The 64,456-nt window shown below is 39.6% G+C and overlaps 14 protein-coding genes and 1 long non-coding RNA gene across 16 annotated transcripts; 11 read left to right on the top strand and 4 right to left on the bottom strand.

The window, feature by feature from the left end:
• Positions 1-1,746: 1,746 nt before the first annotated feature.
• On the top strand, positions 1,747-2,888 carry LOC145703103 (uncharacterized). Its single transcript, XR_014134351.1, has 3 exons — positions 1,747-1,798; positions 2,396-2,506; positions 2,756-2,888. It is a non-coding gene; the product is annotated as an uncharacterized LOC145703103 (long non-coding RNA).
• A 1,423-nt stretch (positions 2,889-4,311) lies between these two features.
• Positions 4,312-6,040, top strand: LOC145703090 (uncharacterized). Its single transcript, XM_081780402.1, has 5 exons — positions 4,312-4,537; positions 4,586-4,942; positions 4,983-5,207; positions 5,254-5,493; positions 5,538-6,040. The coding sequence occupies exons 1-5, from the start codon at positions 4,342-4,344 to the stop codon at positions 5,864-5,866; spliced, it is 1,347 nt and encodes a 448-aa protein (XP_081636528.1). The 5' UTR covers positions 4,312-4,341; the 3' UTR covers positions 5,867-6,040.
• Positions 5,941-10,214, bottom strand: LOC145705934 (dipeptidyl peptidase 4-like). Its single transcript, XM_081783436.1, has 7 exons — positions 10,187-10,214; positions 9,408-10,079; positions 7,563-8,657; positions 6,980-7,424; positions 6,437-6,656; positions 6,221-6,397; positions 5,941-6,178 (listed from the first exon to the last, which is right to left on the bottom strand). Exons 1-7 carry the CDS (start codon positions 10,212-10,214, stop codon positions 6,041-6,043), a joined length of 2,775 nt encoding a protein of 924 aa, XP_081639562.1. The 3' UTR covers positions 5,941-6,040.
• Positions 10,215-10,361: 147 nt separating this feature from the next.
• On the bottom strand, positions 10,362-11,535 carry LOC145703099 (uncharacterized). Its single transcript, XM_081780412.1, has 4 exons — positions 11,439-11,535; positions 10,757-10,890; positions 10,514-10,691; positions 10,362-10,471 (listed from the first exon to the last, which is right to left on the bottom strand). The coding sequence occupies exons 1-4, from the start codon at positions 11,528-11,530 to the stop codon at positions 10,369-10,371; spliced, it is 507 nt and encodes a 168-aa protein (XP_081636538.1). The 5' UTR covers positions 11,531-11,535; the 3' UTR covers positions 10,362-10,368.
• A 2,802-nt stretch (positions 11,536-14,337) lies between these two features.
• Positions 14,338-18,402, top strand: LOC145705933 (uncharacterized). The gene is made up of 7 exons (XM_081783435.1): positions 14,338-14,601; positions 14,878-15,134; positions 15,176-15,294; positions 15,348-15,561; positions 15,607-15,840; positions 16,115-16,709; positions 16,911-18,402. Exons 1-7 carry the CDS (start codon positions 14,338-14,340, stop codon positions 17,442-17,444), a joined length of 2,217 nt encoding a protein of 738 aa, XP_081639561.1. The 3' UTR covers positions 17,445-18,402.
• Positions 18,403-19,203: 801 nt separating this feature from the next.
• Positions 19,204-22,572, top strand: LOC145705932 (uncharacterized). Its single transcript, XM_081783434.1, has 8 exons — positions 19,204-19,231; positions 19,309-19,469; positions 19,746-20,002; positions 20,044-20,162; positions 20,216-20,429; positions 20,475-20,708; positions 20,983-21,577; positions 21,779-22,572. The coding sequence occupies exons 1-8, from the start codon at positions 19,204-19,206 to the stop codon at positions 22,310-22,312; spliced, it is 2,142 nt and encodes a 713-aa protein (XP_081639560.1). The 3' UTR covers positions 22,313-22,572.
• A 2,864-nt stretch (positions 22,573-25,436) lies between these two features.
• On the top strand, positions 25,437-27,073 carry LOC145703100 (uncharacterized). The gene is made up of 4 exons (XM_081780413.1): positions 25,437-25,708; positions 26,605-26,673; positions 26,717-26,819; positions 26,866-27,073. The coding sequence occupies exons 1-4, from the start codon at positions 25,548-25,550 to the stop codon at positions 27,019-27,021; spliced, it is 489 nt and encodes a 162-aa protein (XP_081636539.1). The 5' UTR covers positions 25,437-25,547; the 3' UTR covers positions 27,022-27,073.
• Positions 27,074-27,907: 834 nt separating this feature from the next.
• Positions 27,908-32,207, top strand: LOC145703096 (uncharacterized). 2 transcript variants are annotated; one of them, XM_081780408.1, is made up of 5 exons: positions 27,908-28,444; positions 29,369-29,785; positions 30,928-31,094; positions 31,136-31,672; positions 31,753-32,207. In XM_081780408.1, exons 1-3 carry the CDS (start codon positions 28,306-28,308, stop codon positions 31,005-31,007), a joined length of 636 nt encoding a protein of 211 aa, XP_081636534.1. In that variant the 5' UTR covers positions 27,908-28,305; the 3' UTR covers positions 31,008-31,094; positions 31,136-31,672; positions 31,753-32,207. The 2 variants fall into 2 exon arrangements, with proteins under 2 accessions (XP_081636534.1, XP_081636533.1); XM_081780407.1 differs by lacking the exons at positions 27,908-28,444; positions 29,369-29,785; positions 30,928-31,094 and having other exon boundaries at positions 31,144-31,672.
• A 1,348-nt stretch (positions 32,208-33,555) lies between these two features.
• On the top strand, positions 33,556-35,105 carry LOC145703092 (uncharacterized). Its single transcript, XM_081780404.1, has 7 exons — positions 33,556-33,696; positions 33,743-33,995; positions 34,039-34,259; positions 34,302-34,478; positions 34,522-34,610; positions 34,658-34,848; positions 34,890-35,105. Exons 1-7 carry the CDS (start codon positions 33,636-33,638, stop codon positions 35,092-35,094), a joined length of 1,197 nt encoding a protein of 398 aa, XP_081636530.1. The 5' UTR covers positions 33,556-33,635; the 3' UTR covers positions 35,095-35,105.
• Positions 35,106-35,144: 39 nt separating this feature from the next.
• LOC145703091 (uncharacterized) lies at positions 35,145-37,665 on the bottom strand. The gene is made up of 7 exons (XM_081780403.1): positions 37,613-37,665; positions 37,352-37,571; positions 36,869-37,306; positions 36,625-36,707; positions 36,183-36,584; positions 35,545-36,105; positions 35,145-35,497 (listed from the first exon to the last, which is right to left on the bottom strand). Exons 1-6 carry the CDS (start codon positions 37,622-37,624, stop codon positions 35,914-35,916), a joined length of 1,347 nt encoding a protein of 448 aa, XP_081636529.1. The 5' UTR covers positions 37,625-37,665; the 3' UTR covers positions 35,145-35,497; positions 35,545-35,913.
• Positions 37,666-38,682: 1,017 nt separating this feature from the next.
• On the top strand, positions 38,683-39,586 carry LOC145703097 (uncharacterized). Its single transcript, XM_081780409.1, has 2 exons — positions 38,683-39,337; positions 39,379-39,586. The coding sequence occupies exons 1-2, from the start codon at positions 38,876-38,878 to the stop codon at positions 39,490-39,492; spliced, it is 576 nt and encodes a 191-aa protein (XP_081636535.1). The 5' UTR covers positions 38,683-38,875; the 3' UTR covers positions 39,493-39,586.
• A 660-nt stretch (positions 39,587-40,246) lies between these two features.
• LOC145703088 (uncharacterized) lies at positions 40,247-43,160 on the top strand. Its single transcript, XM_081780400.1, has 4 exons — positions 40,247-40,392; positions 41,234-42,536; positions 42,576-42,857; positions 42,921-43,160. Exons 1-4 carry the CDS (start codon positions 40,343-40,345, stop codon positions 43,023-43,025), a joined length of 1,740 nt encoding a protein of 579 aa, XP_081636526.1. The 5' UTR covers positions 40,247-40,342; the 3' UTR covers positions 43,026-43,160.
• An 11,298-nt stretch (positions 43,161-54,458) lies between these two features.
• On the bottom strand, positions 54,459-55,275 carry LOC145703098 (von Willebrand factor-like). Its single transcript, XM_081780411.1, has 4 exons — positions 55,038-55,275; positions 54,827-54,995; positions 54,638-54,763; positions 54,459-54,563 (listed from the first exon to the last, which is right to left on the bottom strand). The coding sequence occupies exons 1-4, from the start codon at positions 55,200-55,202 to the stop codon at positions 54,493-54,495; spliced, it is 531 nt and encodes a 176-aa protein (XP_081636537.1). The 5' UTR covers positions 55,203-55,275; the 3' UTR covers positions 54,459-54,492.
• A 786-nt stretch (positions 55,276-56,061) lies between these two features.
• On the top strand, positions 56,062-58,429 carry LOC145703087 (uncharacterized). The gene is made up of 5 exons (XM_081780398.1): positions 56,062-56,316; positions 56,466-56,551; positions 56,670-56,873; positions 57,039-57,898; positions 57,942-58,429. Exons 1-5 carry the CDS (start codon positions 56,174-56,176, stop codon positions 58,395-58,397), a joined length of 1,749 nt encoding a protein of 582 aa, XP_081636524.1. The 5' UTR covers positions 56,062-56,173; the 3' UTR covers positions 58,398-58,429.
• A 2,552-nt stretch (positions 58,430-60,981) lies between these two features.
• LOC145703094 (uncharacterized) lies at positions 60,982-62,837 on the top strand. The gene is made up of 6 exons (XM_081780406.1): positions 60,982-61,193; positions 61,339-61,592; positions 61,801-62,024; positions 62,232-62,320; positions 62,546-62,684; positions 62,733-62,837. Exons 1-6 carry the CDS (start codon positions 61,049-61,051, stop codon positions 62,800-62,802), a joined length of 921 nt encoding a protein of 306 aa, XP_081636532.1. The 5' UTR covers positions 60,982-61,048; the 3' UTR covers positions 62,803-62,837.
• The last annotated feature ends 1,619 nt before the right edge of the window (positions 62,838-64,456 follow it).

Below are 64,456 nucleotides of genomic sequence, written 5' to 3'. Positions count from 1 at the left end.
CCCGAATCGCCGCCAGAAATGCCGCCAATCGGAAATTTCGAGGAAAAGCTTTATCATCTGAAAAAACACCGTTATGCATAATTCGCGACAGGTTTTTTAGTTATCTTGAAGGGGACCCTAATTTATGACGAAATTCAAGATGCGACAGGTGGAAAACAACACTTGATAAAGCTTTGTGAAAGAGGAAGAGATTTAGAAAACGTGGTTATTTGGGACTCAATCGACCTCACTCAGGAACGGAATGAAAAGAAAGAGGGTTGAAAAATCAGAGGGGGTTCAGAAGAACTCAGAAGGAAAGCCGCGCAGCGGCTTTTACTAAACGAAGCCGCAAAGCGGCTTCGCCAGAATTTTTCTTGAAAGGCTGAAGAGAAAATGTTGCGAAGCCGCCCGCGGCTTCGTTTTGAAAAGCCGCTACGCGGCTTTTCATTTAATCTTCTCAGAGCTTGGCTCAGGTTTATGAGGACCAGTCAAGGGGGTTTTCAACTGTCAATTGAGGAGAGAAACCGTTGTTTATTCCCATCAAAAGTCGCTGACCCCGAATACAAACCCTTCGGCGGTTTCGTCAAAAATGCAAAAACATCGTTTGCCCACGAGTCTGAGCAGGAACTTACGAAATCTGCCAAGTTCGACTTTTACCTCCACAAGGAGGAGCTGGTGTATAAGAATGTGGTCGTCAACGCGAGCACGAACGAGACTGACCTCGTGCGCGTTTATCCAGAAACATTCGATGACATTATGCTTGGCATCGCGCGCCATTTGTACAAAACAGGTACGCGAAGCTTTTTGATCAAATAAGGAGCCTTTTTGAACTCGACGCGTTTTTACTTGTAAAGAAAACGAACGTCCCGGAAGTCGGGAAAGAGCTGGACTTCCTGTAATTTGTGTCCATAATACGATTTGATCGGGGTTCTGAGAAAGATGGACTAGCTTGGTATTGAGGGCAGCAGTTTTAGACAGGATTTATGATCTGATTTCGGAACGAGATCTAAAAAGACTGAAAAATGATGATTCTGGAAGATTTATCTGATCCCAGATTTCATCATGGTCTTAGTCTAAGCTAAGTCTAAATCTTATTCTTAATCTTAGTCTTAGTCTAAGTCTTAGTCTTAGTTTCAGTCTTAGTCTTAGTCTTAGTCTTGGTCTTAGTCTTAGTCTTAGTCTTAGTCTTAGTCTTAGTCTGAGTCTTAGTCTTAGTCTCAGTCTTAGTCTTAGTCTTAGTCTTAGTCTGAGTCTTAGTCTTAGTCTTAGTCTTAGTCTTAGTCTTAGTCTTAGTCTTAGTCTTAGTCTTAGTCTTAGTCTTAGTCTTAGTCTTAGTCTTAGTTTTAGTCTCAGTCTTAGTCTTAGTCTTAGTCTTATTCTTAGTCTTAGTCTTAGTCTTAGTCTAATTTTCGTCTAGAGATTTCTTTTTAATATTTTTTCTGAGAATTTGTAAGCATTGGAAATAGTTTTGATGTTCACGAAACCGACCCCTAACCCAATTGTTTTTTCCTAGGAGTGCGAATTCCACAGCTGATCGAAATGAAGATTGTGGCATCTGGAGACGTGTTGACAACTCAGCCGGATTTTGAGGAGATGAGCGGTTTCCACGAGCACTCGCGCGAACGCTGGCAGCGGAAGTCGGAGACTCCAAAGGAATGTTTCGCCTAAGAGCCCTTCTTCTAGTATTTTGGACTACTTGAGTTAATTTATGAACCCTTGGGGGCTTGTAAATATTTAAATGGAGGGGGCATTTAGGGAAGACTGCGGAAGGATTATCGGAGAAGGATCAACAGGGTCATCAAGCTTGCTAAAAGAAGAGGTAAATAAATTTTCATCCACAGGTGGCGCTGGCTTATTTTTGGCCAATAGAAGGGCAGGAAAATTTTTTTGAGTTATCGTTTTTTCAGAACAAGGGTGGGTTAGGGTTAGGGTGCCCTGTGATTGGCTGACGCATCAAAAACTGGTATCTGATTGGCTGAAGCAACCCCTCATCCTCCCTTTTTTCTCGACGGTTTTGACGCAACCCTTATCTCAAATAACTTGTAATAGAAAATCTCTCTAAAAAATAGAGTGCTTCAGATAGCCATTTTGATGACCAAATGGCTGCTATCGGTTAAGGTGCCCCTTGTTATGGATATTTACCGATACATCATGCGGAAATTGGAATGTCTTGATGAAGGGTATCTCAAGTGGACACGATAAATCCACACTCGGTTGGGCGCCTTAATGATAATAAAGTGGACTTTGTATATTAACTACGAGCCAATTTCCCGTCCCCATATTTGTTTTGCCGCCAATTTTGGGGGCGATAAAACGACGTGTAATCTCATCTTTTCCCTCCTTGTTTCCGAAAGTTTTTTTTTTCACTTTCGCGGCTTTTTCCGAGATCATCCTCCTTATCTCAGCCGTATTTTAGAACTGGGAAGCTTGAAACCACACAAAGCTTATCGAAAATTCGCTGGACTACTCGGAGCTCCAACAAAGCCCACGCCGACGGAGAAGCCCATTCAATTACAATTACAAACAGGTTCGCTTAAAAATGACTAAAATTCAGAAATTCGAAAAGAGAGCAAAGATTCTTTCTCGCGCATTTTGTTGGTGATGTAATCATGAAATGGAAAAATGATATAACTTTCTTACTCGCGCTTGAGATAATTTTTATGTAACCTCGGCTGGAATTCAGTCGAATGGAAAGAGATTTCATATGAAGTGTGAATCAATATTCTTATTTGATTCTAACGTAACCTTATAATACCAGCTATAATCTTGCTTCTAGAACGAGAAATTGTCTACGAAGACGAGCGGGAGTATGATGAAGAAGAGGAAGAAGAGGAAGAGTATGAAGAAGAAAAATAAATGATCTCATCCCGTTCCGTCAGCTTTTCACTGCCTCCTGTAAATATAACTTTATTGCGCATTTTCAATCTGGACAAAAATGATTTTAACATAGACAAGTGGACATAAATTATCTCCCATAAAAACAGTCCTGTCAGTCTTGAGTTACAATTCAAATACTAAAATGAAGCCGTGTTTTGGAACTCAAGCCATTCAACATTAATTTTTACATAATTCATTTGTGCGTAAGCTTACTAACAATTTAAGCTTAAGGATCTCCCCAAGAATGATCAAAGCAGATACTGGTGTTTCAAAATTCGGCATTTGTGTGAAGAAATCAGCTCACAATAAAAATTTCCTCATGGAAAGTTTAAATTGTAAATTTTTCGTAGAGATTAATCCAATATCAAGGCAGATCAAGATGAGACCGAAAAATGTTGAGAAAGCCCCCGATTTCCCTTCTCTCGTGAATATTATTCCCCAAATCCACGGTAAAACGCGTCTCTTATATAAAACCTGGCAATGATCAATTTGATTTCATAAACTTTTATTCGTCTCCTCTTTCGATTGATGATATAAGAATTCATCGAGAAAAGCGAATCGTTACAACGCGTTTCGTAACATTCCATAACGCGTTCTATAAAATCGAGTCGATTTTAAACTCAAATCATCAGACCGAATCTCAAAGCACGATTCAAATCAAAAATGACCCAAATGTCCTCCTCCTCAACTTCTTCTTTCCACCTCTCCAGCATCAAAAACTCGACCCGGCCGCTGAAATGCCGACTTTGCTGGCGACGCTTCAAGTACTCGACCTGCTTGAATGATCACATGAACAAGGACCATAAAGACACAATCATGCTCCTTCTCTCTCTCAAACAAGCTCAAGAACGAGCAAGAAAGCAGCAAGAAATGCGAGCCCAGCTGCTCTCTTTGATCCGCGAAAAGCCACAAATCAACCGAAACCCCGTCAGAATTTCTGTTATTACGCAAAATGTCAATGCTTCAGTTTGAGCACTGTTTATTCCCCTGTACATGTCTAGTCTTTGTTCTTCCTTCTTTTTTGTTCAATAAACATCTTCCAAAAATTTGAAATTTATGACTACGTTTTTTTCGCGAACATGATTAGTTTTGCGGCGCACGTTCCATTTCCGAAGTGGCACGAATTGATCCGGAAACCTGTGAAACCGAAATATTCTTCCGCATTATGCTGAGCTCGCACGTGCTCAGATTTTACCCGCAACTCAACAGCTTGTTTTCCTGATTATAGCACAAAATGAGCTTGTTTATTGCCTTATTCTCAGACAGAAAATCTCCGAAAACTTCAGAAAAACCATTCTAGAGCTCTCCCTTTCCAAGTGAATAGGTCGCTTTCTAGGTCAAGCGCGAAATCTTCTACCTGCCTTATCTGAAAATCAAGACCGTGATAACCATCAGCCCATGAACCCTTCCATTTAAAAGTATCCTCTTCTCCACCATTTCATCAAATCACAAAAAAACATTCATCAGAAAACATTCAAAAGAAAAATGAAGTTGCTCAACTTTTTTCGAAATTCAGCGCTCTTCAAAGCAAACCTGTTCTCCGAAAAACTCGGGCTCGAGAAAACCGTCAAAGACCGAATCGAAGAAAAAATGTGGAAAAACGAGACGGAATTCATCGACCATCTCACGACAAACTCCGCAAACTTGAAGCTCAGCTCGCTTTGGAAAAAATTTCACACAGGTAAATAGTGCGATTTTCGTATCTTTCAACCAGTAATTTCAAATTAAGGTTATGTCGTCGCAAAAACTCCAGGCTCCTTCTTGTCCGACAAGGGAGACTGCCAAAAGATGGACTTTCGCTGGCTGAACAAACACGTCGCTGAAATCGCCCATTCTGAAGTTCGAGAAGAAGGAGTTTTCAAGAATTCAAGAAAGAGGAACAAAAATGCGAACCGATTCTACGGCCGAACTCTTCGCGATTGGGACAACGAAGTCAACCTCCTCGACTTCTTCTATGATGCGAAAGGATTTGACAAGATCAACGCGAGATTGAGCGAGAAGCTTTACGGTCACTCGGGAATGTATGCAATTGCCTGGACAGGAACAACAGATCTGGCTGGAGATGACAACATGGCGGTCATCATCGGTAAGGAGGGTTGAATTGATCTAGGATTTAGAATTTTTAGGAAACCACGAGGGTGAATTCTCAGCCGTGATCATTTGCGAAGATCCTCTTTGCGATTTCGAAGAGAACTTCGACGACATCAACACTGACATCGACATTGATTTCACGGACGTCGAGCTGATCTATCCAGACAATCGAGCGACCTTCTGCGTGCATGACAATGAAGATAAGCTCTGCGATCCCTGCTGGAAGAAAGACAACTGCTACACGCTCATTGATTGCAACGGTAAGAATCTTCTCTTTTAACACCATTTTTCTGACTGAAATCATAGAGGAAGTTCCCGTGCAAAACCAAAACTACGCGACGATTCCGTCGATGAAGAACAATTTCCGCCTTTCAATGGACATCAAAACTTCCGATTGGACAACAAGCGCAACCAACGCTGCGATTTTCACTGTAACTGATCTGCCAGCTGATGATGATATTGCTTCCACAACGAATACTGCCGATGGAAGCGCGCTGACAAAAGATGTGCTTCCAATTCGCAGCACAGGCGGAAGCACAATAACAGGTAAGCCCGAAAATAAGAGTCAGATTTTTTATGCGACAATTCAGGACGTCGCTACACCGACACTTCCTACAACACTGTCGGGGGGTCTCTAAGTCCAGACACAGATCTCGACTACATCACAACCACCATCGCCGTTTCTAGAGTCGCCGGCTTCTACATCAACGCAATCTTCATCGAAGCAGACAATCCTCACAGTGTTCTTATCGACCATGATACCAGCTTCGCGAATGAGATTGAGTACGGAGAAATGACCGTTCGCGGGGGCGACTCGACATCGGTAAATAATGTTTATGATGGAAATGTGAAAAATGCCTACGTCCAGCTTGGATCCTTCCAAGACATTCTTAACGAACGGTTTGTCCCTGACAATTAAAGATAACGATAAGCTCTTCCCTTTTCATGCGTCTTTTCTTTATCAAATAATTTATCATGCCACTGTTTTAATAATTTATCTTACTGAAAGATATCTTCCTTATTTATTTTTTCTTCCTATCTATTTCTCTATTTGCCTTTATTTCTTTGAATAAAATGTTATGTCAGAAAAAGTTTATTGCCTATTGTATCCTTCTCCATCTCCATTCCAAACGTATCCCCAAGAATGAACGATTCTCTTGATGATGTTTCGGTAAATATGCTGTTGAGTGAGAGTCGTTGACCGGATTGAATGATCTTCATCAGCATAGAACTAGAACAATGATTCGTTTGATGGAAATAAGGGATAAATTACGAAGTTGTCAAATTCAATGCCTCGCTTGGTTAGTTCTTTGGTCATTCTAGCGGCGGATAAAAAGTGGACATTGTCGTCATTTGTTCCATGAATAAGGTGATATTCTGTGTCTCGGAAATGCGCCATGTCGTTTTCGAGGATGGGTCTTTCAATCATTGAGCAGTTTTTCCAGTGCGGCTTAATGAGTCCAAAATTGTTCGAAAATAATGGACTTACAGATAGAAGTTCATTTGGTTCGCCAGTGAAATCCATGTATCGCTCAGCATGCATCGCGTCATAAAATCTTCTATCAGCAAGAGGAGCTACCGCAACACCACTTGTGAAGATCTTGCCGTGCTCTCCGCCTCCGTATCCGATAATGTGTGTCGTAGTGTATCCTCCGTAAGACCACCCGTAAAGAGAAACTCGTGTTTTGTCGAGGCGATCGGCCCATTCACTTATTTTTGAGTTTCTCAAACACCATAACTGCTGTTTGAAATATGGTTAAAGAAAATGATTTTATCAGATCCGTTTTGTTAAAATAATTCAAATACTTTTAGTGGATTTTGACAATATCCGTAATATAACAATTTATATAAAAATATTAATATTAATTTAAATATAAAAATATCCAGTTTAAACAAAAAATTAAAAATATGAATAAGAAACTCTTCCTGTCATTGAGTAGCCAATTCATAAAATCGCTCTGATCGACTCTTTCCGTATGAGCCAAAGCCTAAATTTCTCTGAATCCTGATTTCTCTTCCTCGAACTATTTACCCGATAATTGGAGAAAGTAAATTTATCGCCTTGAAAAGCGCTGCCTCGGCCATCAACAGAGACCGTAATTGCATCGTAAGCTCCGGGAAAATGAGCCTGTGTCCAGCCGGTTTTGAATGTTTGCTGGACTTTCTGATAACCTGGGCCGCCGTAGACTTCCAAAAGACGGGATACTTTCGTTCATTTCCATCGATAAAGAAACTCTTTGGGACGAACATTTCAAAGTTGTGTTTGAGTCCTCCCCATTTTGGATTTTCCCATGTTCCGTAAATTGTCGTTGGGTAGCCCTTCATTTCGTCGAGCGTATTTTGCAGCTTGGTGTTGTCTTGAATCAAATTGAAGGAGATCTTGCCGGTGATGGAGAAATCTTGATCGGCAGGGGTGATGAAGGTCTTAGGGCGAAGATTTCCTCGGCAGTTGGCGATAAAGCGCATTTTACAGGTTCCTGAAAATATTTTTCCAAACCATTATTGGTAAAATTAAAATAGGAATTTGTAATTTAACATTTTATACAATATGAATTATTAGTAATAATTTATTACTATTTTAAAGTTTTTCTATAACTTTTAATGAAAAAGCTTACCTCCGACAGTTTCTTGGCAATTTCTTCTAAAATTAACCCATCCACAATGAGAGGCTCCATTTTGATCTTGCTCGAGCTCACAAGTAACGCATTCAGGCTCCTTCACTGGAAAATTCACTCCGGCTGTGGAAACTCGGAAGACATGGCGCTGGCGATGTCTTACTTCGTTTCCTCGCGCTCCGGTAAAGTAGAGAATCTGATTGACGGAGTCATAGAAATTGAGTTGCGTAACCACCCATTGATCCTCCGTCGTGTCAGTGATCCAGGTTAATTCCGTGATGCCGTCTGGGAGACCTCGGAATGACTCACGTGCGATATTCCAGTAGCCATCCTTGATTTTCATCCCGTAGGCATGCGAGTCTGTTTGTTCCGACCCATCCACTTTCTTTGAATGAATCGTAAAATACTCATCCCCAGTTAGAATGGGCTCAAACGGGCCGAAATCCCCGACCCATCCGTGGTACATATTCTTCTGCCCACCTTTTTCGTCCAAATTTGTCCAAACATGACCTTCATCATCAAACTCACCAAAAACGCCACCAGTTTCGCCTCCTCGAATTGAGCAGTCAGTGTTTGCGATGTCAGTATTGCAAACGACAGTTTTTGATTGAGTTCCAGCGCGGCTAGACCAGACCATGGCAAATCTAGAACTATCGGCCGCGTAGGAAAGTCGGGTAAAATAGCGGTTTTCCGGATCGCCTCCAGTTCCACGCTCAAAATCGAGGATTCCACCGATTGGCACGAGTTCTTTTTTATCAGTGGCCTCGTTGAAAGTTGATTTTGAAGCATCGACAATGTAGAATTTTGTCTTGGCGATTTTTCCAGCTGCTTTTGCGTAGTGGATCGTATTGACTCTTGGGAACTGATCGATTGAGTCCTTGACGATTTCCTTGGGACTTGAAGCTGTTGCTTTTTCTGGGTAGACGCTGTATTTGAGAAGTTCGATTTCAGAGACGTCGAAGGCGGCGAAAGTGAAAGACTTGCCATCTGGGGCCCAGTAGATTGTGTTTGTGGTGGAGACCATTTCTTCTTCGTAATTCCATTCTGGCACGCCGTTGTAGATGCATTTTGTTGGGTCAGACGCGTATCCAATTCCTCAAAATAACGATTGTTTCATAAGACGAATTATAAACACGATGTTGCATGAAAATGATTTCGCACATCGCTGGGAGCTGCGCTTTATTTCGCACCTCTGAATCCATAAAAACGACAAACGAATCTACATTGTCACATTTGTGACTTGTTTTAACAAGAAAACTCCCGATAACTTTTCGAGATAATGCGAACTGTGAGAAACGTTTCTATTAACGATATTGATGCCATCATAGAAGACTTAAAGAATTTCAAAGAAGAAACGCGAAAGAAATTCAAGTCCGTTCGCACAGAAGAGAGTCACTCAAGAATCGAAATTGGAAATTGAGACATCGACGTTTTATAGTGATCGTTATTCGAATTTGAAAGGGTTTCTTGTTAATAATGACTATCAATTAAAGTCAAAAAATAATGTTTAAAATGAGCCTATTGTCAAAAAGTGGAGCAGCTTTGAATAAAATTGTTTTAGAAGAAAAACTTGAAGAAATCAAGGACGATGTCAAGCATGAGTTTCGAATGACGCAAAAGAAAATTGACGATCTTGAAATGGCGATGATAAATCAATTTTTATCGCAATCTGAACATTTAAGTCAGGTTAATGATAAACTCGACAAGCTTTTAGAGAATCAGCTCAGTGTATAATCCTGTTGGTAAAACTTCAGAAAGATACACCGATATTCAATTCTACTGTTCAATTCTTCACAAAAATTTTCTGCGTCATCAAACAAGCAATTTTTCAGTAAATAACCTTACCTAGAAGGTGATGTTCTCCGTTTTCCATGCACCAGCCTCCGTCATCAGTTACTCTCCTTGCTGTCGAAAACCGATCACTAACAGAAGCGAAGTAAATATCTTTGTTGTTGTCAACCCAGAGCAATTTCAGAATTCCATTGACGTTCGGTGACCAAGTCGCATATTGAACCTGCTTGAAAGTCGCAATATTGGCATTTGTTAGCTCTTGCTCATTTACAAGATCGAAAACGTAGTAGTCGGAGAAGTAAGAGTGTCGCCACTGCTTCATATAATTATTTCTCGCCAAAGCAAATTTCTCATCAGGCGAAAGATAATATTTCTGCATTCCCTTGCTTCTGTACCACTCGCTGAAGGCAGTTGATTTTGTCACCTTCTCTCCAACAGAGCAATCATCCGATTCTCCATCATAATCATCAATGTTCTTCCGGTAAATCATAAATTTTCCATCGCTCAAGTTTTCTGTGCAAAAATACTGGTTCGGGTTCACAGCGGAAAAAGTCGGATTGAAGGATTTCGAGCTGAGTTTTCCCTTCCACATATCTTCAAAAAGGAGGAAATCTTTGTCAGGGAAGACTTGGCCATTTTTGCCGATAGTTGGTTCATATGGCTCTTCTCCGATGAAGAGAAGGGGGAGGGCGATTGCCAGGGCGATGCCAGCACCCAGAAGAGCGGCTTAAAAAGTGTTGTCGTCCTTGATTTCAAATTTTTTTTGACTTTTTGTAAGAATGTTAAAACGCCAATTTTCCTAAATATCCCTATAAACGCCGCTAAAAACTCACCAAAAAGCCACTTGAAGAAATCTCTCATGTCTCCGAACTAAGCAGAACTTGCGACATAGCAACGATTAACCCTTATATTCCTCCAATATTTGCATGTTTACAGGCCCTCCCAAAGAACTCAAGCCGCTCATGATAAGTCTATCGTTCTCAAACAAACCCTAGGAAGCGATTTGAGTAGAAATTCATTTTTTATTCTTGAGTACAGGAATTTTCGATCTCGCCAAGTTTATTTTCATTTTCTGCTGCGGCACTTGGGGAAGAAGATCGAGAACTGACGATGATTTGCTAAAAGAAAGGGATTAATAAATACCTTTTTTGTGGAAAAACCTTAGATTTGATTCGTCAATGATGCCAATATCGGGGGTGGAAACAGTTCTCCGTCGTCTTGTTTTGGTTTTAGTCCCTTTCATGAATGGCCAAAAATTAGATCTTCGGGTTCCAGTAGTTTTCTTCGTTGATTTTGCTTTGAGAACGGGGAGTTTGACCATTGGTGGAGTCATTGTTGCTAGAAAATTCTCGGTTATTAGACGATCAATAGACGATTTTGCTTAATTTTTGACGAAAACATACCGACATTGGCGACCAAAACCGGCGGAGTAAAAAAGCTTTCGTTAACCTTTTTCAGCGATCGTAACTTCTTGATTTCCGCTCTGTATTTTTGACAATTTGGACAGCTCGGAAGCTCATTTGACAGTTTGCTCGTGCTAAAATGCGTTTGAATTTTAAGTTTTAAGGACCCCCCCATCAAGATGGATAATGTCCAAATTTTCATTATTTGTTGACTTTTTTGGGTTGTTTAGAGAACGAGGAAAAACTTTTTTTTTGAAAATTTTTTTGCTGCTATAGAAAATATTTGCAAAAATTGGGTTTAAAAATCGAAAATTTGCATTATATTTTTAATGAAAATCTTAGATTTGCTCTTTTTTAATTTAAATTAAGGGTATACCTATCTTAAAATGCATTTCCTTCATAAAAATTGTTTGAAAAACATTATTGAGGGCAATTTAGGCAGGAAAAACAGAAAATTAAAATCTGAAAATTTGCTAAATTTTCGCCTTATAAATTTTTAAAGGGGCTTCCCTCCTTAAATTTATTGACCAAAAACTCTCTTTAGGTAAACGGTCGTAGCTTAGGGCCTAAACTTGTAAAATTGAAATTAAGGGTCTACCTAAGATTGTTTCTGAGAAAAACTTTCACTAAACAGCCCGTATTTCACGATTCTTGATGGGGGGGTCCTTAAAAGCTCAAAAACCTTTCTTTCGGGGCAATTTGTAATTTTTCAAAGGCAAAATCCGGGCTTGAGCAAGGTTTGACGACGATTCGTGAGACTTTTCTTCTTGACATGGGTTCCTTTTGTGATTTTTAAAAACTGATCATTATGTTTGCTGTGATAACAAATAAAGAATCTAATTCTAGAGACAAGAATATTCTGAGAACTCGATTCTAGCCGCAAATGCGTGTTGGCTCAACGTGACTCGCCGGGTGAGGATGTCGGCCGAGGGACCAGGTCGAAAAAGGGCCTGTAATGCCGGTACTTTTACAAGCAGATGGATAGCAGATTGAAATGAGAGATAGAAAGGTTGGCCTATCCAGAATTTAGTTTTTTTAAAAAATCTCCCTCGATATGACTTTTTCATTGAAAAATGACAATTAAATTTATTCGTATGGTTTTGTTTATTTCAGTAAAGCTTTCGGATGCTGAGATCCATCTTCAGTACTAGAATAAAGTGTAAAGAATACGAAAAGAAGTAAAAATTTACCTTTGAGGGCTAGACTTTGAGAGAGAGTAGCGCACTGAAGTTCAAATGAAAGATTTCAAGGGAAATGAATTTGGTCTAGAGAATTTTTGAAAAAGTAAATGTTGAACTAGAGATTTTTTGAAAATGATCCGAAGCCCGATTATATTAATCATTTCAAAAAATCTCTAGTTCAACATTTACTTTTTCAAAAATTCTCTAGACCAAATTCATTTCCCTTGAAATCTTTCATTTGAACTTCAGTGGGCTACTCTCTCGCAAAGTCTAGCCCTCAAAGGTTAATTTTTACTTCTTTTCGTATTCTTTACACTTTATTCTAGTACTGAAGATGGATCTCAGCATCCGAAAGCTTTACTGAAATAAACAAAACCATACCAATTTCATCGATGTCAAACAACAAGAGATTAAATTTATTCATGAAGAAATATAATTTTTATCTTTAATAATTGATAAGTAAAAATCAGTATTTCGCTCCGAATTCTATGCCAAAGCACCGAGAAATCTGGCATCGGTCCAAAATCTACGCCGAAATGATTGCTCCAAGGAAAATGGCGTTACCGCACAAATTGTTGCTACAAGGCGTGGCTTTTCGATTTTCTTTTCGAATAACCATAATTTTATTTTGAGTTTTAACCTCCGCTATTTTATCAATTTGCTGTTTGGTGATACTCTTTGACTTTGTACCAACGACGGCGATATTGTACAAATAATGTAAAGAATATATTAATGCAAATAAATGTATAATTATGAATTACAGTAAAAAGTGCTCATAAAACAGAATAATTCTCAAAAATCTTTTTTACCAATCGCCGACAAGTTTCGTAATATCCGAGCGTCAAGAGCACAATTAACCCCTCCCACCTTCCAATAACCGCGGCAAAGCACCCTTTTCGCCATCAAATTCTAGGTTCAGATGAAGCCGACATTGCAAAGCCATCGTCTTCAAAATAGCCAGAAAAGCAGTCAAAGATTTCGAGTTTCTTTACTGTAAAAAAAAATGCTTAAAGTCCTCTTAAGTTGGAACTTTTTAGGATGACAAAATAAGCCAAATTGACGCAAAAGTCCTCTTAAGTTAGGGCCTCTTAAGATGGGTAACCACTGTATGTGCGCGTAAGGGCTTTTTCGCGCGAAGTCGAAATTTTGTGCTTGATCAAACGCCGGGAGCTCGGAAAAGAATCGATGGGCAGCTGTGAGGCGGGCTCAATTTTTGTCTACGACTCCCCGTCGCTCGATTAATATTCAACCCTTTTTCATACTCTGCCAAGTTGTATTGAAAGAGTCAGCGGGTGAGGCGAGGGTTGAAAGATCATGAAATTTATACTCTTCCTGTTTCTGTAGAAAACCTGACTCTGGTTCTGAAAGAGCTTGATTAAAAGCCGCGCAGCGGCTCTCACGAAAAAAGACCGCGAAGCCGCTTCATTACTTTGCGGAAAATAAAAAGTTTTCTGAGCCCAGCTTTCGAGAAAGAACACTTGATTGCGATTTTTATTTCAGAAAATTAACAGCAAATTTTACAGTTAAAGCTTAACAGGTCATTAAGATCAAGATTCTTATTAAATCCTATTGATGAAAATATCTCTTGATTTTTTCCAAAACAACAAAAATGAAGCAACAAATCCTCCCTTATCTCCATCTCCGTTCAACCCCGGTGACGGAGAAAGATCTTTGTTTCACAAAAAGATAATTCATCAGAAAAGAAAGGCAGATTGATACAATAGCAATAAATCGTATCGGAAGTAGCAGGCGCTTGGGATCAGTGAACCGGAAGAAGAACTTCTCACCGACTCAAGCGAAAAAGTGGTAATGATCAGGGTGTCAAATCGCGGGGGATTTTGAAGGGATCGCGCGCCACAGCGCCGTTTCGATCCCACGGTGTAAGGGATCGCCTCGCAGCGAGAGGCAACGAGAAGGGAGCGCTCACATAAACAAAGGGATCGCGCCGATCCCTTCGCGCGTGGGATATCCCTTCGCGCAAGGGATCTTAAAATTCCGAAAACGAGCGACCTTGTAAAAATTCAATAACAATCAATTTTTAATGCAAAAAAAGATCAACATATAATAATCCTTACTTTTTTAACGAAAATACTAAGAAAAATTATGCCATAATTAATCCGACTTTGGGTTATTCAATTAAAAAAATAATATTATTCATGTAAAAATTCACCATGATTCTGACTTCATCACAGCTGTTTGGTACCTCGAGTCTTTTCACGTCTTTTCTGTGATTTTATCTTCAGCTGCTTGGAAATAAACCCTTCATATCTGATTCTCGCAGCGGGGTATTACTCAGATACTTTACTAATGATCGGAAATCAGTCCATCTGCAGAAGGACGCCATCTTTCCAGATGTACTGTCAATATAAAGTCCGTCAAAAATGAAATTTTTTCGTAAATATGAGTCAAAAACGGCCATTTGATGAAGGTCCTTTGCTTTCTCCGCCATCTACTCCATTTGAGAAAAAGAAAAAAACCAAAGATGAGTTCAAGAAAATTGTAGAGATTCTAGAAGAAGATGAGAAGCTCGTTTGCACTTCAGAGATCCATCACAATTACACAGCAGATTTCAAACTAGAGAAAATCACGAAGTCAGACCAGACGCCGACGCCATATCTCATTTGCCGGAGCCCCTTCTGCACTAATGCTGAATACAAACATAAGGTAAGAAAAAATTGACCAGATTTGAGTTAAAATTAACCTTTTTCATGTAAAAATTGACCCTTTTCCATGTAAAAATTGACCTTTTTCATGTAAAATTTGACGCATTTCATGGAAAAATTGACCCTTTTTATGTAAAATTTGACCTTTTTCATGTAAAATTTGACCTTTTTCATGTAAAAATTGACCCTTTCATGTAAAAATTGATCGGTCGTGAGAAAAAATTAGCCGTTTTAATGTTAAAAAACGACCAGTCAAGTAAAATTAACTCTTTTATAGGTTTTCTTTGGCATTCGAGGCAATTTGGCGAAAGCGAGCCATGCGACTGACTACTACGTGAAACGGCACATCCAAGAACACCATCGTTCAATTACAACCGACGCCGAAGAGCTTGAGGAAATCGCCGCAGAAGTTGTTGCGAACGATGGTCTTTCAATTTGTGCTTTTGAAACCGAAACAATGAAGAAATTTTGCGCAAGGGCTCATCAGGCAATAGCGAATGGAATAAGCAGTCACAAAATTGTGAAGATTCTCAGGTAAAAATTAACCATTATATTTGGATATATAAATTTTCAAGGCGCAAAAGTACCGTTTCGAATGGTATCGTCAAGTCCAAGCTGCCTGGTCTCATCCAGGAAAACAGATGTTGCTTGGTCCTTGATGGATTCGACTGCCCTCGGCTAACGAAAGAAAGAAGTAGCAAATACCTTGGGGTCTTCATCGGCTTTTACGATTCGAACCTGCGAAAGACACGATTTTTCTTCTTCATTACGGGGTCATCTTCAAAGCAACTGATGCGAATGTACGTCGACAACTAGAAAACGTCCTCTCGGATTGGAATATCCTCGAGTTTTTTCACGCAAAACGACTTCCAGTTGTTGGAGATGCGCCAATGGCTCAGGCCTTCTCCGACTACTTCGCCGTTGTCTGTGCAAGCCACACGATTTCGAATCAGTTAAAAAGGTAAATACATCATTCTTATTTCATCAAATAACGTCTTCACTTTAGATATATTACCCTTGTCCAGAGCGATGCAATCGTCGGCGATAGCTGTGTCGAGATCGAGAAAGCGGTCTCAGCATGCAATCATCGAGCTGAACGAGACGACTGCTCCGAGAAATCCTTCAATGATCTGGTGAAAAGCTACACTCCAACTGAAGACGAGCTCAAGCACATCAGGCAATTCTACCCGAATTACGACAAATTCGTTACGATCGACAGGATCTATTACATCAGATTCAGGTTTGTTCTTCATCATTGCTTGTAACAATTGACCTTTTCCATGTAAAAATTGACCCATTCCATGTAAAAATTGACCCTTTTCGTGAAAAATTTGACCCTTTTCATGTAAATATTGACCGTTTTAATGTAAAAATTAACCCCTTTATGTAAAAATTAACCCTTTCAATGTAAAAATTGACCCTTTTCATGTAAAAATTTACCGTTTCACGATAAAATTAACCGAGGTCATGTTTAAACTAATCGAAAATATGTAATTATTAACTTTATCTTTCAGATCTTTCATCACGACCTACAAGCAGCTCATGGCAAACGAACCTCTTCTTCGTCGCCACCAGAAGTACCTGACTGACTCAAAGTCGATCTTACACGAAATCGACTGGAAGCTCGTTCATTACCTCCACTCAGTCTCCCAAGTCTTCGAGCCTGCTCTGGCGTCCACCGATTCGGATCACTTCTCGGTTGGTGACACTCTAACAAAACTGTTCGACTTGCTGAAATTCTTGCTTCAAATTGATCCGGCTGACTTCAAGGAAATCCACCAGGAGCTGATTCTGACCGTAGCAGACTACATTTTCGGTGCTAACATCACTGGACGGAAGCCATCGAGAGGATCCTACATCAAATCGAGAGCAAATCCAGCTGCTTTGATCGGGCTCTCCCTTGACTTCTTTAGCCGTCACTTCGAATTCACCTTGATCCGTAACCGACTTGACGACGCCTTTGAGAAGGATTCGTTCATCACCAAGTCTACATACGACACCCTCATCAATTGCTTCGATACTGCAGTTCCTGTCTGGAAGGAGACAATGCGCAAGACCTTCTTTGACCTAGCTGAGCAAACCAAACCAATTGAGGAAATCTTCATTCTTGTAAGTAAAGGTTAATTTTTACCCGGAGCTGGTTAATTTTTTCCCAAAAAAGGTTAATTTCTACCAAGTTTCGATTAATTTTTGCATTAAGCGGTAAATTTTTACCCGAAATCGGATGAATTTTTCATAGGAAAGGTCCATTTTTACTCAGACGCGATCAATTTTTACATAAAACAGCATTAATAATTAACTTTATTTTAGGTTCCTGTTGAAAACCAGCAACAGAAGACACCATCAGCAGCTCCTTCATCACAGCCAAAGACGTTGACTCCTCCAAACTCACAGGAGCGCGCTCCGCCGACACCTCCATCTTCTCAAGCAAAGTCGACTTTCGAGGAAGAAATGGAGCAATATTCGAGCGACGAGGATGAATGCGAAAAATCATCAACTGATGAGTTCTCTGCATGGTTCAAGAAGGAGAGCAAGATGGAGCGCAAAGAAAGCGTCAAAAGATACAAGCAATGGTTGAACCAGCTCGATCCCATGTTCAAGACCTCCGCCAGTACGGCCGAACGGAGCTTGATGTATTTCACGCATCACGCTGGAACTTACCCGACATTCGCCAGAATCGCACAACTCATACGCTCAACTCCTGGCTCAAGCGGCAGCATCGAACGTCTCTTCTCGAAAGCGAACGATATCATGTCTTCAAAACGAAACTGCTTGAACACCAGTACTGTTGAACTCATTCTACAAGTGTCTTCTTATCCAAATGTACAGAATCTATTTGAATAAATGTTTTTTGCTGAAAATTTCCCGTCGAAATCATGCATTTATAAACCTTTTGCATGCAAAAATTAACCAAATTCATGAAAAAATTAACCTTGATCATGCTAAAATATCCCTTTTTTAAGTATAAATTGACCGAGGTCATGTAAATATAAACCGAATTCATGAGAAAATTAACCTTGATCATGCAATAATTAACCCATTCTAAGCATTAATTGACCGAGGTCATGCAAATATTAACCATTTTCAAGAAAAAATTAACCTTAGTCGCGCAAAAATTGACCAAAATCGGATAAATCAGGCTTTAAGTCGATTAAAACGCCCTTAAATGGCCCTTAGCCAATCAAACCGATCTAAAATGGCTCTTAACCAATCAAAACGCTCGAAAATGTCTATCAGCCAATCAAAACGCTCGAAAATGCCCCTTAGCCAATCAAAACGCTCGAAAATGTCTATTAGCCAATCAAAACGCTCAAAAATGTCTATTAGCCAATCAAAACGCTCGAAAATGTCTATCAGCCAATCAAAACGCTCGAAAATGTCAATCAGCCAATCAAAACGCTTGAAAATGCCCCTTAGCCAATCGAAACGCTCGAAAATGTCTATTAGCCAATCAAAACTCTCGAAATGTCTATCAGCCAATCAAAACGCTCGAAACTGTCTATCAGCCAATCAAAAATCTACGTATCAAAAACGATTTTGAGGCTTCATTTTTTGAGAGTCTTTGAGCCGTTAAGCATTCAGAACCAAGAATATGTTATTTTTGAAAATTCTCTAGAATTATTATTCTTACGTTTGGAAAAAAACGAAAAAAATCAGTTTAGAAGTATGACAAGAAAGGCTTGGAAGTTCCCCATGGCGTGCACGATTTGTTTGAAATCTGTGAAGCCACAAACATTAGACTGGCACTTTTCTCATTACCATGCGGAAATACGACCATCTGATCGAGTCAATTATGTAACCAAGTGCGTTATTTCATCAGAAAAATAACTTTTCTCAGGAAAATGTTTGAACAGGGGTCTAAATTCGCAGTGCCAATTCGCTTTTTGCGAAACCCTAGCACTCTCGTTATTCCATGCACAGAAATTATCAAACAAATAAAAGATCTCTTGAAATTGATGAGAACGACCCGGGTAGATCGAAGATTCGAGCAACATTCGTGGATAATATGAATAGATCCAGGGTGTCAAATCGCGGGGGATTTTGAAGGGATCGCGCGCCACAGCGCCGTTTCGATCCCACGGTGTAAGGGATCGCCTCGCAGCGAGAGGCAACGAGAAGGGAGCGCTCACATAAACAAAGGGATCGCGCCGATCCCTTCGCGCGTGGGATATCCCTTCGCGCAAGGGATCTTAAAATTCCGAAAACGAGCGACCTTGTAAAAATTCAATAACAATCAATTTTTAATGCAAAAAAAGATCAACATATAATAATCCTTACTTTTTTAACGAAAATACTAAGAAAAATTATGCCATAATTAATCCGACTTTGGTTTATTCAATTAAAAAAATAATATTATTCATGTAAAAATTCACCATGATTCTGACTTCATCACAGCTGTTTGGTACCTCGAGTCTTTTCACGTCTTTTCTGTGATTTTATCTTCAGCTGCTTGGAAATAAACCCTTCATATCTGATTCTCGCAGCGGGGTATTACTCAGATACTTTACTAATGATCGGAAATCAGTCCATCTGCAGAAGGACGCCATCTTTCCAGATGTACTGTCAATATAAAGTCCGTCAAAAATGAAATTTTTTCGTAAATATGAGTCAAAAACGGCCATTTGATGAAGGTCCTTTGCTTTCTCCGCCATCTACTCCATTTGAGAAAAAGAAAAAAAAACCAAAGATGAGTTCAAGAAAATTGTAGAGATTCTAGAAGAAGATGAGAAGCTCGTTTGCACTTCAGAGATCCATCACAATTACACAGCAGATTTCAAACTAGAGAAAATCACGAAGTCAGACCAGACGCCGACGCCATATCTCATTTGCCGGAGCCCCTTCTGCACTAATGCTGAATACAAACATAAGGTAAGAAAAAATTGACCAGATTTGAGTTAAAATTAACCTTTTTCATGTAAAAATTGACCCTTTTCCATGTAAAAATTGACCTTTTTCATGTAAAATTTGACGCATTTCATGGAAAAATTGACCCTTTTTATGTAAAATTTGACCTTTTTCATGTAAAATTTGACCTTTTTCATGTAAAAATTGACCCTTTCATGTAAAAATTGATCGGTCGTGAGAAAAAATTAGCCGTTTTAATGTTAAAAAACGACCAGTCAAGTAAAATTAACTCTTTTATAGGTTTTCTTTGGCATTCGAGGCAATTTGGCGAAAGCGAGCCATGCGACTGACTACTACGTGAAACGGCACATCCAAGAACACCATCGTTCAATTACAACCGACGCCGAAGAGCTTGAGGAAATCGCCGCAGAAGTTGTTGCGAACGATGGTCTTTCAATTTGTGCTTTTGAAACCGAAACAATGAAGAAATTTTGCGCAAGGGCTCATCAGGCAATAGCGAATGGAATAAGCAGTCACAAAATTGTGAAGATTCTCAGGTAAAAATTAACCATTATATTTGGATATATAAATTTTCAAGGCGCAAAAGTACCGTTTCGAATGGTATCGTCAAGTCCAAGCTGCCTGGTCTCATCCAGGAAAACAGATGTTGCTTGGTCCTTGATGGATTCGACTGCCCTCGGCTAACGAAAGAAAGAAGTAGCAAATACCTTGGGGTCTTCATCGGCTTTTACGATTCGAACCTGCGAAAGACACGATTTTTCTTCTTCATTACGGGGTCATCTTCAAAGCAACTGATGCGAATGTACGTCGACAACTAGAAAACGTCCTCTCGGATTGGAATATCCTCGAGTTTTTTCACGCAAAACGACTTCCAGTTGTTGGAGATGCGCCAATGGCTCAGGCCTTCTCCGACTACTTCGCCGTTGTCTGTGCAAGCCACACGATTTCGAATCAGTTAAAAAGGTAAATACATCATTCTTATTTCATCAAATAACGTCTTCACTTTAGATATATTACCCTTGTCCAGAGCGATGCAATCGTCGGCGATAGCTGTGTCGAGATCGAGAAAGCGGTCTCAGCATGCAATCATCGAGCTGAACGAGACGACTGCTCCGAGAAATCCTTCAATGATCTGGTGAAAAGCTACACTCCAACTGAAGACGAGCTCAAGCACATCAGGCAATTCTACCCGAATTACGACAAATTCGTTACGATCGACAGGATCTATTACATCAGATTCAGGTTTGTTCTTCATCATTGCTTGTAACAATTGACCTTTTCCATGTAAAAATTGACCCATTCCATGTAAAAATTGACCCTTTTCGTGAAAAATTTGACCCTTTTCATGTAAATATTGACCGTTTTAATGTAAAAATTAACCCCTTTATGTAAAAATTAACCCTTTCAATGTAAAAATTGACCCTTTTCATGTAAAAATTTACCGTTTCACGATAAAATTAACCGAGGTCATGTTTAAACTAATCGAAAATATGTAATTATTAACTTTATCTTTCAGATCTTTCATCACGACCTACAAGCAGCTCATGGCAAACGAACCTCTTCTTCGTCGCCACCAGAAGTACCTGACTGACTCAAAGTCGATCTTACACGAAATCGACTGGAAGCTCGTTCATTACCTCCACTCAGTCTCCCAAGTCTTCGAGCCTGCTCTGGCGTCCACCGATTCGGATCACTTCTCGGTTGGTGACACTCTAACAAAACTGTTCGACTTGCTGAAATTCTTGCTTCAAATTGATCCGGCTGACTTCAAGGAAATCCACCAGGAGCTGATTCTGACCGTAGCAGACTACATTTTCGGTGCTAACATCACTGGACGGAAGCCATCGAGAGGATCCTACATCAAATCGAGAGCAAATCCAGCTGCTTTGATCGGGCTCTCCCTTGACTTCTTTAGCCGTCACTTCGAATTCACCTTGATCCGTAACCGACTTGACGACGCCTTTGAGAAGGATTCGTTCATCACCAAGTCTACATACGACACCCTCATCAATTGCTTCGATACTGCAGTTCCTGTCTGGAAGGAGACAATGCGCAAGACCTTCTTTGACCTAGCTGAGCAAACCAAACCAATTGAGGAAATCTTCATTCTTGTAAGTAAAGGTTAATTTTTACCCGGAGCTGGTTAATTTTTTCCCAAAAAAGGTTAATTTCTACCAAGTTTCGATTAATTTTTGCATTAAGCGGTAAATTTTTACCCGAAATCGGATGAATTTTTCATAGGAAAGGTCCATTTTTACTCAGACGCGATCAATTTTTACATAAAACAGCATTAATAATTAACTTTATTTTAGGTTCCTGTTGAAAACCAGCAACAGAAGACACCATCAGCAGCTCCTTCATCACAGCCAAAGACGTTGACTCCTCCAAACTCACAGGAGCGCGCTCCGCCGACACCTCCATCTTCTCAAGCAAAGTCGACTTTCGAGGAAGAAATGGAGCAATATTCGAGCGACGAGGATGAATGCGAAAAATCATCAACTGATGAGTTCTCTGCATGGTTCAAGAAGGAGAGCAAGATGGAGCGCAAAGAAAGCGTCAAAAGATACAAGCAATGGTTGAACCAGCTCGATCCCATGTTCAAGACCTCCGCCAGTACGGCCGAACGGAGCTTGATGTATTTCACGCATCACGCTGGAACTTACCCGACATTCGCCAGAATCGCACAACTCATACGCTCAACTCCTGGCTCAAGCGGCAGCATCGAACGTCTCTTCTCGAAAGCGAACGATATCATGTCTTCAAAACGAAACTGCTTGAACACCAGTACTGTTGAACTCATTCTACAAGTGTCTTCTTATCCAAATGTACAGAATCTATTTGAATAAATGTTTTTTGCTGAAAATTTCCCGTCGAAATCATGCATTTATAAACCTTTTGCATGCAAAAATTAACCAAATTCATGAAAAAATTAACCTTGATCATGCTAAAATATCCCTTTTTTAAGTATAAATTGACCGAGGTCATGTAAATATAAACCGAATTCATGAGAAAATTAACCTTGATCATGCAATAATTAACCCATTCTAAGCATTAATTGACCGAGGTCATGCAAATATTAACCATTTTCAAGAAAAATTAACCTTAGTCGCGCAAAAATTGACCAAAATCGGATAAATCAGGCTTTAAGTCGATTAAAACGCCCTTAAATGGCCCTTAGCCAATCAAACCGATCTAAAATGGCTCTTAACCAATCAAAACGCTCGAAAATGTCTATCAGCCAATCAAAACGCTCGAAAATGCCCCTTAGCCAATCAAAACGCTCGAAAATGTCTATTAGCCAATCAAAACGCTCAAAAATGTCTATTAGCCAATCAAAACGCTCGAAAATGTCTATCAGCCAATCAAAACGCTCGAAAATGTCAATCAGCCAATCAAAACGCTTGAAAATGCCCCTTAGCCAATCGAAACGCTCGAAAATGTCTATTAGCCAATCAAAACTCTCGAAATGTCTATCAGCCAATCAAAACGCTCGAAACTGTCTATCAGCCAATCAAAATCTACGTATCAAAAACGATTTTGAGGCTTCATTTTTGAGAGTCTTTGAGCCGTTAAGCATTCAGAACCAAGAATATGTTATTTTTGAAAATTCTCTAGAATTATTATTCTTACGTTTGGAAAACGAAAAAATCAGTTTAGAAGTATGACAAGAAAGGCTTGGAAGTTCCCCATGGCGTGCACGATTTGTTTGAAATCTGTGAAGCCACAAACATTAGACTGGCACTTTTCTCATTACCATGCGGAAATACGACCATCTGATCGAGTCAATTATGTAACCAAGTGCGTTATTTCATCAGAAAAAATAACTTTTCTCAGGAAAATGTTTGAACAGGGGTCTAAATTCGCAGTGCCAATTCGCTTTTTTGCGAAACCCTAGCACTCTCGTTATTCCATGCACAGAAATTATCAAACAAATAAAAGATCTCTTGAAATTGATGAGAACGACCCGGGTAGATCGAAGATTCGAGCAACATTCGTGGATAATATGAATAGATCTAAGTCTCGCTTGATTGAAGTTAATTCAATCTTAAAGTCTAAAGCAAGAGTTTCATAATAAAAAAAATATTCAAAGAGAAGTTACTTTTCACAATGAAACGCGTGAAAAGAGCCGTTGCTGTTTTTGATCAACCATTTGGTGAATAATCGCATATCAACGCTTCCTGCCAATGTTTCTTATATCGGTAGGTTTATCAAATTCAAAACTCTCTAAAAAGCAAAAAATGATAAAAAGATGCTTAAAAAACACGTCTTCACGACTCGAAAGCGTGCCGCGGCATCTCGAAATCATTTTCGACTTCGTTTATTGAATATATTTGTCTTACAAATATATGGAGATGATCCTCTCCAAATTGATCCTCCCGTTCTTCTTATTCCCGCTGATCCAATGGAGTGGTAAGCTAGGGTCGGACTTCCTTCCTTAATTTTTTGCTTTCTAAGGGTCCTTTCCTTAGTAAGGTAAGGATGCTTTACTTACCCTTTTTCGGGTTTCGGCGGAAAAAAATCCTTTCCATAGTTCCTTTCTGAGTTTTCAGAGATCATCAGATTCATCAATTTCAAAACCCTTACCCTTAGTAACTAAGGAAACCTAAGTAAGGGGTCCGACCCTAGGTGGTAAATTTAAGGGGAAGAGTATCAATATTCACATTTTAACATATTATTTAGTCCCATTGGTCGAGATGACTGTCAAAAAGTATTTGCTGCTGCTCAATGCGAAAAGTGTCCACCAATGTGCTTGGCGTGTCACAAAAGAAGCCTTCCTCCTCATTTCCGCTGTCCCTTTTGTCGACAGACAATGATGTAATTTCTTTCTTTTTTAAATAATATAATCAGACAAACTTATTAAACTTAATTTGAACATGAGTTTAATTTTAATCAGAAAAAGAGGAGAAAAACTACACTAGATCTGAAAAATTCATAAAATTTGAGACAATAACGAAGAGTTCTGAGTTTTTGAAAAGCGGCGCGAGCTTGATCGGAGAAAATTCCACGCATGAAGCCTGGCGCTAGCCCGCGCGTTTGCTCTGCTATTTTCACCGCGATCCCTTTCCGTTCAAAAAGCGCGCGAGCGATCCCTTCAGACTTGGGATCGAGCGTGGGCGGTGGCGCGCGATCCCTTCTCGATCCCCCGCGATTTGACACCCTGGTAATGATGATCTTGATAGCGGCGCGGCCTGTCATTTTTATGATTTCTGAAAACCTTTTTGAAGGTCTTTGAACTTCTTTTTCGCGCGTTTTTTGAACTCTGAAAATCAATATAAATAAATTTCGGTTATATATAATATTAAAATAATATTAGGTATATACCTAATATATTATATACCTATATATTATAATATTCGATTCGGTTACTAAACTTACTCGCAGAAAAATTTTTGCTGAAGAGGATCAGCAATTTTTCTATTTGAATAAATCCAGTTCTGTCCGCTTTTGAAATCCATTATGGTTTTTTAATCAAATTACAAAATAAAAAATATGATTTTTCAAACTTCGTTCCCAAAAAGAAAACAAAATCTTGAAGTTGGGTGATTTTTTCACTTAATCCTTCATTTTTGGCGAAATGACTGGCTTTTCTGTGAAGTTAAGTATAAAAATGTATTACCTTAAGCCATAGTATGAAGGAAAATGAACTATGGTTTTAGAGTAATACTAATCCGGATTTTCATTTAAAAAATCAGTTTCCATTACGATTAAGATCATTTATGGTGTTTCTTTGTTTTTCTCCCTAGAAAAATAAATCCCTTCAGAAATGCGCATACAGTACTTTTTGACTACTTTTGAAGCTCGGTACTTTTTGCCATCCGATTGGTCCAGCACTTGAATTAAACAATCGGCTTCCTGAGCCCCTTGTACGGCTCATCCCTGGCTCTCGATTCTAGAGCGCCACCGAGTCCGTCTGACACGGCAATTGAGCCTTTTTCGAACATTTGGTGCGCCCGCGGGCCCATTACTCGGAGCGCACAGCCTGGCGACGGACGATTATTAATTTTTCGAAAAAGCGCGTTCCACCAAGTGGCTTAGCATTTTCCTCCCTTTTTCGGCGCCCAAGGATGAAGATTTGAAGAGATGGAGGAAGTCCTAGAAACCCTTCTAGGGACGAATTTAACGAGAGTAGAGAATGTCACGATTGAAGATGATTTGATTTTATCGACGAATGCTTCGACGAGCCTGAATTCGAGCGTGGAGGAACTGCATGCTAGCGATTTGATTATTTTGAGACAAAGAGAGTAAGTCAAAATTTTTGAAGTAGGAACTGTATGAATGTTTTGACGTGCTTTTTTAAGGTTAAGGAAGTTATTTCACCCACTTCCTTGATTTTAGACCCAGAACACCATACATATTTGGAATCAGTGGAGAAAATCTAGAAACTTGACCGTTTAAGTTTTTCGAAATTCACTTCCGGTTGCGATTCTAGAGCCGGAAGAAGGCGAAATTTTGGAGTCAGGGCAAAGTGTGATGTATCAAATTGATGCGCAGAAGATTCGCAGTCATCTCATCATCAATTAATTAGAAGAAACAGTCCCAACCGCGGTTAAACTGACCGGTAAAACTATGAAAAAGCATGATTTCGTGAGAAATTTTCAATTTTTATCGGTTGTTTACCGGCGGTTTTTGACGACGGTTGGACTCGGTTTCGATCCAAAATGACTTGACTTGTTGTAAGCTGCAATTTGATAGGTCATATGCATGCTTTTCTTATAAATTTCGTGCATTTCCGGCTCTAGAATCGTAACCGGAAGTGAATTTCGAAAAACTAAAACGGTCAAGTTTCTTGATTTTCTACACTGATTCCAAATATGTATGGTGTTCTAAAACAAGGAAGTGGGTGAAATAACTTCCTTAACCTTAAAAAAGCACGTCTTTGGTATTATATCATTTTTGCGAAATCTGTATAAAATCATGAATTTTCGCTGAAAAAATTTTTATGGTTCTTGAATAATTGCTTGAATTTTAAGCATAACGATTTTTGAGTTTTTTTAAATAGAAATCGTATGAAAAATTTCTCAATGAAATAAAAACCTATAATTACCCCGAGATTTCCATATGGCGCGGATTGATCGATGATGATCCAGCTCGGATCGCCAAAACCTTTATCCGGTTAGAAGTAATCATTAATTTTCAGCTTGAAGATCGTCTTCTCAATTCTCGGCGCTTTGGTTGGATTCGTCTCTCTCACAGCTCTCATATTAAAGTAAGCTCTAGAATTGAAGGTGCTGATTTTAAATGAATTCTAGAGTCCGGGCACATGCCGGAGACTGTTTGACAAAGCCTGAGTCAGGATTTGAATGCCCTCCTTCGTATCCAAGTTCACCGCCACCCTATGCAATTGCACTTCAGGTATTCTACAGTAATCTCCTTCCAGAGCGCTCATTTTAACCTTCAGCTGTTCAACAGCATGCGACGATCTCGCCGGCGAGGTCAAGCACGCGACTCAAGATCCGCGGAAGAGACGGCTGCCGATCCGGGAACACCGCCGCCGAGTTACCGCGACGTAACGCAATCACCACCGCCATACTCGCCAAAAGAGCTTCCACTTTAGTCAATTTCCGACTTTCTACAAAACAAACTCATTTTCTTCAATGACGACAATATTCAAAACACACTTTTTTCTTTTCAATAAATCAAAATTGAAAACACAAAATTTGTATTTAGGGTCTTGAAAGCCTTGGCAAAGGGGCTTTTTTCTGTCTCAGTAAAGGTCCAACTTCGCAAGGATTTTACTTTCAATAATTATTGATGTTACTTCATTTACCATTTTATGCCATACATAAAAAATCGAGATCATTGTTATTTAAGCCCAAATGATCAATTTTTCATTGAATCTTTAAGTGATAAACGCCCGCTCCGCGGGTTTAGTGGTAGGAAATTCAAAGGGATAAACAACAAGAACAAAAGAGTCTCTAGAATTTTAGTGAAAATGTCACGAAAAAGAAACATGTTTTCGTGACATTCGTGACATTCGTTACATTCGTGACATTCGTGACATTCGTTACATTTTCAGTACTGTCGGTCATATATGACACCAGGAGTTTCAAACGCCCGTAACTCATTTGTAACTTGGTCTGAGAATTTCGCTGACCCCCTTTATGCCCCTACTTTTCGCTTAGCTTTCACTTGGTATCAACTTAATGGGCGCTGCTTCGCTACAAATGCATGAGAAAAGCGAATTTCGCTTCGCTACTTGTGTGTCGTATATGACACACGAATGCATTGAAATTGTGTCATATACGACACATTGTCGTCGTAGGGGAAATTCTCGTTTCTCGTCGTAAGGTTAAAAATAATCGTAAATACGGAGTCGCGAGATCGGCCTTTCTTGTTTATGAATCATGTTTATGATCATGCGAGATTGAAAAAACGCTTGAACATACTTTTAGGAAATTTATTTAAACAACACTACTGAAAAACTATGAAAAAATCTTTGACAATATTTTCCGGAAAAATCGTGTTTTGACGCATCCAATAGAGTTGACGAAAGAAGCAATTAAAAAATGGCTTGAGGATTTTAAAAAGAAAGTGAGGAGAACAACGAGCAGAGATGATTTGGATAGGTTGATTTTGTCCGTCGAGAGAACAGAATTTGAAGAAGACGATTCTTGTGGATGGCAGGAGATTATATTTGAAAACGGAAAAGGAAAAATTCTGAAAAATTCCATTCCAGAATTTTCCAGAAAAATTCCCAAGCGAAAGAACATGGACGATGACTTCCTTCCAAAAGATGATTCTCAACAAAAATCCGAATTTAAAGAAACGAAAAATTTGTCGTTCTGAATTAAAAGAAGAAAATGGTGAGTGAATTCTCGACGAGTCAATTCAAGAGAAAATGATTTCAACTGGAGGAGAAGCTATTGTTTTTGAAGAAAAATTTGGAGATTTGGAAGTTGCTGTTAGGGTTCAGGCATTTGACTCAGCACTGTTTGTAGAAGAAAAAGAATTAGAATTTTATATTCATCTTTCCAAAGGTAATGCTGATGTAACCCTGTGAGACGGCTCGAAATACATTGCGTAATCCTCTATGACAGGTTTTAAAGGGGGCCCGGAGAAATTGTCAAAAAAATACTTCCCTTGATCGTAAAGGGATGAATTACGGTTTGATTGAAAAATGGCGCAAAAGCGGCGCGCGAGAGGCGACATGCTGATGGAAAACCGGGTGATACAGCGCTCCTGCTGGTCCGATAGTTTCGTCGAATTTTTTGGAACAGTTCGATAGACGGGCTTTCCAATGAGTCCCTATTCATCCCTCTCGGATCACGGGTAATACCTTTTGTTCGAAAGTTCTCCGGGCCCCCTTAAAAATAAAATTGGTGGTGGCCTAAAACGTCGTCCAGTTGCTGCATGTGCGGCCTAAAACGTCTCTCCTGTTCCTGCATGTGTAGGCCTCAATCGTCTTTCCTGTTCCTGCATGTGTTGCTCAAAACGTCTTTCCTGTTGCTGCATGTGTTGCCTAAAACGTCTTTAGGGCGCCTAGGCTAAATGAATGAGTGAGTCGAGAGATGGTTGGTAAAGCCACGTCGCCTAACAGCCCAATAATAGCAGTAATAGCTAGCCTCGACGATGACTCGGCTTCTTACGTAACGATGAGACAGGAAAACAGATATTAGCCTAGGGGGCCCAAAAGACGTTTTAGGCAACACATGCAGCAACAGGAAAGACGTTTTGAGCAACACATGCAGGAACAGGAAAGACGATTGAGGCCTTCACATGCAGGAACAGGAGAGACGTTTTAGGCCGCACATGCAGCAACTGGACGACGTTTCAGGCCACCACCTATTTTACCTGTCTATTGAGAAGCGGCAGTGCATTCAGGCAGTCGATTTCTAGAGATTTTTGTCCCTTGGCCCCGGATGCACAATATTATTTAATAAATTTTAAGCTTTTTCTTTTAGACTTCAATAAAGCAGAAAAAACGGAAACATTTTCCGTACCTGTTATCCCAATTCATCCAAACGTCATCAAAAATTTCTGCAACATCGAAATTTATTGGAGCAAGAAGAGACAAGAATGCCTCGGTTGGATTACCATCATGGAGAAATGCGACTCAGATTTGAGAAGCAGACTGAAAAAAGAAGATTTGACTTTGGACGAGCGGAAGAAAATAGCGATCGGTGTTGAAAAGGGAAGACAGTATTTGGATCACATTGGAATCCAGCATTATGACAAGAAGCCGGAGAATATTTTGCTGAAAGATGGAGAAGCCAAGTGGATAGATTTTGGAAATATAAATGAAACGACAGGAAGCTGGAGCTATCGAAAAATGGGATATGCGAGGAGAGGAAACAGATATAGAGTTCGAAAATATTTATGTAAGTTTTGACTTGGATAAAACAAAATGTTGAACAACTAAAGCTCATTCAATGAGCCTCATTGTTTAAATCGGGCATCCTTAAGGGGGTCCCGAAATAAGCCATTTTCAAACGGCGCTCACGGTGTCACGGACTTAGATTTTTCAAAATTTTTTTCGTAAAACTAGATCATTCTTAGATCTAGTGAAGCGTGTCTCAAATTTTTTTAATCCAATCACATTCGGCGCTAGAGCGCCGAGAAGGTAACCATCTCGCGCAAAATCGCGTTTTTGGGTACATTTTGAACGAGATTTACTCCAAAAATTTAGGAAACAATTTATTTTTTCCTGTGGTTTTTGAAAGGTCTAACGCTAATCTAGTGAAGCGTATCTCAGTTTTTTCAAATTCCAAAAAATGATAATGTAACGAAGACGATCAAAATAATGTACGATTTTTGAAATTTCAACCATGCGAATTGCCTTCCGGGCATCACCCAAACCCATATTTTCGCGCATAAATAGAAAGCTGAGCTCATAGCCTTTCTAAAAATGTACCATATTCGTACTTTAGACAACTGTAAATAAGGGTTGATTTTAAAATCTCTATGCAAATACATCAAAATTGGCCACTTCAAGGTCAATTTTGGACACTTTTTTCTAAAACAATCGAAAAAAGCTAGAGACCTTTTTTGCAGCTTTTTGCATGAGGAATTCAAATCTGAAGAGAAAAATCTAGAATTCGAAAAATCTAAAAATCGTGGGGGACCCCTTAACGCCGGAACGCATATCGACCCATTTTTGGGTAAGGCGCTGAAATATGCCTTCAGAAATCATCATTTTGTAGTGTTTGAACAACAGATGAGAGATTTTTATGTATCTGTTCTTGCAGTTTATTGTCTGAAGATCTAATTTATGATAAAATTTGGGTTGATGTAAGCAAGAAAACGTGTCTACGGCCTCTCACCCAAAAATGGGTCGATATGCGCTCCGGGAAAAATCTATTTCATGCGTTCCGGCCTTAAATTGTAGATAGAAGGTTTAAAATCGATAAGTCATAATTCTCCTATCAAAGCCGGTTTTTCCTCATTTTTCTCACGAAAATCCCGATTCTCGTCGCCCCCTTTGGATTTCAGAATTAAATATTTCTTTTTCAATTTTCTATAGATGCCGGCACCGCTGCTTTTTCGGACAGCGAACAACTTTGTGGAAGAGGTGGAGGGTATCCATCAGAACTCCACATTTGAATTCTCTGCGATTGGAAAACAGCCTGGAGTCTCTTATTCAAGCCGATCGAAGAAGTCGAGAGAAAAGCTATTCAACATGAGTTAAAGGTTCATTCCTTCGTTTATCGTTGTCGTTAAATATTTTAAAGGTTTTTAATGCGGAGTGGCTTGGAAAGAAGAAAACTCCATCACTAAACCAAATCCAGAGCTTATCTAAAACAATTTCTTTAAAAACGCGACTTCTGATTTCTGTCTTAACGACCATAATTTAACGAAGTCTTCTCTAATGGCTCATCTTAAACAAAAATTGACAAGACAGATTCACTTAGAATTCAAAAACTTGACGAAGAATGTTTTAAACCAAAAAGAGAGCAATCTTTGCGTTCCCGTTTCAGTTTCCGTTCTTTTGAGATGGGCAATCAGAAATGATTTGAAAGTTGAAAAGTCAAAGATGGAAAGGAACTACACGCTTGAAACCATCTTTACTCATCTGACAATGATAGTTTACCCGCGAAGTTTCGCTGGCTTCAATCTTAATCCGAAAAAAACGGAACAAGAATTTCAAGCAAGCAATATTGATATGGTTTTAAGAAGAATGAAATTTAAAACATATCTAAATACGAGTGGTTGGGAAATTATAGAAAACATCGGCTGGGATGTAACAGGCGACCTCGATTTCGAAAGCGGTAAAACTATTTATTTCAAAAAAGTTTTCTCTAACTAAAAATGAACAAACAAATTTCAATAAAAAAACACATAATTTAAGTTCTCCTTCACCACAATTTCGCTTCCTCCCGTCCCTTAACAGTCACCGGCGCCTATCGAAATCCCGACTCTTCAATACTTTTCCACCAAATGGTGCTCGATCGAATCGAAAACACCGAATTCATCCTTCAAAACACGTTAATCGACCATTCTGGCCCTGCACTTAGAATTCCACTTGCAAGAGAGTTCTACGCTTCTTACGAAATGATGGAAGATTGTTACAACTCCTATGGGGATTTTGTTTATTACGGAGACAACAATGAGTCTGTTGCTTTAGTCAATGAAAATTTCAACATGGAAAAAGAAAAATGGTATCTCCTGCCTCAAGCTTATTCGATTACTCTAACCCCGAAGTAAAGAGTAAGTAAAGAATTTTTCGAATAAATTTTGTTTTGTTTCCAATTTTAGCCTTAGCTTGTCTCCTTCGCAAAAAATCATTTCTGTCACTGTCGACATCTTTATCTTTTTTAACACTCAAACTGTCAATTTTTTAATTTAATAAAGGGGATCATGATTAATCTTTTCTAGTTTTTTTTTAGTTTTGAAAGTATCAAAGTAGAATTTTATAAAAACAAAGAGTTATTCTGATCGATCTGTCGATTTCGACTTTTGCTTGTTTTCATTTGTCCGAGTTATTTATGCTTCAAAGTCAAATAATATAAAATATTAAATCATTGTCAATTAAGAGCGTGTTAATAATTCAGCTATCAAAAGATACTGCAAAGAAGGCGGTAGACTGACCCATTGTGTTCCCAACAAGAGAGATGGGAGTCCTCAATAGATACAAAAAGGCGAAGAAAGATAAAGGGCTCAAGAAATTGATTTGGTTTGACAGATGGCTGCTCATTTGCTTTGGGCTGCCGGAAATTCGAGATCTTCAGGAACAGATTTTTAAATTCCGAGCATTTTTAATTGAGAGAATATTAATGAAATTGATCAAGGAGGAAGCTAGGTGGCTAAGAAGTGCTTTTATGGATGAGTCGGACGGATCTGGCTCAGGATCAGATGACGAGGATGAAGACGAAGAGGAGGATTCTGAAGATGAAGAATTCGAAAATGAAGTGGCGGAAGCAGAAGAAGATATTCAAGAGGAAAAGTTCTTACTTTCGATATTTTTCATAATTCGATTTTGAGTCAAAATTGTTGACGATAGTAGAACTTCTCAAAAGGCAGAAGATGACGATGATGATGGCTGCGACATGGATTTGTGTGATGACGAGCAAAATGAAAACGCGAAGGATTTCGAAGAAATGGAACAGGGATATATTGACGAAGGTAATCATTCGAATTTCATCAAATGAACACTTGATTCTTTGAGAAGATGATGATCGAGAAAAAGAAGAAAGCGACGAGTACGACGTTGATGCATTTGACAATCCAGCTTCTAAGCACGCAGATCACATAGACGATCATGTGGAAGATGATGATCATGCTCAGATCGAGGAAATCCACGAAGACCCCATCTCAGGAAAAGGTCATTGCAGTCCTCTCGTAGAAAAACAAGGCGTTCGCCAAAACTGACCACGAAAAAAGCCTCAGATACAATATTGGATTTAGACGCGTCCGTTGAACCCGTAGAAATCAACCATGATTATGTGTACATTTAGCATATGTCCAGGAATACCGAACTGTTATGTAATTGAACATCAAAAAAAAAATAAGAATGATATTTATCGAAGTAATGGTTTGAACTCCTGTTTGAACTGGACAAGCGAGTTCACAGAAATGCAATTCGTTACTTGAGCAAATAATTTTCGCGCGTCTGGCGTCTCTTGGTTAGCAAAGTGAAATTGCAATAAGCAAATATAACGGGGAAAGTTTAAAATCTTCTCTTCAAGCATATTGAGCAGCAGAATTCAAATTATAAAGAAAAAAACAGAGAAAATGCTTGATGGGTTTTTGTCAGAAAAAGTCAGGATTTGCGCGACAATTTCGACTTCCCTAGGTTACGAAAAGTGCTGAAAATAATTTTGCTAAAAATCGAATTTTAGCCGGAATCGGCTGTTTTCTCGGTGGAATGGGAACACATCCTCTTCTCCGACTCGAGCCGAAGCAAAACAATTTCTTCCCGACAACTAAGGAAGTTTCTCTATGGAAAGTGACAGAGTACTCGCTCGAAGAGCCGGGAAACTCAACGACCAAAACATGGGCGATGTTCACAGGAAGTCCGTCTCCGATGCCAGTCGAGATCGGAGTTTCAATGACAATTTTGGCGAGTGTCACTGCTTTAAGCTGCTTTTTCAGGTTCTTTTTTGATAAAAGGCATTCGAAGATAAGCATTTTCTAGGCTCCGAAAGGAAACTCGACTCGTTTCTGCCCATGGAAATCTTCTTGCTGGGTTTCTTGCGCTGACTGCTTTACTATCTGTCAAAATCGGCTTTTCTGTTGAGCACGTAACAAGCGATTTCTACAGTGTCGGCCTTGCATCCTTTGGGATCGGGCTGTTGTTTCTCTGCGGCATCCTGGGTCATTTCAGTGCGGGGATGATGCCATCTACACCTCGATTCGGTTGGCACGAGTTCGGTTGTCTATGATTAACCGTTTTTCTAGCGATTCAGAATTTGATCTTCTACTTTGTCTGCACCCTCGGATGCGCTCTTTCTCTCAGTGGATGCTTTATGACAACGATTGGCGATTCAACCCCTTATTGCACTGTTCCTCTTGGCCTCTGCACGAGATTCGAGCCGCCAACCAGAATTGGGTTTTTCGAGAAATGTCTCATTCAAGGTCTTTCTTTCATGATTTATCGAAAAAAACTCGGACTTTTTAGAGAAAAATGGATCAGAAGAGCAAGATTGTCAGGCCTGGGATGCAAAGATGCAGTCGATGCTGAGTGGAATCTTCACCATCGTAATTTTTGTAAGTTTTTTTCTTTTTCATCGAACTGTTTTGATCTTTTCTCTTAGAAAATATTGACTCTTGGATCTGCTGGCGTCGTGAAATTTCTCAATGTCAACTGGAGAGGACTCTCAACAACGCTCGTTGTTCTGTCAATTGGTTTCGGCGTCATGGGGCTTTCATTAGCCGCAGTTTTCTTGGCGGCTTTTTATCACGAGAACAAGGAGGGTGATTTGCGATACATTGCTCCGTATTACGGGTAAAAGCTTGAAATTTTTAGTTTGATAATTTTCTAAATAGAGCTGCCTACTGGCTCTTCTGCTCTGGAGTCATTTCATCCCTTATCGCCGGAGCAACAATTTTGGGCGAAGAAGTTGAGCCAGAAGATGACGAAGAAGATTTCGAAAACTTGAAAAAACCTTCTCTTGTTCTCCAAGGAACTGATAATGACGCTTTTTCGCAAGAATCGTCTTCCATTTCTGGCGAAGAAAGTACAAATATGTGAATACAAACTTCTCAAAAATCGAGTTTATTGCGAATTGATCTCTTCAGGAACTCTTTTTGAGACAGGCAGAGAGAAAGAATTCTAGAGCGATCAATTCATCCTACAGCTGAATTCAGAGTTTACCAATCAATAGGGTTAGTTGGCGCAATATCTTTGACAAGTCGGTCAAAGCGGTAATGCAACTGGCATTTCAAAAAGTTCTTTTGATCTTCTCTCGTTTGACAAACAACATCAGTCTCATGCGTGGGATTCAGCGGGTATTTCCCGTAACCAGTTTCGGGGCAGTTCCAAGTGTAGAGTCGCTGAAAACGATCGAAAACCCGAGCGAGATCCTCGACCACGGAAACATCTCCGTCAGGCTTGTTCTTCAGAACATTGAATTCAGTGAAGATTGATTCGATTTCTAGAGAAGAAAAAAATAATTCTGATCTCGCAAATAATCCAGCTTACCATCAGGAGCATTTCCGTGAAGAATCAGAGATTTTTTCGAACAGCTCTTTTTTAGCTTTCCTTTTTCCTTTGCAGGGTCGAACATTCTTTTAGCTGTCTTCACGAGAAACCGGTCGATTCCTTGTTTTTTCTTCGGAGTGAAAGTATGGACGAGTTCTGTTGAATTGAAAAGACTGCCCATTCGCCTCTTTAATTCAGCGACAATCACTGTATTTGCTTCGAATGGAGTCCACGGGATACAGCCTTGCTTTGAGTCGAAAAATCCATCTTTGCACCGACAAAAGCCAGTTGTTTCATCGTAAATAGCATTCCAGTCCGTGCACTTGGCAGTCGAGTTTCCACAGTCTTCCTCGACCGAAATTCTTTCTTTCAAACTCGGAAGAATTTGGAACCAAAGCTTTTTCCCTTCCCTTTTGGTTGAGCACTGGTCAAAGTCGTCTCACTCGGAGTGATTGAAAAAACCGCTCGCGAGCGCTTGCCATTTTTGCAATTATCTTGCCACGCTTTTCCCCATGATAGGTAGTTTTCCTCCGGAAGTCGACAGTCGCCAAGGATTGATCGCTAAAATAAATTTTTATTTTTTTGCAGTTTATAATTTTTTCGAACGCTAATTATAAATGAAGCCATTTTTGATTTACCACAAAGCCAGGAGAGCATCCACATCTGGCTAAATCATCATTCCATGTCATATTTTTTGACGGGTCGCAAACGCACTGGCCATTCTCTAATACTGTATGCTCGTGAATACAGGACGAAACGCAGCTTTCTCCATCAGCACTCAAAGCCATCGAGCTGGGGCAATCGCAAATGGAGGCATCATCATCATGGATTTGGGCTGGACCAGCGCAGGTGCAAGTTCCTTCGAATTCCGTTGCATGAGGGCCTGAGCACTGAATGCACGGAACGAGAACATTTGTTGAAGGATCAGAATTTGGAAGCCACCCGGGAGAGCAGGAGCACGAAAAAGAGCCTTCAGAATTGGTGCAGTCTTGGCCCGCTGCGCAGTTGTTTAGAGCCTCATTGGAGCATTCATCAACGTCCTATGCTTTTGCCATTGAATAGTTAAGAGAATAGGCCTACCTTGCAAATAAGTGTCAATTTATTGTCGGGAGAGACGGATGTTTTGGAACCGTCTTTGTATCCTTGCTCACAAGCACACATACCTGAAAATCATGATGATGATTTTTTCTAGTTTTGATTTTAGAAAGAATAATACTGTGTTTTCTTTAATTTCTTCATTTTTTTGAGAAAGTTTATATTCGACTTTTATAAATTTTTTTTTCATCTATCGTTTTTCTTCGAACGTCTTTTGAATAGAAAATACCTGATGGAATACCATTGACTTCTTCTCTCACACAAACTTGCCTGAAGCCACATTCAACATCAAAGCATGGAACTTTTGCAACACATTTGCGACTAATTTCCGTATTCGGAAAATACTGGTCATCCCCCATCATTTTCTCCCATGTTCCATTAACTTCTTTAAAAGAGTCGAAATTGCTTTCACACAAGCACTCTGGCTCGTCTACTCTAGCAACGCATCCTGAATTCGTAACACTGGAGCAATCGTAATCTTCGCAAACGTCTACTCGCTCGCAGGTGACTCCGTCAATCCCAACTTCAGCGGAGGCAGAAGGGTCGGAGGGAACAAACTCTGGATGACACTCGCAAAACGCGTCCATCTGGCCACTTTCAGTTTGTCTTTGTTTACAATTAGAATGCAGGGGGCATTCGCCTTGCTCGATTTGTAGCTTTTCGCAAGCTAAGATCATCAAAATATAAAGTCGAAAAAGCGTTTTGAACTTACGAGAAAGCTGCTTGCAGACATGACTGTAGAGAGTTCCTCCTATGTCTTGAGGAGGATCAACTTCCACAAGCTCAAACGAAGCGATACTTGCACATTGGCAATTTCCAGTACCGTCCGAAATATTTTCACACGTCGCGAAAAATTGAGCGCATTCGGAAGTAGCAGAACATGTGACATTTTCAATTGAATTACCAAATCCTTGGCCAATCAAGAAAAGGCCCTAGAATGAATTTTTTAGAAATCTTGATTTTTGAATCTTACCGCGAGCCGCATTTTTCGAATCGAATTTCTACCTCTCTATTTTTCTTATTTTATTTTTGTTCGACTAAACAAATTTGCAATTTGCACAAGAAAATCGTCAGAGTTAATGAGCGGTTGTTTTATTTAATTTATAGCTAGCGTAAAAGTCAAAGATCAATTTGATCGTAACCAGATTTTTATTTCGAAATTTATGATGAAACTCAGCATTAAATTGTTTGTTGTTTCCGGAAATGTAAAAAGAATGACGAAAAAGGTACTGCTAAGCAAGTTTTGGGCCTCGTTGGGTAATCACTTTCGCACGGGCTGCGCTGTGGCCTTTCGCTTTTTCAAAATATTGCGTTTCGTCATAAATAATCTAATATCCTTCACAATCCCCGAAAGCATGTTACACCGAGAAGGTCAGCCTTTTATCCTCCAAGTATATAACCTGCGCCAAGTGTACCCAAGATCAAACTCCAAGCAAAGCAATAAGTTTTGCAAAGAGATCGAAAAGCTTTCTCCAACTCTAGAAAAAAATGAAGTTTTCTGCCACTTTTTTGGCCGCCGCCACTGCTCAATACTCTGCCTACCCCAATGATGGCGCCTATTCTGATGGATACAACCCAGGGAAGGCTCAATCGAGTAAAGCTGACTTTTAGATAGTTTGGGAGGGTTTACATAATAAGTTTTTTTCAGAAAGACGGCGAATTAAAATCATTTTTATAAAAACCATAACTCTACTAAAACTTCTCTGAATGAGATATATTTTATCCAAGCTTCGCTGAAAACGATATTTTGGACAAAATAGTTATGTCATCTATAAACGCGATACTCTTGCTATTAGCATTTAAAACGATAATAATAATTGATCCTCCAACAAGGAAACTGTGGTCCCGATGCTGCTCACGGAGGAGCCTACTGGCCATCTCAGTCCGCCTCCGACCCATGCGGAGTCACCTTCTGGTCCAATGAAGTCAAGCCCAATGCCCAGTGCCAGCTCCAGCTCACCGCCGGTGCTAGCTTCTTCCTCTCCCTCGGCGGCGTTTTCGTGACAACCCCCGCCAGTTCCTACAACGACAACACCTTCTACTTCCATACGTACGACAACTGGGCCGTCGGAGCTTACGGTGGTGCTTCCGTCGTCAACTTCTGGCAAAACGCTAACTTCCCCGACAACTCGACCTGCTACGACGCCGATGCCATCTGCATCACCTGCACCGAGAACGGCGACTTGAACGGCGACGGCTACGCTGATCCCGTCCAGGAGTCTACCTCGGCAACTTCATGCACGACTTCCGACACGCTGTACCTTCCCAGGTCAACGTTCCAATCGCCAACGCCGCTGGCCACACCGCCGGAACCGTCTACAACATCCAGCTCAACGACCAGTACGGCAACCCAGTTCCCATTACCAACATCGCCTCCCACTACGGTCACCAAATCAGCGCCCCTCAATACGACGACGGCACCTACTACGCCGACAATGGCTACTTCTCCCTCCACGTTGGATGCGAAGACTTCGAAGGCCAATTCCTCTACTTCTCGTTCACCCACCTTTCCGAAGCCGAAGCTAACGGATGGTACAGCATTGTGACTATGAGCACAGAGACTCCTCAGAACTGCCCAACCACCACTTCCCCACCTTACAATAACGGATATGCTGACGGAAGCTACCCCGCCGCAGGAGCTGCCCCATCTGGAAATCAATGGGCAAGTGGCACCAAAAACAAGAACAAGAAGAACAAGGTGATTTTCATTCTATAAAATTTTTCTTTATAAAATTATAGGGACGAAGTGACGAGTACGGCGACTCTGCTTACTCTGCATCTGACAGCCAGTACCAATCCGGCTACGACTACGATAGCTACGGATCCTATGACAATTACAGACGAAGAAAGTAAATTCTCTGTCTCTGTCTTTCTGTTCCTCGAAAATACCAGTTTCGAAGACCGTCCTATTCAATCTTTGTTCTGTCAAATAAATTGCTTCAAAGTAAAATTTGAACCCTCTTGACAGGCTTCCTTTCTGCTCCAATTTATTCAAGAAAGCGGTAAAAATAACAAACATCATTTGTGAACAACCAGTGAAAAAACAAAGCCACTCCCAAAAGTTTGTATATAAGTTGTCAAATCAATCAGTTTTCTTAAAACAGAATCTTAAGAAATGAAACTTTTTTGCCTTCTTTCTTTTTCCGCAGCAAGCTCCATTTTTTTCCAGGCGGGGAAACGTTCCTTCATCTACGGTCCGAACAATAATCTGGAAAAAGAAGAAATGATTGAAAAAACATTCGAAAAGCAGTCCCGTCCCTTTTTCATCATTTACGAATGACTTCGCAAAATAAATTGAAAACGTTGAAAGTGTTAGAAATCTTGTCACTTCATAAAAGCCGGCAGAGCCTTCCAATAATGTTAGTTCGTGATGATGCGCATGTTTTTTCTAGCCACCCCAACGTTTGCGCGTGATTCTGCGCGGCTGTCAGACAGCGCCTATAAAAGGCGGGGAAGAATTCGTCTGGTTGCATTAGAGAGGTAGTCACCATGAAGGAAAGGCTTTTTATTTCTAGAGATTTCTGATGATGTTCCCTAACTTCTTTTTATTGAGAAAGAAAGGGACCCCATACGAGGGGCAATATAAAGTGAAAAGCCTTGAAAGTTTCTCTTCTACCTCGGGCTCGCCCTGGTGGGTGCGAGCACGTCAGTAGACCACCATTACCCGCGATGTGCGAATCTCGGATGCGACGACGCTACGCAAATGTGCGCCTGCGAGTCAAAGAATGACCCCATAACAGACTCGGTCTATGCCTGGGGTTGCGCTGGTGGGATTTAGGCCAAAAATGGTTTGTTTTCAAAAAATTCTGAAACCACGTGACCATGTGTAAAAATTGGCGGAGATTTCATTAAAAATAGTTAAAATTAGAAATTTTTGAATTTTGGTGGTAAAATCGCGATTTTTTCGGAAAAATACCACGAATTTTGGACATTTTGTCGAATACGTCGAAACCACAACGACCCACAACCAAACGGAAACCACCACAAGAAAGCTCAGACGATGCTCTCTATAGATCCATTCTAATCTCGTCCGGTAACGCCCGGTAACGAAAATGCGGCCGATTTGAAAATTTCCGTTTTGGCCGAAAATCGCCTTTCTTTGGAAAAATATCATAAATAATGCTCAAAAATGTATAGAAAGGGCCGTCTCAGCCCCGTTCCTTGATTTTTAAATTTAAGGGGCTTGAGATCGGCGTTGGACTCTGAGGTGATCAATCTCAGTTATGTCCCCAACCCCACCCACACCCATTCGAGGTGGAAATACAAATTATTCAAGTTTTTCTTTTTATTATGGTTTTTATTTGAATGTTTTAAAATTTTAATTTCTTTATCTGCGGATACTTTATCTCGCTTCGACTTTTTTTGACTCGAAAAACTCATTTTTGAGCTATTAAAATGATAGTCTAGGTTTTCTCAGGCTTGATTTTGCAAAAATGAAAAAATCGATTTTTCGACCCCTATACCCTTAATTTTTCGAAATTTTTTATTGATTTTTTTCTTGATTAGGACCTCAGAAATATGTCCACAAAATTTCATCCCTCCAGGTCAAGTGCAAAAAAAGTCCATTTTCCCACTGGCGCAACCCCATCTATGCCGATTTCGCTGACTGCAAATGTGTTGCTAAATCCTCAAAAGAGTGTACTGCCTCTGACTGCGGACCAGAAGCCGACGGTTTGACTTTTTGTCACGTCACTTACGGCAGTTCCGGTGTCCTGAGCAAACAATGCTACTGTCCTCCCGGGTTCAAACAAAAGTCGATCTTCAACCCAGCTACTTTTGGATTCACTTTTGAATGTGAAGACTACGATGAATGCGCAGAAGGAGCTCGTAGTTCATGCGATTTCGACAATGGCGATACCTGCAATAATTTTGATGTAGCGACTGGAAATGCCTACGAATGCATTCCAACAACAACGACCACGACTACTACAACAACGACAACTACGACAACTACAACAACCACTTCAACAACAACAACTACTACTACTACCACTACCACAACTACAACAACTACAACGACGACGACTACGACTACAACTACCACTACTACTACAACAACTACCACTACTACTACAACAACAACAACGACAACGACCACAACAACCACGACCACAACAACCACGACGACAACAACTACAACCACTACAACTACGACAACTACCACCACGACAACAACCACTACTACCACAACTACTACCACGACTACAACGACGACAACCACCACAACTACAACAACTACAACTACCACTACGACAACTACAACCACAACTACTACCACAACTACAACTTCTCCCACTACAACCACTCCATTCTTTGACTGCCCGAACGAGTTTTGGGATCACCTATACGATTCAGACAACGATGTCTGGTTCTGCGCTCCAAAAGCTGGCCTTGCCACTGTCGTTTGCGGCTCAACATCAATGACCGTCACCCTCAGCACTGACCTTTTCAACGATAATAGCCAGTACGAGGCTAGTTTCATCGATGACAGCTCCATCGACTGTCGAACAGTCGGCTCACTTGATGAAGACTCCTTCACACTCGAGACTGCTCTTGACGGATGTGGAACTCTCAACTCGCTCAATGGGGCCAATCTCGATTTCAACCAAATCCTCCACGTCGAAACACACTCGACCATCATTTCCATCGACAAGCCAATCGATCTCGCCTTCACCTGCTCGTATCCTTCCTTGGTCACTGCTGTCTTCGGCGGCGATAATGAGACCGACTTTAACTTTGACGTCAGCAATCCTCAATTCAACGCTACCTACACTGGTGAGCAGACTGGATTTGGAGAGTTCAGCTTCGACATCAACTTTTTCACTGATCGATTTTACACCGATCTTGCTAGCGCTGTTTCCTTCGAAAGTGGAGACATCGTGTACTTTGGAATCAATGTAAGACCGCTCTTTATTTCTTGAAAGTAAATTGTTCAGCCAACTGGATCGGATACCAACTCCTCTCTCCCCGACACTGTCACCTATTCCGTCACCGATTGTCGAATCATCAACGAAGCGCTCAGCATTGAATTCCCAATCCTTGAAGATAGTTGCGGACAAGACCTCGTTGGATTCGACTTTGAAGACACTTCAGCTTGGCCAATTGATGCTTCCCTTCGACCAATTCACAACGCGGACTCTGTGTACTTCGAGTACATGAGCTTCCGATTCGTCTCGGCTGAGAAGAACGTTGACTACAATGAAAAACTCAGCTGCGATGTAAGTATCACGATCTCGATTCCCCTGCCTTCAACTATTTTTCCAAACTAAGCCCATTTTTAGATCACCGTTTGCGACCGAGCTGATGCCACCAGCGCTTGCGCAGCTGCACCAACTTGCGCCCGACGACGAAGATCATCTCTTGAAGATCTCATTACTTTTGATTAATTTCTAGATTCAATCGAATCACAAAACCTTTCCTTATTTTCTTCGCTGTAAAAAGTTGATTTATGACAATGCTATGTATATGACAAGATTTTTTTTGAAGGCTTCCAAATAAAAATGTTCACAGACTCAACTATATCCGATCAGAAAAAGTATCAGACTCAACGATAAGGACGATCACCAGCTAAATATAGGATATAATTAAATCGGAGTTAAACTTGACAATGCGACTCTGTCGAGTCAATACCTGGAATATCGATATCTTCAAAAACGTCTTGGAGGCAATTTGGGTCACCGTCACATTCTCTCAGTGCTTGCTGACAGGCCTCGACCGCGTAGAAACTAAAAAACTGGCAGTTTTACTTTTGATATGTTTGGGACATTACATGAAGAAGAACTGAAGAAAACGCATTTTTTTATCAAAAGTTTCGATAATTATAGATGATATCAAACCCGGATTCGAAGGTGAAAAGGCCAAGTCTTAGTCAAGGGTCATCATAAGACTGGATTATGTAAGAAAGAATGTTCTACAATTTAATTTACAATACAAAAATGATACGGTAACTCAAACCTGGATGACCAATAAGTAGGTATTTTCGGAACGACTCGTGGTCATCAATATGTTGCTTCCAACAAATAAGCGATCAGTCAAAAAGTATAAGCAAAAAATAAACCATGTCTTTACAAGAGTCAATACATAGGTCACTTTGGAACACAATAAAATGTCAATATTGTGAGAGTGTCAAACAATTTCGTGACGTTGAAATTGAAGTGTCAAAATCAGATATGAAGTGTATTCATGAATAAATGAAGAAGTTGTGTTTATATACTCAAGATAGAACAACTCGACTGAAACTCAAAAAAGACCTTTTTAGACTCTTGTTGCAGCAGTCATACTAAGAAACAATTCAAGGACCCCCCTTTTCAGAATTTTCGAAAAGAAAATTTCTCAATTTTACCTCGGAAATGGATTCTATTCATCAAAAATGAATTGAGGCTTCATATTTTTGCGGTAAAATGCATTTTTCATTGAAGTTTAAATAAAGTTTGTCGATCTTGAGAAGATGTTTTCAATTCTTAATTCACAAAAACAAGCTATATGATTTCTCAGACTAAATTCCTTTTGACCCTTTGCAGACTGTAGCCAATCTTTTTCCCAACGAAAATTATACATGTAAATTGGTTTATGTTCGTTGTGCCAGTCATCACTGAAAAAGGGGGCGCCTTGGAGATTGAAGAGCTCCCCTGTGCATCGGACAATCACAGATTGTGAGCTAATTTCGCAGAAGCTTATTTTGAAGATGAAAACTTATTATCCAAAGAGAACTTTTATACGATGAACGAAACAGAGATTGTAAAAGATAAAGGCTGTTATGAGATTTGCTTTCAAGAGTGGAGCTTTTTCCAGTGCTTCTTGTGTTCTTTTCCGATCGGCTCTCAGGTCAACGCTTTTCAATTTATTGTAAAAAATAGGGCTTCCCTATTATAGGAAAAAATTCTTTAAGGATGTCCACATTTCAACGAATTTTCGATTACCTGCTGAATTTTATTAAGATATTGAAGTGATACCCTTAATAAAAATATTTTAAAAAGTCAATAATTAGGGCTTCGTTTCAATAGCTTAAGGAGGTAGTCCGTTTGGAAATTCTGATTTTCTCCAACCAGAGGCTACCCCCTTAAGAAACTCAGCAGAAATTCGCGATTCTGGATGTCTAGCTGCTAAAATTAATGAGACAAGTCTGGTCGGAATCCACTAAAAGTTGGATCTCCTATCTGATCAGCCATTCTTTATGCAAACTAATAATCCAATAATGAGATCGCTCCAAAATCCATTTCCAAGCTTCATTTGAGCAATTATCGAGTGTCACGATCCCATTCCAATAAATAATAATCCCCTTTTTGCTGAGCGTACCGATAGTTTCTCCTTGCCGGGATCGGACTGGTGTCGTTTATTGGAAACTTGCGCATTATTTTGCTCTTCAGGGCTAATTGGAATTCACTTTCGCGGTCGGAACATGGAAGAGTCGCGAACTTGCACTTTTGGCAATTGCTTTAGGAACGGATTTCTTCAAAACAGATTTCTTTGAGACAGTAAACTTGACAAAGAACATGCTTTTAATTGAACCATGTCCCGGAGAACAGAGGAAATCCGAATGAAAGCCGATTTCGTTGCGACGATTTTCTTCATCCCTCCGCAACTTTACGTGAATCTGTCCGATCAGTGGCTCCTTGGCGGTTTTTACTGTAAAAGGTGAGCCTCATTACTTCAGCTGCCATGGGAAATTAAAAACACAATATGACAAAAATTAATGATAATTGTAGTATACATTATCTTGGGAGTATATGCGATACCTATTCTGTCTATGCGACCCTGTTACTAGGAACTGCCTTTGACAATAATATCATAAAATTATATTTAAAAAAAATTTAAAGTAATATGACTCATATCATCTGATAATATGACTCATATCATATGATAATATGATATGAGTCATATAATATGATATAATATGACTCATATTATATGGCTGATAAAGAAAAATTGACAGTTTGAAAAGGCCTTGAGAAGCAATCTCTCGATATCTTGCCACCAAAAAAATGGGAAAATTTCTTCCATACCACCTTCCTATCATCCTCCTCGTTGGCGTGATGGTCTTCAGCAGTGTCGTGGCTCTTCCCGCCTTGATTTTCCATAATGTTATCGACATGTCGGTCGTGTTTCCAGATTTTTTCCACGAACAGAAGCTGCTGTGCCTAAACACGATTGTTGGGAAGGCGAAGATGACGCAAATTATTGTCATGTTTATCGTTCAATTCGCGCTGCCGTTCCCAATCATTGTTATTTTCACGATTCTGATGATTCTTCAGGTATTTTTTTCTTCATCAAAATTTCATAATCGAAGGCCTCTTTTACATAAAAACGATTATCCAACGAAATACCCATTGTCTACCAGTTTATTTAGTCTCCTTTCTTCAGATCCGCCGGACACAGAGGGAATTATCCAGTTTTAACCACTCGCGCAAATCTGGAAAGCAGACGCTCGGCGTGGTCGAGCGACGAGTAGCGATGTGTATATTTTTCTTTGTGCTGACCTGGACGCCATATTCCATGACCAATTTCGTCGAAGCATTTGTTACTTGGGTCCTCAATTGACAATTGGCGAATATCATGAATTGAAAGCATATTGAGATCAATGAGGACCCACGAGCAGATCCAGACTACAAGGCGCAAGATCCGATTATCCTCAGTTTCTGGCAAATTGCGCTCTTTTTACGCTTCGCCCATTATATTATCAATCCGATATTGCTCTTGGCTGGCAACTCTTTCAAAGCCAAGAAGAAAAGCGACAGGAAATTTGCAGCAGTAAAGTGCAGGTAAAGTTAACAACTCAATTATTTTGCTCGAAAAAATTGAATCAGGACTCAGCTTTCTAAGCCGGGAGTAATACAGTAACATTCATTAGCGTTTGTAGTAGATTTGCGCTTTCTTTATTCCTTAGATCGGCTGCTCATCCTCTTGTCCGCCAAACTCAGCATATTATCGTCTTAAACAATACGAAAGTAGAGAGCTATGCTGGCCCATTACAGGTAGATCATCAGCATACAGTAATTTTATCTATACATTCTCTTCTCAGACAAAATGCCAAGCGAATCAACTGACCTGATAATGGCAAAGACATAAACGAAAAAAACGAAAAGAAAAAAGGGGATGATCTCCAGCCTTTCTGTCAGCCGTTGATGACCTCAGTTCAATGTATAAAAATGTTGATAAAGCTTTTGCTTTTGTATAAAAAGGCTGTTTATTAGAAATAAAAGGTGAAATAATTTGATTTTTGATTTCAACTCATTGTTGATTCCGGACTGGAAGTTTCGGCTTTGGATTGATCTGTCGTGAGTTTTCGCTGCTTTGCCCTAGAAAATGAAGGAAATATGAAGAAGACCAATAACAAACCTTGCATTTTGGAACCAAACTTGAAGAACTCGTTTTGTAAGACCAGTTTCGATAGCTTTAAAAAGGTTTATAAAAACCATAATTTTTCTATTTGCCGTATTATTTATTAATTTTATCGAAGTTATTGAAAATGATATTTCCAAGATTAAATTTTTAACAAATCGAGCTAATCGACGACCATTCTTAAGAAGAATACAATGAAAGTATATTATCCTTTCTCCTAAGTTTTTCAAATCCGCGGCATCAGGGTTTGGCTTCAGCTGAAATGCCCTCTTCATCGCGCTTATCTGATAGTTCTTGAAAGAGGTCCTGATTCTCTTCTGCTTGTAGCGCGGGTCAAAAGGGGTTCGAAGACTTTTGTAATCATAAGAGTCCGGAGAATCGTTTGGCCAAGAGTATTGGTTCGAGTGAGCCATGCAGGTTATAAATGAGTCTTTTTTCTTTGATCATGAAAATGGAAAAAGAGGGGTTTCAAAAGGAAATGAACAAGTCCTGAAGTGAGCATGAATTGATCTCCGGCTTTTATCGGCGTGTTGCAAACAACACAACAGAAACAGTTCCAATGAAACTAAAGAAGTTAAAAACATAGAAGAAATAGAAAGTTTTACTTTTGAAAATTTCGCAGTTTGATAGAGCTCCCCTTGTTTAATTAAAAACCCGCAGCGAGTGCACTGATTTCCGCGGCATTTATGGTAGCTCTGGGTACACTGGGTTCTGCAATAGTCTTCTCGGCAGTAGATCTTGTTGTTGACGGAGAAGCAGGTGGTTTCGTTGGCGAGATGGCGGCTGCACATGACGCAGTAGGAGCATTGTTCATGACTGATTTTTGATAAAAGCGGCCATGAAATTCTGGGATAACAATAAATCTATTTTTATCAAATCGAATCATCAAAAACAATAGTAAAATCGGCGATTTTTATCGGAGAACATTTTTATGGTCCTTCCAAAATATGATTTTATTAAAAAAAAAATAAATAAGCTTTTTTGTATCATTCCTGAAGCTATCCCCAATTCTCAAATAATGGGCTTCGAAAATTTCCATATTGCAGATAAAGCACAAAATCATTTTTGCTCTGAGCTTTCTCTCCAACTTCGAAAAAAAATTCAAAAAGCTCGAGAAAGTTCTGATAGAACGGTGCACTGAGCCGGGTACTTGGATCTTTGGGGAACAGCTGGCGGCGCGAAAAATGTCAAAGTTGGCGGATTGATTTTCTTTAACCTTTTGATCCCGTCGCAATTTGCATAATAAAATTGTATTTTTTCCCCAATTAGCGATCCTTCGCGGCAGGTTCAATCCGTTTAATATCGCGTAAAAAAGACACTGTTCTTTCAGATTTTTATTAAAAAAAGTTCTAACAAATAGTAACAGTAGAAAAGATCAAATTTGACCATGGGTGTATTTGTTGAGGAATGATCCAATGTTGCCAAGGCTCATCATTCTTTTTTCGACTGGAGGATCGCTCAGATATTTCGGGGAGAATATTCTGCTCGGAATTCGAAGATTGATATTTAGTTTTCAAAAAATAAGGGTTTCATCACGATATTCGTGAAAGCGGGTTTCAATTTAAAGGAAATAAATTTCTATGGATATCCTCTTTTCAAAAATTTTAAAATTTCAAAGTTATATCCCATTTTAACGGATTTCGCAGCCTTTAGGGCCTACCTCCTTGAAATTCGGTAAGGTTGACACGTAACCCTAACCCTAACCATTACCCATCAACTTGTACAACCCTAACCCTAGTGAAAAAAATGATCTCTGAAAAAAGTTTCTTTTCTGAATTCCATTCCTTAGTTGGGTTTCATCGCCAAAAACTGGGCTTCCTTGGATCGTTGCAAAATAAAACAAGCTCAAAAATCTCATGTGGAAAGTATCGTTCGAAGAAATACTGATTGACAAGATGATCCTTGGTTCCTTTTTATATCCGCGAATTGCGTGAATTTTTCATCGGCTAATTGCATTTGAAAATTTAACACAATGTCAATAGGTCAATCATTGCCGCTGAAAAAACGCGTGCCACGTGATTTTCTGTTATCGTAGCTCTCAGACGACGAGTTATTAGCGGTGAATCACTGAATAAATTTAGCTGTCTTTTCGTCAAATGCAAGTTTTTTATGTCTGATACCAGTACAGTGGGTATGGTCAATTCCACCTACGTCAATTCCACAGATTTTGAAAAAAATTAAGAAAATTTTGAAAATCGAGGAAAATTTAGTAAGAAATTTCCGGATCTTTGTTGTTTATGAGGACTCTTATTTTTTTGGTGAATAAGCAACATTAATACCGCTCTAAAAATCAGACCATTGGAGCCACGTCTCTTGTATTCAGTCAGGGGACTAAATTCGCAGTGCGAATTCGCTTTATTGCGAAGCGATGCGAAGCGAAGCGAATTCGCTTTCGCTTCGCTTCGCACTGGAGAGCAGAATTCGCTTCGCTTTCGCTTCGCAAAAATTCCCAAATTTTCGCATAAATTTTCGCACAGCAAGCGGCTTTGTTATTCGGAAGATTCTTGGCAAATCCAAGGATTGACCGTGTAGCAGACTGGTTAACACGTTGTAACCAGCCTTTTTTATTGTAAGTATGCTAGAATAATTTTTGAATGATCACAATGACGCGCTTTTTTAAGGCTGTGGAGGTTTTCTAGCCCACTTGCGCCTTATAAACCCTAGAACACCATACCTTTTTGGAATCAGTAGGAAATTTTAAGAACTTTCATCAATTTATGCCTTTTTTCATAATTTTGCCGGTTCGATTGACTACGTTTGGGACCGTTTCTCCTGACATATTGATTAAAGGATGACTCAAAATCTTCCGAGCATCCATTTGATAGGTCACACTTTACCCAAACTCCTAAATTTCGTCAAAATTGCTCGTTTTGCCCGACTGCCCCATGCCCGAATGGTCAGTCCTGCTATCGAGTTTATTACTACCTTGGAATTATCAACAGTTAGACCAATATTAGATTATATTGAATAGCTGAAAAAAGTCATTAACAGATTTTTGTAATTTTCTTCCCCAAAAATAGGACTTTGAAATCATCTTCGCTTTTGAGTGGCTGATTGCTGAAGATTCTTGCCAAAGAGTACGTTTCAATTCAAGCGAAAAAATTTTCGCTTTTTTTCGCAATTTTAATGATATTTCGCTTCGCTTTCGCTTCGCAAAAAAATTGAAAAAATCGTTCGCTTTCGCTTCGCTTTCGCACTAGGATTTCGGCTGATTTTTAGACCCCTGATTCAGTCAGATAAGGGGCTTACCGACCCGAAGGGGAGGCCAGCCCCGTCTCTTTTATTCAGTCAGATTAGACGATCTAGCTCCAGATTCAGGCTTCTCTTCGGGTCGGCTTGGCCCCTTATCTGACTGATTCAAGAGATGGGTATTCAGAATCAGGACTCGGCGACATAAGAAGAAACTCTTTAGTCAATACAACAAAACAAAAATAAAAAGGAAACTGTTCATGGGATTTTCGATCATCTCTGGTCGATCCATCAATTAAATTTTCAAGAAAAATCCTCTGTGAGCATCTTTATTTTAAATAAATAGTGGTTTGCTTCTAGTGGTTGCATGTCAGCACTTCCAGAAAGCATTCTACTCGTCTCGGACCGCGCGCCTACACGGATAAGAAAATAGCTCAACCTCTTTCTGTTCACTACACAACTCACTCTGACACATATAAAATATCGAGAAATATACACACTTTATTTTTCTTTACTACTGGCCTAGTCCAGGAGTCCAAGCATAAAATTTGCAAAAATTATGCATAAAATTTGCAGAACAAATGCAATCGCTTTAGAGATATCATAGAGAATGATGACTTTTCAAGGCTGGTAAACCAGAGTTTTTCAAAATTTTGCTCTTCCTGAATTACAAGGAAAATATGGTGAACTTTGAAAGGCACTTTATCATGGAGTAGACTTCTTTTAACTTTATTGATTTTATTTGCGTGCGCTGGCATTTATCATTTGCAAAGTAAATCACAGGAATGGGTCAAAGAAACAAGTATCACTCAGCTCAGCTCAGCTCAGCTCATGATTTCAACACAATTTTTCTATTAAAAAATAGCTCAGTTAAGCTCACCCAGCTCAGCTCAGCTCTAATTAGGGTCTGCTCAGCTCAACTTCCTAAAAAAGGTCTGCTCAGCTCAGCTCAGTGACCTCTGAAAAAGGGCAGCTCGACTCAGCTGAGCTTAGTGAGCTCCGAAAAAGGCCAGCTCAGCTAAGAGAATTTTTCAGGCAGATTAGCTCAGCTCAGCGAAAATAAAGCAAAATTTGCAACTCTGTTACTGACCGAAAAAAGCTTGATAAAATGAATTTTACACAAAAGAAGATAGAGAAAGAGGAAAAATTATCCGTTGAAGAAAGATTTAAATTGAGAAAATTACGAGCGGAAAAAGTATGCGAAGCGAATCAGTGGACAAGACTCGACCAATACTTGGTAGAGGAAGGAGTGCGAAGACGGCCAAATATTCTCTTCGTAGACAAGTACAAAATGCTCTATTGTGTGATCCCAAAAGTCGGCTGCACAAACTGGAAGAAAGTTCTTCTTTATTTAAACGGTGATTTAGACGAAGAAAAGATAAAAGCGGCGGAGAGTGGGGAGCGTTTAAAAATAAAATAAAAATATTAAACAAAATTAATTTCACAAATTAAACGCAATCAACAGAAAATGGTTCCTTATACCCGGTTCTTACGCTAACGATGTAGAAAACCTGAAAAGCATGAACTTCTGGAGTCTCAACAAAACAGAACGACTAAGAAGGCTAGACTCGTACACCAAATTTATGGTCACGAGAGATCCATTTGAAAGACTTTTATCTGCATTTAGGAAAGTGGCTTCATTTTATTACAAATATTCAGACCATAATTTTGACTTTGCTGGTATTTTCTGATTTTTTTTAATTTGACGAATCGATTTTTAAGGGTGTCAGGGGCCTTCCGGTTCCCTTAAAACCCGGCAAAGCATCCGCCTTATTTCTACTCTTACACCCTTAAAAATCGGATCGAAAAGTAGGTCAAGAAAAAAACTACAGAAAACTACAGTTGCCCACAATTTTTGGTCCATAAATTATGGCCATATTATTCGTTTACGTATTGATGCCATATAAGGAACAAAATCGAAACATTTCGCGAAAATGATTTCTTCGGAGACGTTTCAAATAAAATTCATCGGATATACAACCGTACATCAGAACAATCGAGTTCAACTCCTGCCACTTTCGAAGAATTTTTGCGGCATGTTATCGACAAGGACCCGACCTTTCCGCCGATTCCGAAAAACGAGCATTGGGAGAATTACTGGTCAATATGCTACCCTTGCGACATTGATTACGACTATATTTTGAAACTTGAGACGATTGAAGAAGATTCCGCATGGCTTTTCAAAAGTCTGGGCCTTGAAACTATCTCCTATCCGACTGGAAACTCAAAACCGTCAAATCACGATTTATTGGAACAATACCTCAAAAGGTTCATTTCAAATATTGTTTCATGCTCATTTTTATATTTTTAGCGTTGATAAGCACCTTCCAAAGTCCGTCTATAAACACCTGCAAATGGATTATGAAATATTCGGATATGATATTCCAAGATTCATACGAGATCTTTTCTGAAAACCGAAATAAAACGCAATAGATTATTAAAATTGCAGTGACGAAATTCTATTTAAGAAAAATTTTGAAGCTTAAAAGCCAAAGTATTTAAAAAATTATTATTGTGTTTTTCAGATAATTAGTGATAAAAATTACCATCTTGATACAGATAGAGACGATTTTAAATAAGGATTTCTGAGTGAAATCCTGACCCCTCTTTTTTATTAACTCATTGAAAAAAGCGTAAAAAGTAATCCCAGATTTACCCGGAAAATAGATCAAAAAGTCAATTTAAGTGCCTTTCGACACTAAAAAATCGATAAAAATTCAATGAGACATTCAAAAGTAGGGCATTAATAAGCAGGGAGAAGGAGTTGTTAGCATAATGTAAGTCACAAGCCAAGTTCCCGAAAAAACATTCTCATCTGCCCATCAAGTTGTTATCTTTTATTTACACTAAGTAGCTCTCAAGAAAAACTCGTTCTTGAACATAAGTTAGATAACTGAAGAAGAAGAAATGTCAAGTGAAAAATAATGTGAGCCCCGTTTGGCAATTAAAGTTGTATTTCACGGAACTTCACCGCCAAGCCGCCCCCTCATCATCATTAGACCTGACCCAAAAGGAAAGTCGTTATCGTTAAAAACGAGAAAATGCGGTAAGTTCAAAACAAGTTCAGGGCGTTTTTGTTCGTTTTTTTCGCCATTTTTCATAAACTTGAGTCAATCAAGGTTATCGCTGCTTATTTTTTGTTCGCGTAGACGTCCTGTAGTAATTCCGCTACGGTATCGATAAAAGACTTGCCCGTGTAACGATAAAAACGTAATCCACGGTGCACGTGCCAGTGTTCGGGAAGAAGGCTCAATCTGCTAATTACGAGAAACATCTTTTTGCTTCCGATTCGACTAATTTTTTCATAATTTTTTTTTCTTTGAAAGGAGTTTAATTTTTGACCCTCTTTTCCAGTTGACCGATGCCAAGTGTTGTATCCAGCAGAAAAACCACGAGAAATCAACGACCTTGCATAACTTGAGTCGAGTGCCACAAAGAGAAAAAAAACGTCAAGAACCGAGTGTCCCGAGTCATAACACATCTTGAACTTTGAGCACTTGAGGACTTTTGAGCTAGCTGGACGTATATCCACTTGTTTCTTTGATGAAATGAACTTAGCTTTGGCGAAACATTGACCGCGATCCGACTTGAGTTGATGCTTCAAAATTATGGTTAGATGATCAAGTTTTCTAGAAATTTTTGTCAAGTTCATAAAACCAAGAAACTGTTTCGACAATTTTCTTATCTTTTTTTCTTGAAATTAAATGAGTGATACCCTTATGTCTTTGATAAAGAGGTCCTTAGCGCGGGGAGGATTAAGGAACCGACAAAAATCCCGACAAACTTTGCGTGAAAATTTTCGACCAATCAAAAGCCTTGATTGGGCTAACCGGCCAATCAGCAGCCGAGAAGCCGCCCACGCAAAATTTATCGAGAATTTTTATCGATTCTTGACACCACCCCCTAAGAATCACTCCAACACTAAATAAGGGTGTTACCTCATTAGTTCTGACTTTTGTCGAATTTTATTGAACGATATCACTGTTATTCTAGAGCAACAACTGACTCAGGATGAAAAAAGCTCTCTAATGTTGGCCCTTTCCTCAATTAGCGTTTATCAGTTTACCCTATCTCCTCCTCGGTGCCGGTGAATTTGTTGTTGCGCGCTGACACGGGGCGTCTCTCGGGTAAAAAAGGAATCGCCATGCCAAGAAGCACGAGTGCCACTTCTAACGCACGCGGGTCAAACACGAATTCACTTCCGAAAAATCTACTTTTTTTCCATTTCCACTTTCTAAATATTCAAATCGTCAATAAATTATCTAATGCGCTCCAACTCACCAGTTCCCGAATTTCAAAAAATTTATAAGTTTATTGATTCATAAATTATCTTACAAAGAAAAACATAATCAGAAGTGGAAGAAGTGATAGTTCTGTATCAAAGCTTTTATTTCTTTCTTTATCGTGGTTCTTTAAAAATGCTAAAGAAAAACACACTTTAGCTTTAGAAGTTCCAAATTAGAACCCTCGCCTGTTGTTGTTTCTACTGTAGGAGTATTCGCGCTTCGGGGCGGGTCGGTACACTCATCTGAAGAAACACAAGTCTGAGTAGCGTTATTCCAAAGCTTGTCTTCTTCGCAAACACAGATCTCCGGACTTTAATCGGGTAAATCTTGCATAACAAGTTGAAAAATTGACCAAATGAAAATGGACCCGTTTCAGATTGTTCCATCGGGAAAGCGAGCGCACATGGCGGAATTTTTATTTGCACAGTCTGACGTCGTACAACAGTTTTGCTGGAGCACCTGACCGGGTGGACAGGAATCGAGACAGATTGACTCGGGGATGCAGAAGCCGTCGCGGGTGTTGAGTATGTAGCCATCGTCACACTATTGTCTCATAACACTTTTCGAAAAGTAAAAGGGACTTACAAAACACCCGGAAACACAGACAGCAGCACAGAGATCCACATTCTCTTGCTTGCAAATTCTTGGGCAGGCAGTTCCGCAGTCTCTATAGCTCGCGTTCGGTTGACAAGTTTGTTCAGCAAAAACATTTTCGAGCGATAAAAATAGAAAAAACTTCATCTCTTTCATTTTTTCTCTGAATTTTACTTTTACTTTCGTTACGTTACGAGCGCTTTTGTTCAGATTCAGGGGCGAAGAGAAGCTGATTTGTGCGGGCGATTCAAAGTAAGATAGGATGATTCACCAAACTAAACTTCCCAATTTGTTAAATAATTTGTGAAGAAGCTGAATTTCTATAACGAGATCGATTTTTGGACGCTTTGTCTCCTTATCCAAAGAAATTGAAAGTAATCTGATCTTGATAATGATATTGAGTCATATCATTAAGCTTTTTTGATACAATTTTAATTAATCATTTGAGAAAAACATACAGTAAATATGTTAACCAGAATGTTCATGGACGAATTGATCTCGTATCTGAAGCCTGGTATTTCAGTGATCTGAGAAAATCATGTTTATTGAATCATAAGTTATGTTGGCCATCATCAACATACATGGACTCGTAAATAACTCCATCCTATCAAAAAAAACCAAGCCCTAGTTACGATCAATCATTTCGGCCTTATCGATTTTATCAAAACTGATGTTTCCATAACATGAGGTACGAAATTCGACCTCCAAAATCGAGGTCAATTTGGAATTCGAATTCTTCATTTTTGTTTTATCGTTCTGATGTGACTTTTTATCGCTTGGTGAATATAAACAAAGCACTCAGACTGAGTAGCTACTGTAGCTATTGAACAAGAAGCTTTTATCTCGTCTGGAATCGCTTTGGACTGCAAGCAAATCGACAAGGGCGCTGTCATGAGCGCAAACAGCCGTTTTTTCAGTACTATCAAACTACTGTAAGTTCAGACGCGACAGGCTTCTGAAACTTTTTCAAGATCGAACTCACCTTGACAAATGCAAACAACACGCTCACATCTGAATAACAAGAGCCGATAAGGCAAAAAATAAATCGCTTTGAATAGATACCATCCTACCAGAAGAACGAACGGAAGTTGAAAATTCTTGTCCGCTAGTCCCATTTTTGGAAGAAGATGGAAGAAGAAGTAGAAATAAGACGTGCAAGAGAGAGATTCAAAAGAAGAAAAATGAACATTGCTTTTGCGGTCACAGTACCGATTCTGCTTGGCTCAGCGATTACGGCACCGATTCTTTATGGAAAATACGCGTCACAAAGGTTGATAGTCTAAAAATTATAGAACTTTAATTAAGGGTGAGGTTAAGGTTTGGCCTGTCTTTTAGGGTTAGGGTTTCATTTTGGATTAGGGTTGACCCTCTCTTATTTCTAGGTTAAAAGAGAGGTTGAGATGATAGCATGTCATTCAGGGGAAATGCAGGATTCACGAAGCCGCACCCTACAACTTTAATTTCAACCTCGTTGGGTTCACAGACAACCACTTCACTTTTAAAAGGTTTGCTTGTTTTCAATATATTATTCATGTTTCTTCATTTTCAAAGAAAAGTTTTTGAGTGCATTATGCAATGTTCTGGACAATCCTTTCAAAAATTGAATCATTGAACTTGTTTTAGAGTTCACTCCCCGGCCGACGGCTCCGTCGGGAATCTATCCAACTACGGAACTTGACGACAGTTCCACTCCATCGATAACGACAGAGGCGAGTTTTCATTATTCCACCGAGGGACCCAAAAACACATCACCTTCGGAAATGACCATGTCATCTTCCACGACGCTTATCCCAACGACATCGTCCTCAGAAGAACTGGATACAACTGGTAGGAATATCAGATTAGAAATTATGCGGGATCAATGCTGTCTGAAAACTCTTAATTTTGGCACAAATTGGCAATAGTTAACAAAAAAAGGAAAATTTTTTAGACAGCTTCTGTCACATTATTCTTGTCACAAGGAAATTTTTTCAACAAATTTATTTTTCTCAGAGTCGGCAACAACGCTTTTTCCAGCAACTGAGGCACCCTCTTCTGAGGAAACCACAACAAATCTCATATCCTTATCTTCTCGTGCAACTACAAGTCCAATCACGTTATCGACATCCCATGAGAAAACGAGTCCAATTGCTGAGACAGCAAGTACATCTTTTCTGACAGAATCATATTCAATATCAACAGAAAACATGACAGTAACAACAGCAAACACATCTTCTGCCCCTGTTACTAAGAGTCCTCAAGTCGCGACTTCAACAAACACTCTTATCTCATCAAAAACTGAAAGTACTCTCGAGCAAGTAAATACAACTGAAGAAACATCAATTAGCACGTTAACTGCACTTTTAACAATAACAGTACGTCCAACGTCAACGTCTTTTATACCAGTGACAACTGATCTGAAAACAACTCAATCGACTACCTATTTCACTCATCCATTAACCACAGAAGCAAGTCAGCTAACGACTTCGACTACTACTCCTACTTTAACCACAAAACCCACTACAACTGCGATCCCTCCTTCTTCCACAACTGCGATCCCGTCGACGACATCTACATTTGCAGCAACATCTTCATCTAAAACGACAATGTCCAAAATTGCGACTACGACTCCACCTGCAATTATTAATACTTCAGCTGCTTCGACCACAACAACATTAACTAAGACTACAACTACAACTACAACAAGGACAACAACAACAACTACAGCTTTAACAACAACTACAACCACGACAACAACGACAGAGCAACAGCCTTCTGAAACATGTAATTGTCCGCCTGGATCGTTTTGTTTTAATACTGGAGATGGATTCTATTGCTTTAAACAAGTCACACTCGTAAATGTTAGATACCAGGTTTGATTGTTTTCTTTGAAAATAAAAAATGAAAATTTGATAGACTTATATTAATTGTGGAAATATTCCTGGAGAAACCTCTCTTGTCCAGCATGGCCAAAAAGGTGGTAACGGCGTCGAACTCGAGTTGAGAAGAGAACCTCATTATCTACGGCTAACACCAAGATTCGATTCCAACGGGAATTTCGATGATGGTTATTTAATAAATACCCATGCGTATAACAACACTGGTGCCGCAGCTTATCATAATGGCAATAAAGATGCCGTCTTTCACAAAGACATGGATGAAAGTGCAAAAAATACAAACGAGAAATGGAGATTTGAAAAAAATTGCGATAACAGTGACAAAGAACTCTGTCTTACATGGAGAATATTGGCTCTTGACGATAAAGCAGATAAATACATGTATGCAAAGAGCGCAAGTGATCCACATCTTTATCTGGAGAAATTCGATAACAGGGATGAGAAAGCCTTTCTTTGGACGATTGAATTTTCATAAAAACAGTAGATATTCTGTGCAACATCAATATACGTTTTATGACAAAAAAATAGATAAGATCACTTATGGAAATTTTAATTTCTTCCTTCATAGGAAGCAATTCCAGCAAAAAGAGGAACACGTTGTTTTACCGAACTGGCTGATCCAGATTAAACGTAATCATGCAAAAATCTGGAACCAGCAAAGCACAATGTCTGCCGTTATCAGCGATAACGTTCCTCAAGATCGTAAATTTGTATTGGGTTGTGCTTATCTGGTCAATTTTTTCGTCATTCTCTTCGAATCTCCCTGCATGCCTGATAAACTGTCGTGCTCCTTCTCAAAATTGAACACTATCAAGTCTATCGTGTCTTTAGAACAAAGTTGATACTAGAACGAGAGGCTTACCTTGATCGTGGCTTGATTGATAGCAAAATTGCATCATGCAGGTCGGTGAATTGCAAATCCGGACAATGATAAATACCGTCGTCCAGGTCAAAGTACTTTGAAATTAGAGAGCGGGACAAATTTTTAATGAATTGAATTCTTACGTAACCGGCCTGAATTCGAATGTACTGAGATGTCTCTCGTAAATTTTTCATTCTCCAAATCCATTTAAACCCACGGCACTGTCAATTTCAAGTTCCCAGAGCACGTAATTATACAAAACGCAAAAATGAGTTAAGCCAATTCTAACGGTGGGTACTTAACTGAAAACTCATCATTATTTTATTTCTCACTAGAATTCTTCAACCGAAAAATCGGCTGCTCTCTTCCAAACCTAACCCTAACCCCCACAAGAACTCTTTTTCTAAGTTTTTGTTTGACCTTGATCAACATAAAAATTTTAACCCATTCAAGCGCATCCGTTCCATGCATACCATTCTCAAGTGCAGAGAAAAGGACGCGATGCATAAGGCGATAAGGCGCTATCCGGCGCGTAAGAAATTTCTCAAGCAGTGCAAAATTTAGTTTAGAAGTATTCGAGTGCCTTGTTTTTGCATGTTTAGTCAATAGCTCTTGTGTGGAGCGGCGGGAGATAACCGAAGTTACTTATGTAAAACGAGTTTTGAACTTTTTTGAGGGGGAGATTTTTGAGGGTCAAAAGGGGGTGTTTTTTCTCTTGTTGGCTTTTCATATAAATAATCGTAAAAAGGGGGTTCCGAAAAATGATAATGACAGTTGAATAACTGACGCAGAGGTTGTATAATTTATGTTATCTTACTCAGGTGAGCTCACTTAAAAAGTGGCCAAGAAAAAACGTCATTTTCATTTTACCCAATTCCTTATCAAAGCCATTCTTTCTTCGATTTCACGAACAAAATATGCCTATAATTAGCAACCGCGTTTTATCAGCGTTTTTTTACGCGTGCGAACATTCTGTTTATTTTACCGAATATTTTCGGGAATGAAAAAATCCGCAAAAATTTCACGATTTGACCACGTTTTGATTCGTCGTGGAAAACGAACTTTTAATGTGTTAAAAAATGGTTCTAAAAATCCAAGTTTTTTAATGCAATAAAAACGAAAAGGTTCGAGTTGAACCTCAAAATAATAAGCTATTTGGCGCAAAACAGAAATGATAAGATCCTTATTTCGGATAATTCTGTTCAAAAATGTAATATTCTAAATTCGTTTTTATGCTGTGGCGTAAATATTGCTATTCGTCTGAGATACATCACGTGATCTTTGATTCGCCGACTTTTGGATTTGATCTGAGCGGTATTTAGAGCGCAAGTTTATGAAAACATGTTTAATTTATGTTCTGGACGTAAACTTGATGTCATCAAAAAGAAGGCGGTAACAAGTGGACAAAAAAAACTTTCAATGGAGACCCTTCCGCGAATTCCGGGGGTGCTTAAAGGGGGTTTTAAACTGGGGGTTCGGTGATTTTCTAGTCTAAAATTTTAGACACAAAATCGTTTCGGCCAAATACTGTCATTTTTGATCCCCGAATAATGACCCGAGTCTTGGCTCGGAAACCTGTGTAGAATACCATAGCGTAGAACGTTCTCAAAATTCGGCCACCCTCATTTTAGGTTAGTGTTAGGGGGGTCCAAGGGGGCGAAGCCCCGTAGGTTAGGCCTTAGGGTTAGGAACTGCGTACTTTCACCCATTGGGGGTCCCGGGGGGCCAAGCCCCCGGGTTAGGAGTAGGGTTAGGAAAAATAAAAAAAAAAACAAATTATACTTGGCCGAATTTTGAGGTTATACTACCTACCATAGTAAGGGTCAGACAGCTTAGCGGCTTTTCTAAGATGTTGTGTTTTTTATCTTATATTTTTCAGACCTTTTCTCAGGTGTTTTACGCACATTGCCGAACCCAGACCTTAGTTCAAAATGCCTTCACTTGATCAAACCCTGACAAGAATTTTAATTTCCTTTTTGAAAAAAAAATATACATATTATTATTCAATTCAAAAGTCCTTAGTTCATGAATTCGTTCTTGAGTGAATCTTTTTCATCAAAAATCGGTCTCAATCGAGCAGCGTAACCTCTTGTACCTCGCTTGTCAAAGTATCGGTGCGCTGCGCCACCACCACCATTTCTTTCCTCGCGCCGCGCATAAATACGCGCCGCATTGCGTATTCCCGACCATACAGAATTTTCCAACGAGAATATCTCTTGGGAATTCAATCAACTAAATAAGAGAAAGAAAAAAGTTTTTGAAAGATGAGACTTTTACCATTTTTTCTCGCGCTTGTGTCAGCTGGAACTGTTGACGTAACAAAATTTGTGACAAAGACGAACACATGGACTTGCAGAGCTTGTTTCAATGTCAGACTGCAGTTTGGCTTTAGTCAGGCTGGAATCAAAAGTAAGTCAAAAAATTCTTAAAATTTTCCAAAAGAAAAATTTTCCTTATTTTTCAGAAAAAAATCTTATTTTTTTTAGATATTTTTCAATTTTTTTTATATTTTTGGATTTTTTTTTGATTCAATATTCTTAATTTCTCATTTCAGGCTGGAACTCAAAAACCGCTTGGATCGAAATCGGCCTCTCGAACGAAGTCGGTTTCATCAAAACTGAAGGAATTGTCAAAAAAGTCGATGGCAACATGAAAACCTACAAGTTCACCTTCATTCCCCACTTCAATCCTGGCGACAAGCGAATCGATTTCAACACTGAATTCCGAGAATTGATGGCCGCTTTTGGCCAGAATTTGGGAACAAAGGTTGAACATGTTTATGTTCATGGAGTTGCTACTAACAACAAGGTAAATGTAATGAAAATCCATCAAGATCAAATAATCTTGGTGCAACAACCTGCACAAAAAACCTGAGTCAGGGCCTGACTTTGCCGATATTTTTTCATTGATTAAAATCTATCAGGCCCTGACTCAGGTTTTCGAAACAGGTTTTCGAGCCAAACTACACAGGTTGCTGAGCCAAGTCACTTATTCTTACCTTAACAAAAACTTTCAGACACCACCACCAACTGGAGGCCCAACCACGACAACCACCACCACCACAACTCCCCCTCCCCTCTCTTTCTGCGGCATGGACATCACTGAAGCCCACCCAACCGAAGAAAAGGGCTCCTGGGCCTGCGATTCCGACAAGGATGAGAAGCGACAAGTCCGCTGCAAATTCCAGTGCTTCGATGGATTCAAGCCTTTTGCCATTTCAACTTGTCTTCGACGTGAACGGTGAGCATTCTTTTGCTTGATACCAGCTAGGATTAACAAGCTCGCTTTCCGTAACCCGTTTATCTCGAGCTCAAGGCTTCTTATTCACCAAAAAATTTACTGTTATCTCGAAATTCTCGAGTGGCAAGAAGCTTCTAACGATTTTTTAAGTCAAGAGCATGCCTTCAAAATTCACCAAGGGATAATTTTTAACGATTGCATTTTTAGTGGAAATGAGTGGTCCAAAGTCAGACGTGGCAAGCTCGACTGTACTACTTGTGCTCAAAACACGTTGGAGGAGATGTACACCATCAAAGGTTTGAATACAAAACTGACATCTGATGACATTTGATGCTATTCGATGACATTTGATGACATTTGATGTTATTTGAGGACATTTGATGACACTTGATGTTATTCGATGACATTTGATATTATTTGAGGACATTTGATGACATTTGATGTTATTTGATGACATTTGATGACATTTGATGACATTTGATGACATTTGATGAAATTTCAAAATCACAGTTTTGATTCAGGCGGATCCTTCAAGTGCAACTTGGAATACGACGCCGGAACTGCCATCCTCCGACGCGGCGGTGACGGTGGTCGAGTTCGAAGCTGCTCCCCAAAATGCAACAAACCCAACCCAGACATTGATGGAAAGATCGTCTTTCGGTAACTTCAATCTAACTACTTTTCAATTGCTTTCATCGTTTCTTCTAGATGCCGAAACAACAAAGGATGGCGCTTGTCCCAAGGCTCCGTCGACGGAAACGTCATTAACTGTAAATAAACAGTCTGTAAATAAATTTTTCTATTGCCAAAATATTCAAAAGGTCTTGTTTTGTCAATTTCGTTTTTACAATTAGGAGATACGTGATCGATATGAGAAACGAGCCGAAGAAGTTCTAAAGCAAGCATTTCAAAAATCTACTACTACTCGTGTACTTAGTGGTACTACACTTGTTGTACCAAGGCTGATGTAATGATAGTAAAGTGTCGGGTTGATCAGAGATATGAAATGATTGCGATGTTAATAAAGGGCTAATCTTGATGTTGCTTGTTCTTTATATTAATATTTACTGATTAGAGTGTACTTATATTTATGTTGGTTTAACCCCTTGGCGGGAAGTGTCTATTTTTTCGCCTAAACATCCAATAAATATAAATTAAAAGAAATATGGGCCATATTATATGGCGCTTTTGAACCCGTTAATTTAATGACCTTTGACCCCATATTACTTTCTCTTTATAAAACCCTAATTTTCTACTTTGTTATTTACTCAAAGCATTATTTTTTCATTATGTACTTGTGTAGTTGCCCCAGTCGCAAGTTTTCTACTCAAAAAACGAGCGAAAAGTGCTAAGACAAGGCCTGAAAAGGCGACAGACAGGCGTTGTCTAGTTTCGATTGCGCTGGCCGGCTGCGCGACGTGACCAATGGGGATACCGCACCGTCGAATGGAAAAACAACGTCTGTCTGGTAGCCACGGAGTAGCCAACGGGCCATAAGCACTGCCCCCTTCTCTCTCGAGAGAAAATTGCCCATCCGCCGTCGCGCGCCCGCCCCACAAAGCCTTTTTTACCCATCCTTTTCGAGAGCTCCTGTTTATCAATATCGATTTCGAATTCAATGATGGACAACTTACCCGCTTCTTCTACCACCATTTCCATAGAAAGAGAAATGCCCAGAGACAGTGAAAACAACGAAGAAGCCAACGTGTCGTCGATCGAAATTGAAGTTCTAGAAGAAGAAGAAGACGAAGTTCCAATGAGCGAGACGGTCCAAAAGCCAGAAATTCTGAAGGAAAGGGTCGCATTAGCTCGTAATTCTTCGATTATTATGGTGAACTTGACCCTGAAAAGGTTCACTCTTCGATGATTTTCCAACTGCGACCTGGAGAAAAGCCACAGCTACCTATAAATGCTCATGTTTCTAGCGAATCGAGGGTAGAAGAGGAAGAGATAATTACGAGAGAACAGATCACGTGCAAAATTGAACGAGTATCAGGTAATTACAGGGGACTTTTGTTAAAATGATGAGCTTTTGATCCAAATAAGAAGGCACCGAGACGGCTTTATAATGGGATTTGACTTCTAGACTTGGCTTCTGTCGAGCCGACAACAAACAAATTAGCGCCAATTACTAGAGAATTCTTATTTAAAATCTCTACTCGAAAATCAAGGAGAATCAAGAAAAAGAAAAACGATCAAATTGAAAACTTATTGTTATTTTTAGACGACGAAAATAACGACCCGATCGCAAGACTAAAAGCCCAAGCTGCCGAAAATGTCAAGAACAATAAAACTATCAGCCCTGTTGAAATCAAAAGCATCAGTGAGTTGACGAGATTGACGGACAAGCTCTTCAAATTCGCGCTGGATCAGAAGAACGAGGATGGCTACAATTCTATCAAGTGTCTAGGAAAGGTTTTTGATTACAGGTT

The sequence above is a fragment of the Oikopleura dioica genome, chromosome PAR (genome assembly GCF_907165135.1).
Source record: "Oikopleura dioica chromosome PAR, OKI2018_I68_1.0, whole genome shotgun sequence".
Lineage (NCBI taxonomy): Eukaryota > Metazoa > Chordata > Appendicularia > Copelata > Oikopleuridae > Oikopleura > Oikopleura dioica.
Note: the sequence above shows the minus strand (reverse complement) of the source record. Positions and strands in the feature narration are given on the sequence as shown.

What these genes read in the sequence shown, in the direction of transcription:
- LOC145703090 (XM_081780402.1), top strand. Translation starts at nt 4,342, where the DNA reads ATGAAGTTGCTCAACTTTTTTCGAAATTCAGCGCTCTTCAAAGCAAAC. An exon ending in TTGGAAAAAATTTCACACAG is followed by an intron (nt 4,538 to 4,585) that starts GTAAATAGTGCG and finishes TTTCAAATTAAG; the next exon opens with GTTATGTCGTCGCAAAAACT. An exon ending in CAACATGGCGGTCATCATCG is followed by an intron (nt 4,943 to 4,982) that starts GTAAGGAGGGTT and finishes TAGAATTTTTAG; the next exon opens with GAAACCACGAGGGTGAATTC.
- LOC145705934 (XM_081783436.1), bottom strand. Translation starts at nt 10,214, where the DNA reads ATGAGAGATTTCTTCAAGTGGCTTTTTG. An exon ending in TTTCTTCAAGTGGCTTTTTG is followed by an intron (nt 10,080 to 10,186) that starts GTGAGTTTTTAG and finishes ACACTTTTTAAG; the next exon opens with CCGCTCTTCTGGGTGCTGGC. An exon ending in GCATTGAATTTGACAACTTC is followed by an intron (nt 6,179 to 6,220) that starts GTAATTTATCCC and finishes TCATTGTTCTAG; the next exon opens with TTCTATGCTGATGAAGATCA.
- LOC145703099 (XM_081780412.1), bottom strand. Translation starts at nt 11,530, where the DNA reads ATGTCAAGAAGAAAAGTCTCACGAATCGTCGTCAAACCTTGCTCAAGC. An exon ending in CAAATTGCCCCGAAAGAAAG is followed by an intron (nt 10,891 to 11,438) that starts GTTTTTGAGCTT and finishes AACGCATTTTAG; the next exon opens with CACGAGCAAACTGTCAAATG. An exon ending in GGTTTTGGTCGCCAATGTCG is followed by an intron (nt 10,692 to 10,756) that starts GTATGTTTTCGT and finishes AGAATTTTCTAG; the next exon opens with CAACAATGACTCCACCAATG.
- LOC145705933 (XM_081783435.1), top strand. Translation starts at nt 14,338, where the DNA reads ATGAGTCAAAAACGGCCATTTGATGAAGGTCCTTTGCTTTCTCCGCCA. An exon ending in ATTTCGAATCAGTTAAAAAG is followed by an intron (nt 15,562 to 15,606) that starts GTAAATACATCA and finishes TCTTCACTTTAG; the next exon opens with ATATATTACCCTTGTCCAGA. An exon ending in ATCTATTACATCAGATTCAG is followed by an intron (nt 15,841 to 16,114) that starts GTTTGTTCTTCA and finishes TTTATCTTTCAG; the next exon opens with ATCTTTCATCACGACCTACA.
- LOC145705932 (XM_081783434.1), top strand. Translation starts at nt 19,204, where the DNA reads ATGAGTCAAAAACGGCCATTTGATGAAG. An exon ending in AAAATTGTGAAGATTCTCAG is followed by an intron (nt 20,003 to 20,043) that starts GTAAAAATTAAC and finishes TAAATTTTCAAG; the next exon opens with GCGCAAAAGTACCGTTTCGA. An exon ending in ATTTCGAATCAGTTAAAAAG is followed by an intron (nt 20,430 to 20,474) that starts GTAAATACATCA and finishes TCTTCACTTTAG; the next exon opens with ATATATTACCCTTGTCCAGA.
- LOC145703100 (XM_081780413.1), top strand. Translation starts at nt 25,548, where the DNA reads ATGGAGGAAGTCCTAGAAACCCTTCTAGGGACGAATTTAACGAGAGTA. An exon ending in CTCACAGCTCTCATATTAAA is followed by an intron (nt 26,674 to 26,716) that starts GTAAGCTCTAGA and finishes AATGAATTCTAG; the next exon opens with AGTCCGGGCACATGCCGGAG. An exon ending in CCTATGCAATTGCACTTCAG is followed by an intron (nt 26,820 to 26,865) that starts GTATTCTACAGT and finishes TTTAACCTTCAG; the next exon opens with CTGTTCAACAGCATGCGACG.
- LOC145703096 (XM_081780407.1), top strand. Translation starts at nt 31,273, where the DNA reads ATGGCTCATCTTAAACAAAAATTGACAAGACAGATTCACTTAGAATTC. An exon ending in CGACCTCGATTTCGAAAGCG is followed by an intron (nt 31,673 to 31,752) that starts GTAAAACTATTT and finishes ACATAATTTAAG; the next exon opens with TTCTCCTTCACCACAATTTC.
- LOC145703092 (XM_081780404.1), top strand. Translation starts at nt 33,636, where the DNA reads ATGCTTGATGGGTTTTTGTCAGAAAAAGTCAGGATTTGCGCGACAATT. An exon ending in GCTTTAAGCTGCTTTTTCAG is followed by an intron (nt 33,996 to 34,038) that starts GTTCTTTTTTGA and finishes AGCATTTTCTAG; the next exon opens with GCTCCGAAAGGAAACTCGAC. An exon ending in GCCATCTACACCTCGATTCG is followed by an intron (nt 34,260 to 34,301) that starts GTTGGCACGAGT and finishes CCGTTTTTCTAG; the next exon opens with CGATTCAGAATTTGATCTTC.
- LOC145703091 (XM_081780403.1), bottom strand. An exon ending in AATTGACACTTATTTGCAAG is followed by an intron (nt 36,585 to 36,624) that starts GTAGGCCTATTC and finishes GCAAAAGCATAG; the next exon opens with GACGTTGATGAATGCTCCAA. An exon ending in GATGCTCTCCTGGCTTTGTG is followed by an intron (nt 36,106 to 36,182) that starts GTAAATCAAAAA and finishes AATTTATTTTAG; the next exon opens with CGATCAATCCTTGGCGACTG.
- LOC145703097 (XM_081780409.1), top strand. Translation starts at nt 38,876, where the DNA reads ATGCACGACTTCCGACACGCTGTACCTTCCCAGGTCAACGTTCCAATC. An exon ending in ACAAGAACAAGAAGAACAAG is followed by an intron (nt 39,338 to 39,378) that starts GTGATTTTCATT and finishes ATAAAATTATAG; the next exon opens with GGACGAAGTGACGAGTACGG.
- LOC145703088 (XM_081780400.1), top strand. Translation starts at nt 40,343, where the DNA reads ATGTGCGCCTGCGAGTCAAAGAATGACCCCATAACAGACTCGGTCTAT. An exon ending in ATAACAGACTCGGTCTATGC is followed by an intron (nt 40,393 to 41,233) that starts CTGGGGTTGCGC and finishes CCCCATCTATGC; the next exon opens with CGATTTCGCTGACTGCAAAT. An exon ending in TCGTGTACTTTGGAATCAAT is followed by an intron (nt 42,537 to 42,575) that starts GTAAGACCGCTC and finishes TAAATTGTTCAG; the next exon opens with CCAACTGGATCGGATACCAA.
- LOC145703098 (XM_081780411.1), bottom strand. Translation starts at nt 55,202, where the DNA reads ATGAAAGAGATGAAGTTTTTTCTATTTTTATCGCTCGAAAATGTTTTT. An exon ending in CTTTCCCGATGGAACAATCT is followed by an intron (nt 54,764 to 54,826) that starts GAAACGGGTCCA and finishes TACCCGATTAAA; the next exon opens with GTCCGGAGATCTGTGTTTGC. An exon ending in TACAGTAGAAACAACAACAG is followed by an intron (nt 54,564 to 54,637) that starts GCGAGGGTTCTA and finishes ACCACGATAAAG; the next exon opens with AAAGAAATAAAAGCTTTGAT.
- LOC145703087 (XM_081780398.1), top strand. Translation starts at nt 56,174, where the DNA reads ATGGAAGAAGAAGTAGAAATAAGACGTGCAAGAGAGAGATTCAAAAGA. An exon ending in AACCACTTCACTTTTAAAAG is followed by an intron (nt 56,552 to 56,669) that starts GTTTGCTTGTTT and finishes AACTTGTTTTAG; the next exon opens with AGTTCACTCCCCGGCCGACG. An exon ending in AGAAGAACTGGATACAACTG is followed by an intron (nt 56,874 to 57,038) that starts GTAGGAATATCA and finishes TATTTTTCTCAG; the next exon opens with AGTCGGCAACAACGCTTTTT.
- LOC145703094 (XM_081780406.1), top strand. Translation starts at nt 61,049, where the DNA reads ATGAGACTTTTACCATTTTTTCTCGCGCTTGTGTCAGCTGGAACTGTT. An exon ending in ACTTGTCTTCGACGTGAACG is followed by an intron (nt 62,025 to 62,231) that starts GTGAGCATTCTT and finishes TTGCATTTTTAG; the next exon opens with TGGAAATGAGTGGTCCAAAG. An exon ending in GATGGAAAGATCGTCTTTCG is followed by an intron (nt 62,685 to 62,732) that starts GTAACTTCAATC and finishes CGTTTCTTCTAG; the next exon opens with ATGCCGAAACAACAAAGGAT.